We start from the raw sequence: 71,664 nt of genomic DNA, 5'->3' as shown, positions 1-71,664 counted from the left end.
TTCTAGATGGCTAACAGTGGGCAGTCCAAACCCCCCACCATCTATTCCCTCAACTCAGAAATAGAGATAATAACCTCTAATTAAAACGGTTATGAGAAGTAGAGAGAATGTATGAGAGAGGCTAGGTAGTCAGTAATGATGACTAATAATAATAATAATAATAACTATTATTATGAAAAGAAGGAGGAGGAGGAGGAAAGGAGGAAAGCTAATTCTAATTACATAAAAAAAAGTCACCCCACAGGGCCATCTGGGGACATAAGAGTGATTTTATAGTATGCTTTAAAAAAATCTTATTGAACATTCTCTAAATAAAGCTTGCTAATTTTCCTGATGGGATTATTTCTTTGTTTCTAAGCTTCATCGTTTTATTCTGTTTTAATTATACAATATTTTAGGTCTGACATCAAAAAGTGCATCATCTGTTTTTATATTTCTCAGCCTCATCCACATCCTTGGTTACTGCTGCCAGGTATCCTGGGTCACCCAAAGTACTTTTGTTGTGGGGACCTTTCAAGATAAGCCAACTTAGCAGTTTAGAGAACTTCGCTTGTTTGTAGACAAAAATACATTAAAACAACCAAGGGAGTGATTACTCTCCAGGATGATTATATTTAATGTCTTACTGGACACATTTGAAGTGCTTTTCAAGTCCTTTGGGAGTCAAGCTGGGAGAAAATCGTTTTTGTTTTACTTTGTTTTATGTCTTGGAACTTGTCTGGTGAATGTCTGTGATATTTGCACATTGTGTAACACTCAACCTCACTGCCACCACCATCATACCCACCCCCAACCTTGTCCTAATGTCAGGATTTCATCAGCATCAAATAGACAACAAAAATACAGGGTGGAGAGGATTAATGGTTTCCTTGTGGCTTTCTGGTTATCTTCCTTTGATTATGCTACAAAATGCAGCTCTAAAGGCTTCTTGTGCTTTGGGTTTGATCAGCCAGTGGCTTCAGTTCAGTTCCAAACCAGAAGAGCTCCCCCTTGGGGTCTCCTTGTTGTTAAACCTCTACTGAGGTAACATGGACTAATTCCAGCAAAAAGATGCTGTCAACATGCTCTGTATCTTTACATGTTGGGGCCTCTGTAACATACAACGATGCTTTCCTAATTTTAACAATATTGTGATTAGCTAATTATTTGTAGGCTCACCAGAGGCATTCTCTGTAAAACTTAATGCCTTCGGTTTCTCTGATTACCACTAAGATGAGCTAAAGAGAATTCTTGAACCTGGTGTAAGTGAGGGTTGTTACAAGGATACTTTTTATAGCAGAACTTCCACATCCTGCTTTGATTGTGACCAAGTCCTAGAGCATAGCCAGACTGTGAGCAAGCTGAGAGCAAGGACTATTTGGTCCAATTTGGTTATTGGACCTGTAGAAGGTACTGGGTGAGCGCAAATAAATGAATGCTGTTACAGAAAGATGGGTCTCACCTGCCCCAGGCCTGGCCCTAGGAAAAACTCTGCACTAACTAGGTGTGTAATCATGGGCAACTTATGTACTATCTTATCTGAAAAATGAGGGGTAGGACTAGATGCAGCTGTAACCTGCTGCAAACTGCTGATTCGACTTGGAGAAAAAAAATATCTTATGTATCCCATGAAAACTAAGTGATACCTGGGAAGGTACCATACTGAGTTAGAAAAAGATGATGAAGAACTTCTTGGTAAGTAATATTTAGACTCCTCTTGCCCCAAATGACTACTTAATACATGTATAACATTTCTTTAAAAATGAAGAAAGCCAGCTGTCTCAAATATTCTCATCTTTTGAAATGGTTCTGTTGATGGAATTCAGAAAGGAACTGCTTTCTCTCTGGAGCTCTCCATTCATGTGACCCATCTGAGATGAGTAGGTGGATGTTTGTTTCTTTTTTTAAAATCTGGTTTTCAAACACAGAAATGATCAAGGAGCAGCTTTGGCACTATCCACCCATCTTAGATCCATTTGTGATAGATAAAATTAGAACTATGCTTGGTGAATCCAGTTGCCTTAAGAGGGCAAAACGGACCTAACAGATGTTCATTCTTATCCAATAATAATAATGATACACTGTGGTTATTTGGAACACAAACAAATTGTTCCTGCTGATTCCAAAGTTCCAGTGCAAAATCCTGGATTCAGATCCTGTGGATTTATCACACCCACAGGAGGACATTGGCTTTCCAAACCTCTGAATGGATTATCCTCTTCCATTAGAGTGGCCTCATCCTTTCCAAAAGATAACATCTTGTTTCTCTGGCCTGCATTTCCCTCCACTTCTTGCAGAACACAATTTGTGAAAACAATGTGTGAGAACACATGACAATGGGAAGTACTCAGCGGGAATGCTGCAATAAATATGTCAGGTATATAAACTAGCTGATGCTATTTATTTGGTCCTTAAGAAGAAAGTATTGGGATACCATAAATTACAATCATTTTTCAACATCTCAGATTTCTCCAGTAACACATATATGTTGGCAGACCTTAGTGAATCGTGCTAATTTATTTGTGAATCATCAAAGGACAGAAAAAAATATATGTCTCCAGGCAATGGAGTGGAGTGCGAACAGACTGAAAAACCAAACTAGACAGCAGCAGTATTTTCCTATGCCAGAAGTAAACATGTCAACATGGTGAGGGGTTTGTCCCACTCCTGGTTGAACTTTGAGGGGTGAGATGGCTAATGTCGAGGGACCCAGCTTTGTAGTCTTTTCTCACAAAGCATTCCATGATTCACAGAAAGGACAATCTGCAGCATGACATGGTGAACTAGGTCAGAATAATATTTCTTAATGGTGATTCTTACAATGTTCTATTAATTACAGCAGTGGTTCAGAATTTTCTGTGCCTTGATGGGTTGTATTTTTATGTAGGCACCCATTTTTTAAATTTAATGTGGTATAAAACTGAGTTCCAAGGAATCTCTGCTATGTGAGTGGTGAAAAATGATGTGGGGGAGAGGAAGCAAACTATGTGCCTATCCATATATACACCACGAGCCAGTATTCAAAAGATGATCTTTGCGAACATAAAAGTTTATGCTGCTTTGATTTGTGTGGTTTAAAAAAAACAAACCTAGCAATATTTAAGAATCTCGGAGCATAAAATCAGAACAGAAACTGCCCTAAATTTGCACGTACAGTCTGGCTTTCTCTCTTGTTGCTCCATATAGATTCCCCTTCTTTTCTAGGTAAGTTAGTTTACCTACAATTCCCTTATAGACAGCGTGCCTTACAACATGCCTTGCCTCCTCTCGCCTGCCTTCTTCTAGTCTCAATTTTTTTTTTTTTTTTGAGCCTAGGAAGAGGCTCCCTCCTCCATGACACTTTTCTTTTTACCCCAGCTAGAAATGATCTCTTCTTCTGCTGACATTACCCTAGGACAGGGTTTCTCAACCTCGGTGCTATTGGCATTTTAGGCTGGATAATTCTTTGGTGTGGGGGGAATGCCCTGAGCATTAAAAATTGTTTAGCAGCATTCCTGGCCTCTACCCACTGGATGCCAGTACCATCCACCTTCCTACCTCGCCGAGTTGTGACAATCACAAATGTCTCTAGACATTTTCAGATTTCCCTTGGGCCATGTGTGTGTGTGGAGCGGGGGTGCAAAATCACTTCAGTTAAGAACCACTGACTTAAGGCTCTCACCAAATCAGATCACAGATTCTGGAGAACAAGGGTCAGGTTCTGGTTCATGTTCAAAGTTATTTGATGATTAATGAATAAACAGTTTTTTTAAATTATCAGTTGAAAGTTTTTGAAAATTAACACATTAGGTTAATTTGAATCAGGTCAGATCCTCAGAAAACTATAAAAAGGAACTATATTATTGCCTCTCTCCTCTTAGAAAATATTTTAACAGAACTATAGTTTAAATGTTATACCATTGGGCTGAAATGAGAAACCGCTAGTCAGAGAATGTCTCTGCATCTTTTGAAACATTATTATTGAAGTGACTGCACCATCTGATGATCCTATATAAAGGCCAGTGAGATAAGGTCCTTTTAGAGTTTAGTACTAGAAAAGATTCTCTTCTGAAAAACCAGGTTTCTTCCTTCTACTGCATAATGAAAGACATATAGTGTTATTTTCCCTTTTTGACTTGGCTGTAAGGAAGCTCAGAACTAAGTTTTATGCTCAATTACAAAACTATCTCATCCTTTGATTTCTAACACTAGCCCAATCTCCAATCGTTTCTTCTTTTCACTAGCCTCAGACTCTTGCCTTTTACCTTTGCTCTAATGACTTTCTTAAATCTGTCTTTTTTAGAAAATAAAGTTTTAAGCAAGTGGAATCCTTATCATTTACCGTCAAAACCAGAATACTTTTGAGAGTAAAAGGAGAGCAGTTAATAATTAAGCTAGGACAAGAGCTTGAACTGAGACTGTCCTGGGTAAAATCAAAATATGGTGTCACTCTAGAAATAAATGCTAACAGATAACAACAGTTATTCCATTCCCAGGTTGGAGATAATTAAAGATAAACATGAGCCCTAAATAGAGAATCAAAGTTAAGTTATGTGTTTCTTTTTTATCATGTGTCACATCTGTTGATTAGTTTAATATTTATTATCTCTTGGGAAATTTTGTAATTAGCCTCTGTATTGGTAAAGAAAAAAAATTCTTGGGCTTTCGTAAATGTATTTAATTTCTACCAAAGGGGTGGGGGATTCTTTAGATCTGGAACAGTGATCACAATAGAAGTTTCATTTGTTTGTGATTTATGGAGACTTAGAATAAATGTACTATTGACCAGTATCAGATTTCTAATGGCTCTATCTTGTTTTTCCTAAGCAACTTCTCATAAACTTTTGTAATATCTTGAGTAGCTAGCTGATACTATGTTCAAGCCTGTTTACAAAGCTATTAATAAATGCTATGTGGCAACTCCAGGAAGAGAGTCGAACTGCTTTTTCTCTCTGTTGGCTGAAAACAGCTTCCTGCTTACTTTGAAAAACATGGAATTACCAAAGTCCTTGATAGACGCTAGATATTTTGCAAAGAAAATAAGGGAAAATAAACGGGATTCTAACTTTTAATCTAAAGGACTCATAGTCAAAAAGGAAACTCATTGTCAATGCTTTGATTACAAAGTCTTTCATATATGAAAGTGGTACAGGTGAGTTTAAAAAGAGATGGGAATTTGTTTTTGCGCATGCTCACATTTGAGTTCTTGATGGCTGATCTGTATTTTCTGGAATTCGGTTTACATTCTCTTATTAGACAAACTGAAATTTTAATAATTACCATTTCTTGATTTTTAACTACATCCAGGCACCATGCAGGCACTTTATATGTGTTGTGTTAATTTGTTCTCAAAATAACTAATTGAAATGATGGTATTATTAGCTCCATTTTACAGTTATGAAAATTAAGGCTCAGAGAAAATACAGAAGTCACCCAAATTCACACATAAAATAAGTAGCAGAGGAAGACTTACACCCTAACTTTCTGATCGTAAGCTGTGCTCTTGGTACTATTCTGTACTTCCAGAGTAAAAAACTATGTGTGAAGCATAAGGCTCAGCTGTGGGCCCAGGAAGATGGCCTGCGAAGGGTCACGATAACAGTAACAGCAACACCCAGGTAGCATATACTCTATGTCAAATATTGTTCCAAAAGTTTACATGTATCTCATTCAATTCTCACAACAGTCCTATGAGAAAGGTACCATGCCCACTTTACAAATGAAGATGCATGACAGCAAGTAATGTACCCTAGCACTGCCAGTAGTATTCCTTCCCACGGTTAGTTCTCATGTATGTTACATATCATCTGGATGGTTGTCTGCATTGCCTGGACCTTCACAGTTTTCAAATCATGCTGTATGCTTTATTTCGCTTTTACTATCATCTTTGTTTTACAGGTAAGGATACTGAAAAATGGAAAGCTTATGTTATTTCCCCAAGGCCATGATTATCGGTAGAGACAAGATTTGAGGCCAGGCATTTTTATACCTAGTCCAGGGGTCTTTATTCTGGACCAGGCTGCACACCTGAAATGTGACCGTGAGGAACAATGCAATGCTAAATTTTTCAAGCTGAAGTTAACTTATAGCCTTCTGTACTAAAAAGTAAGAATCTAAGCTTGATTTGAAGCAAAACCCATGCATTTCCTGTTTCAGGGCCTGGGTGCAGGAAAAATGATTTTGATTTACTTCAAGGTGGCAATAACCTTGCTTGAGGTCAGACTCTTTGGCAAAGGGCTTTTCATCCTGCCCTTCTCCCTGATCCAAGATCAGTGCAGATTGCTACCTTAGCTCACACCAATATCGATACCAAGTCTAGAACTCTCCGATTGATTAGCAAAGAAAAACAGGATCTATGTCAATATAGATAAGAGCCACCATGCATTGAGTGCTTTCGGTGGTCTAAGGAATTTATATGCTTTACCTCATCTAGTTCTCACAGCTTGAATAAGTATTGTTGCTGGAGTTTTTCAGAGGTTAAGTAACTTTCACAGTCACTCAGCTGGTGGTGGCTGTATTAACCTGGCTCTATCTAAACATCTGTCCCCCTGATTCCATAAAGTCCAGCTGCCTTGTGAGCAGAGATTTATCCAGACTAGGTAGGCATTCCAAATGCTTCAAACCTGTCCTCAGTCTGGACAGTAGCATGAGTTACTTACTGAACACATTAAAATGTGGCAGCGTGGATAGAAGATGGTAAGAAGTGAGGGCTGTATGTTCCTCCCATCTCACCATAAGTCATTCTCCAGTCTAGCAGACCTCCTTGTTCCTTTACAGCAGTTATCACTATCGGAAAATATCTGACCTGTTTGCTTATAATTTGTTATTCCTACTGAAATGTAAGCTCTATGAGAGTAAGGCGGAACCTGTCCTGTTGTTGCTATATTCCCAGTCTCTGCCACAATGCATGGCACATAGGAAGCACCAATACATAGTGGCTGCATGCAGAATGAATTGATGGCATGAAAAGGTTGAGGACGCCACTGCTGAAAATAAAGGGGGACTATTCCCCTTCTCTGGTAGACTCTTTAATATATATATATATATATTTACACACACACACACACACACACACATATATTTATATTTATATTTATATTTATATTTATATTTATATATATACACACACATACATATATATAAGGAAAAATAAAGCTTCAGCACAATCATTTCTAAAAAGCAAAGAATGGCCTGATTTGCCAAGATTTACAGAGAGCTGTGATTATGATCTTTGCGAGCTCTTGCTCCTTAAACATTGTCTGATTTTTGTCTTGGTAAACCTCTGCTAAAAATTCTGGCAACTCCCCTTCCTCACTCCATCCCTTTTCTCCCAGTCCACCTCTTGTGAATACACATCCTTCTCCTGCCGACCAGCTGCATATCCGTATCCGGGTTTGCAGACGAAGGCCCAGGTGGCTCTTCACTAATGGCTCATCCGTTATCTGTATGAGGAGCCAGTGCCTTTTCAGAGTAGATTTTTTTGAAGCTAAATTGACCTTTGGAAAAAAAAAAAAGTATTCTCTAGAAAGCAATGCCGTTTGCTCTCAACTCATCCCCTTTCCTTATTCCTTTGCTTCCCATCAAGTATATGCTGCATACCTTTCTTTTAAAAAGTTATCTACTAAATATTCAAAATGCAAACTGCTGAGATTTTTCCTTTCTGTCATACATTTTGGGCACCACAATGCTAGCAGGCTGCTCTAAAGAATAACCTCTTCCTGCCCTGCTACCACCCCCATATTCCTAACTTAACATTTAGATATTTTTACAACATATATTCAGTTTGAAAGATAATACTGATACCTTGTTTTATATGAACCTTTACACACCAGGACCCTGGCAAGGGACTGACTTCATTGGGATACTTTATAGCTTAATACATCTTAATGATTTATATCTCATTTTGTCTCAGCATTTATGCTAATAAATTTAACAGATTCCTCAGTACTGCTGGATCCTCCGTTTTCTTCAGGGGGTCAAAGTGAGAGGAAAATAAAGCAGTGTGTTACTAAAGAAGGAAAAAATCGAATGAACCAACTTAAAACACAAATAAAATTACAACAAATAAAATCTCTGATTACAGTGAAGCTGGAGCAACAGTCACGAAAAGTTCCTAGATCCAGATAGATTTCTGTAATTAAGCTGTTTCTCAAAGGCGGAATCACAGAAGTGACAATATTTAGCAAGCTAATTTACTGAGGAATATTTTGGTCCTACATAATTAAATCCAACACTGAGGAAAAAACTGACAACTATTAAACCGAGTGCAGTCGGGAGGGGGAAAGGGAAAAAGATAAAATCCAGTCTACAAAATATGTTCCATTATCGTTTATAGGTTTAAAAACAAACAAAAGAAATACTTGGAAAGAGCTTTCTAAGATGGAAAGATTTTAAGATTGTGTGGGGATTTTTTTTTTTTTTTACAGGTGCAGAACAAGTTGGTGTTTTTTTTTTTTTTTTTCCTTCCTGGTTTTTTCTTTTTCCCATTTTTTTCCCCCTGTTGTTTGCAAAGTTGAATCTGGGGTCAGGAGTTCTAATTGTAACCTCAGACTGGAATTCCAGATGGTGCGCTCAGGACTGGAAGCAACTCTCAGTTCATCAATTTCATGGGCCTACGTATCTGCTCTGGCCACGGCCCGGCCTCCATCCCCACTGTGGCATTAATGCAGAACAAATTGAGACATATCCTCTATATAATTAGTTCCAGAATTTAAAAAGATTTACGGTATACTAATAGAGGCAGCGCTGCGGAATCCTTTCATTGGGGACTTTCTGGGAGCTCGGGGACCATTTCGCGGTGGCATCAGAACAGACGGGTAACCCTGGCGGTTCCAAGGCACAGCGAACTGGGGGAAGGGGGCGGAATTTTGCACTGAGCACCTGGCAGTGCGCGCCGGTTCTGGGCCCCCAGACAGGGTCTGAGAATTGAGTTTGAAACGCTGATGGGGGATTGGTCAAACGATCGAGTTAACTTTCAAATTAACCGAGGAAGCGGGGTGGAGAGGTGGGGGGTGGACTACAACAAAAGTCCCTCCCTTATTTTATTATTAGTACTGTTGTTGTTGTTATTATTATTGTTATTATTATTATTGTTATTATTATTATTATTTTAATTTAAAGAAGTGTAGGTGGGATTTCTACCGCCAGGAACGGGATTGGAAAGTCGCCTACGCGCCTGCCCAGCGGCTGGGAATAGGATAGGCAGGCTCCTAAGAGTTGAAGTCCGCTGGGAGGAGAGGGCAGCGGTCAGGCTGCTGGAGCTGCGCGTGGAGCTCCGGGCGCCCGCCCCTGCGCCAGGCACCAAAGGAGCCCGTGTTCCTCCCGGCGCGGGCAGGCGACCCCAGCCCTTGACAGATCGCAGCGCTTTGGTGTGTTTATTCAGTTGTCGGCAGCCGCGGGGTGACTCCCAGAACGAAGCTGGAGAGTACGCGCTGGCCCTTGAGGCCGCGGCTGCAGGGCCCAGCTCAGGGCTTGGTCTGCTGCAGTTGACAGCGCCGGGGTCAAAGAGAAGAGTTTATAGGTCTTCACCGCCCCCTCCCACTCAGTCGCGATTTTTTTGATCTTGCAATAATTAAGCACCTTTCAGGCCAGGATGCGCTTTTACTAATGTACCCAAGTCACACGGGCTTCCGGCGTCTGTCTCTGTCTCTGTCCCTCGCACTCTCTTCTCCATTCCATTAGCTCTAGAGAGGTTGTGGCGGGTGAAGCCCCCAGCTGGACGTTAAGAGACCTGGGTTTCCGCTTGGCTTTGCCACCGACTTGCTAAGAGTCCGTGAGCAATAGTGGCAAAAAAACCTGTAATGTTTATTGTGTGCAGAGGCCATTACGATCCTCCAGTCTAATCCTCATGACCCCGTGAGGTAAGCGCCAGCATCGCATTCTCATTTGACCAATTAGGAAACTGAGGCTCAGAGAGGCTAGTTGAGGAAATCGTCTAGAGTTGCACAGCTGTCGGTCACCTGGTAGAGCTGATATTCCAGTCTCTGGCTACCAATCTCTTGCTCTTAACCACTGCACGCTGCGGCTGCCTTTCCTCCCTGTCTGGGCCTCAGTTTCCTTCTCTATTGAACCAGGAGCTGAATTTCTTTCTCTGCTAATCGGGGATGCAAGCAAGATCCTCTGCGCCACGGGGTTTCAGCGCTGACGGCGGTGGGAAGGTGGGTGAGAGAAGGGAGCAGCCAGGTGTTCGCAGCCTTCGTTTCCCTGGAACTTTGGGCGGCCTCGACCTACAGGAGGTGCAGCAGAGCGTCTACCTGTCTGCCTTCCTGCCAGCCAGGCTGTCTGCCCCTCCGCCCAGCTTAGGGCGCGGAGGGCGGCGTGGCGGGCACCGCCGTTTGGGCAACCGCGGAACTCCCGCAGAGAATTGGAACCAGGGGAGGGAGAAGTGACGAGCGTGGGGCTCCCTGCAGCCGCAGTAGTTCATCGGTTCACCAGCGCTGGCCCAGGGGCGCCTGGGCTCTAGGGCATGGGGCTGGGCAGGGGCGTTCAGAGACCTCCTCCAGGGTGAGGGCCTCCGGTTGCGGGCAGCTCGGGAGGAGAAGCACTTAATTCTTGGCCCGGCGAGTTGCAAGGAACACCTCTTCGGACTACGAGGTCGAGCCAGGAAGCACCCGAGAGTTGAAATGGGGATCGCTCCAGAATTTGCTTGACTCTCCTTTCCTCTCACCCCCTCCACCTGGGCAAAAACTTATTTTTTTCTTTCTTTTTTCTTTTTTTAACGAAAAAGCAGAGTTAAGCGCCTTTGCCGTGTCTGTAATTCAAAACCACAAAAGCTCTCATTTAAGCTATCTTCTTCCAAATACACCCCCCCAAAAAAAAAACTTGGAAAGAAGAATAAAAGAGAAACAATCTCGACCTTTCCATTTGGAAATCGAACCCTCTGGCTTTTCAGGAAGGAGCTCGCCTTCCCTCGTAGCGCTTGAGTTAGTCCTAGTTAAGGAAAAACGACTTCGAAATAGAAATAAAAGTGGGGGGTTGCGACAGGGGTCTGAGCCGTTCTAGGGGCAACTTGGCCTGAGAAGTTTTGTCTCATGGGGATTTTCTCCAACAAAAAGACCAAAGGTGCACGCCCTCTGCCTAGTCTAGGGGCCCCGCTGCAGACTGAAAGATGGGGCCTGAGAGAGAGAGAAGTGGCCGACCCACAGAGAATGTAGAAGGGAGAAGGAGATGTCCTCTAGACCCTTTTCATTTCAAAAAAAAAAAAAAACAAACAAACAAAGCGGAGACGAAGCGAAGTCAGGCACTAAGTAGCGCAGAGAGGTGTCCACGACGGCTAAGGTGGACTGGGGAGTTAGAAGGGAGTGCTTGTTCCTGATCCTTGTCCTTGCCATCTCTAGCGCCTCCAGGACTAGCGACCCCAAGAGGAGGGAATTGCGCTTAGCTTGTCCTGAGTCTGCACACACTTTCGAGTTAGCTGCGGGAACTCACCGCTGCCTTGTTTACTCAGTGCAAATTAACTAAAACCAAAGCGTAAGAAATGGAGAGTGAGTCAAAGCTTTTAAAACGCTGACTTCTTTGTAAAACTGCAACTACCTTGACTGTTGCTTCACACTGGCTTGGCTGGAAAGCTGCGGGCCCCATCCTGGGCCAGCCCGGTGTAAAAGGCCTGGCGGCAACCGGCCGCTTCCTGCCGGGAGCTAGCGACGGTCCTAGGCTGCGCCGTCGCCGCTGCCTCCTGGCTGTCTTGGGCGTTTACATGCACCCTGAAACGCACTCTAGTTCGGGTTCCCGGCGCTTCTCCTTGCCTAGAGTCAGTTTCCCGATAGATGCTATTCTGGGGAAAAAATAACAAAACAAAACAACCACCTGCTCTGAGGCGCTAGTCTTCCAAAGAGTGACTAGGTGAAAGGAGGTGTCTGATTTGGCGATGCCAGGCGCTCGGAGCTCCCAACGGTACAAACACAGCCCTGGACCTTGGGCCTCTGGAAGCTCTCCTCCATCCGCCTAACTGGCTCGTGCCTCCCGATCAGAATGGTACTCCCAACCGTGGATGGAAGAGGAGCTCGACGAGCGCGGCTCCAGGAGCCAACTTCCCCCCAAGGGCTTTGTATCCAAATCCTGCCCACCCTCCAAACTGGACGCCAGGATTCTCCGGCAGGAATATAAGCAGGCTCTGGGCGCTTCCCTGAGTTTTATTACCTCCTAAACTAGCTGCTGTTTTCTCACTTCATCGTAGAAGAGTTAGGTGCTCCATACTAGAAATGGAAATTAAGTGCCGCTGTTATCGATTTTAGGTAGGCAGTAACCTCACCAAGCAACCAATTACTAGAAGATCGAAATACGCCCTATTTATCACAACTGATGCAGTCCCTCCAAGTCACCCAAGTTCACCTTGAGTCTGGCCTCTGGAACAACAAGGGGATTCCGGGAACCCCTCTCCAGTGATCCCTAGATTTTGACCACCACTCCACCCCACTGGCTCTGGGAACAAACGCGGGACTCGCACGCGCAAAGCAAGGGAATCCGCCTCTTTGGAGTCCGGGAAAGTTCTCTGCATTTTCCTGAAGTCCCCGCCCTCGTCGAGTTTCCCCAACCCAACCCCTCCCTTGCCCGCCCTCTCAGATTAACAACCCTATCCCTACCCCCATCACATACGGAAGCAGAGGGGACATTCACTGCTCACCTGGAGAGACTTGCCAGTGGCTCCCACACTCGCGATGGCCGAGAAGGGGAGGCGGGGGCAGGGTTGCGTCCCACTGGCCAGCTAAGAGCCGTGGCTGATAGAAAGAGGGGTGTCTCCGAGAGAGACCCTCCTTCGGGCCCGCCCCCTACCCCACTGCGAGGGTGCCCGGGAGGAGCGGTGCGCGCTGCCTGGACCAGCTTGGGCTGCAGTGTGAATGGAGCGGCGAAGACTCCTGGCTCCTCCTCCCACGCCTCCGGCCCCTCTTATTTGAGCTTTGGGAAGCGGGGGCATCCAGGCAGCTGGGGTAGGGAGTTCAAGGCAGCGCCCATACCCGGGGGTTCTCCGCAACCCGACCGCCCGTCCGCTCCCCCCTTTCCCGCCCGCCCTCCCACTCATTCACCCAGCCAGCCACCCACCCAGAGCTGGGACTGCAGCCGGGGCCCCGCCGCCTCCTCGCCGCGATCCTGGACTTCCTCCTGCCGCAGAAGCCGGCGTCCACGTGTGCTCCGGAGCCGGCATCTTCGCACACAGGCTGCTCCGGGCCTGGGTGTTTTCAGCAGCCCGAGCAGCTGGGGATCCGGGGCCCGGGTGGCAGCTGGACCAAGTGAGGCGCGGCGGAGTCGAGCAGCGAGCGTCTGTAAGACCGGAGGAGCCGCGAGGCGTCCGGGACTGAGTTGCAGCAAATGGGCTCCGACGTGCGGGACCTGAACGCGCTGCTGCCGGCGGTACCCTCGTTGGGTGGCGGCGGCGGCTGCGCTCTGCCTGTGAGCGGCGCTACGCAGTGGGCACCCGTGCTGGACTTTGCGCCCCCGGGAGCCTCGGCTTACGGTTCGTTGGCCGGTCCTGCGCCGCCGCCGGCTCCACCGCCACCCCCGCCGCCGCCGCCGCCTCATTCCTTCATCAAACAGGAGCCGAGCTGGGGTGGCGCGGAGCCGCACGAGGAGCAGTGCTTGAGCGCCTTCACCGTCCACTTCTCCGGCCAGTTCACGGGCACAGCTGGAGCCTGTCGCTACGGACCCTTCGGTCCTCCTCCGCCCAGCCAGACATCCTCGGGCCAGGCCAGGATGTTCCCAAATGCGCCCTACCTGCCCAGCTGCCTCGAGAGCCAGCCAGCTATTCGCAACCAGGGTAAGTGAGCCGGGGAGCGCCCCCTACATGCGGGGCGGTGGCGACGGGGCTGTCTCCGCGTGGGGCACTCCCCTGTCCAACCTTTCCTAACCCCAGTTCTTACCCGGCTGCCTCCCCAAGGACTGTGAGGGTAGCGGAAGCAGCAGCTGGGGGAGAGGAGGCCGGGGAGAGGGAGTACATGCTGGCATAAGCTCCTGACATCCTGGGGAATCGAACTGTTCGCTTGAGCCGGGAGGTCATCTGGGGTCCCTCCGACCCCCAACGATTCCGGGACTGCTAGTCCCAACGAGAGTGGGAAGGGGAACTGGAGCATTTTCTAGCTCTGCCTCGGAAGGAGTTTTGTCGCTCAAGACAACACCAAACTGTCACCAAGCATTGGACTTTTTATTTTAGACATTTAGACTGGATTTTGAGTGAGACCAGCGCAGGGTGAGTAGCCTGTGCAGCCTTCCCCGCGCCCAAATGTCCAGGAGTGGCCCTCACCCTTAACACGGTGTTGGTACGCATTAGATGCACGATGGGTATCATGGAGCACTAGAATGAGTAAATGAACAGGCTAGCAACTAATCAGTGGCTTTCCTGGAACCACGTAGTGTCCACGTATGACTCCCGCGTATGGTAGTATGGAAGCCGTTCTCTTTTTGGTTCCAGGTCAAGAGGTGGACACGCAGGCTCCAGGGCTGGAAGAGAACCCTGTTTGTCCTATTCCAAGCTGTGCGGGACCGGGTCCTATAGGCAATGAAATGAGGCCCGAGCGTCAGGGACCTCTTCATCGTTGAAGCCAGGGCTCAGCTGGGGAAAGATTTTTGCAAGACTTGGGGATTAGAACAAGGACAGGTTTATTTGCCATTTTCAGCCTTTGTACATGGAGGGACACAGCCGGCAGTTTTCTTATCCTGCGCCGACTGACGCTCACACACCTCTTTATCAGGGACCAGCGCAGAACCAACCAGGCTGAGCTCTTGTAGTTTGATTTCTGAAATTATTCTAATTATACTTTTGCACTGTTGAGAACCTAAACCAATTAGAGTTGATTCGCTATTTTAGGAAATGCTTCACAAACGCAATGGCGGATGCTTTTTCTGGAGCAAAACTTTGCGCGGGCCTAGCGACGGGGATGTTTTTGAAATGCGTGGGATGGGAGAAGCAGAGTGTGTACTCTTTGCAAGGGATGCCAGGGCTCCCATGGCGCCGAAGAAGGGCTCTTTTTCCCGCGGTCGCCGTTCACTTTCTGAACGCGTATCTTCAAGCGGTCTGCCCCTACCTTAGGCCAGCCAGGAGCTCCTGGCCCATCAGAAGCCCTGGCAAAAGCGAAACTGCCCTTCTCTCTTCGACAGGGGAATCTGGGATCCGTGTCCCGTGGAGGAATCTTAAGCTGACCCACGGGATCCCTCCACTGTAAATTTAATTCGTGTTTCAGACTCAAGGGGTGTTGGAACAGCTCAGCGTCCATCGTGAGGCTTGTGTTCACTGGTTGTGCCACCTCTGAATTAGCAGGCGGGTGTTACCTTTGGCAAATCTCCAGGTCTCGGTTTCCCCATCTGTAAGAGTGGAGCGGAAATGGGCAACTTGGAGATTGGATCTGGCCTGAAGTTCTATGCCACGGATACAAAAGTCTAGACTTTCCCTTTGATTTGGGTTCTAAATACAAAAGGCAGAGCAGCCCACCTAAACCTAACTAAGCAGTCTGGCCAAGAATGGCAGGCAGGTGTGTGCTGTGAGTCTCTGTGAGGATGTGTGCTATATGGAGAGGTCTGAGAAGCCATTTGATTGAAGTTCTCCCACCACAAAATACAACCGTGCCATTATTTATTTGAGTCTATCAAGGTACTCAGGATTTTGGAACCTGAGCTCTGTCACTTTTGGGGGGCCCTTGTATCTGACCTTCTATAGGAAGGTCTGTCACCCCAGATCCCATTAACCCAGCTTGGAGAGGAGAAGCCGACTGTGGATTTTCCAGTCAAAGGGCGCTACACTTAAGGGGAAAATCTCGATTTCTTTCTTGCAGATAGGCCTTACAGCCAAAGAGAGAAAGGTTTGGGAGCTGGGGACCAGGACTAGCAGGTGAAAGAGCTGCTTCTTTCCCAACCTGAGGAAAAGCCCAGTGAAGGGCTGGTCTCAGACATGCCACAGCCTGTAAGCCGGGTTCTTTTTGCAGGTTTAGGGTTCTCTTGCTATGAAAATGTAAATGGGTGATCAGCCCAGCCCTTAGGGCTCACTCAGCACCTGGAAGCTGGACTGGGATATCAGAAGGTGCCACAAATTGAAAGACCTCTCCTACATCTAATCCCTTAGAACCTAGATTTCCTCTGTCCTGATGTTGGCAACTAGGGTGGGCCCTGAGGCCTGGAGATTCTGGATTTATTCTCATGATTTCCGGAGCTTTTGCAGGAACGCAGGGCCTGGTTGGAGCCTTGGGCTGGGGAAGCAAGGGCATCATCATCTTCTCCCGAAAGTGTGGGAATGGTACCCTCTCACCTCAGGCATCAAATCTTGTTTGGTTTTTTCCTCTTATTTCTTAGATACATTTTCCCCCCTATTTCTTAAAGACATTTATAGCTGGTGTCTTAATCTTACTTCTAAGCATTAATCGAGCAAACATTTTTTTGAGCCCCTATTCTGTGCCAGGCACTGGGGATTGAATATTAAGACAATGTGCCTCAACCTTTGCAAGAAGCTCACAGACTGACATTGGAGGAGACCCTTATTTTTGGATAATGAAATCTAGGTTCTAAGAGATTAGATGAGCAAGAGGTCTCTCAGTTTGTGGCAGAGCTGGGACTCAAACCCAGACCATTATCGGCTATTTCAACCTTTTCCAGGGATCTTGGCCCACTATTGAGATGGATTTCCTCTGGCTGGATGGGCACTGAACTCACTGCCGTTGGTGTGGGAGGGTTGGGAGTTTGTCAAGGCAGAAGTAGGGTGAGGACTTAGGTAGCCCCAGATTAAGTTCTGGGGGATTTGGGAGTGACAAAAGGAAAAGATTGTTAGGCTAATTCACACAGGCCCTGCCGGCATGCAGAACTCTAGCTCAGGAAGCTGCCTTGGCATCACGCGTTACCCTAGGGTCATATGGGGAACCAGCTTGGCCCGAAGGCCAAGGGCGCCTCCCTTGGGTCGCAAAGGAGAGGGTATTTCGTTGCCGGACAGATTTCCCCGTATTCTGCTGCAGCTGAGGAGTCATCAATATCAGCCTTCTGACCCAGCCACCTTCCTGACTGAGCCTGCTGTCCACTGCAACCCTCAGCTATGCGAGGCCTGGCCCCAGACGGTTCCTGGGCTCCTCGGCTGTCCCGGGCGTGGGAGGGAGGCGCAGAGCGAGTCTTGCCGCTCCGCGCGGTCAAGGTTGCACTCCCTTCCAGGCCGAGACTAACCGTGGGAAAGGCTCTACCTTGGACGCTGGAGCCTCTTTCTCTAAGGCCTGTGCAAGGACCCTTTGAACACGCTGCCCCTTTCTGCCGGCAGCTGTCTCTCTCCCGCCCTCCGCCCCCGCGCTCTCCACGCCAGGCCCAGCGCAAAGCCTTGGGACAGTGAGCTCTAATCAGTCCCGCGTCCGATAAGCTTCTAATTAAAAGAGCCCTCCCTACTCGCTGCCGGAGCTTTCATCACTGCCCCTCCCGGAGGACCGGGAAGCCGGCCCCAGCCCACCGGTGTTTGCGTTTCCTGTCGGGGAAGGGGTTTAGGGAGCTCTCGCTGGGCGTGGAGGCGACGCTGCAGCCTGAAACCCGTGACCCTGGCCGCGCCTCAGAAGACAGCACCGTGCTCTGGGCCACTGCCTACTCATCGGCTCAGGAATGGAGAAGGGTTCGTCTAGAGGCAATTTCTTTGTCGCTTCTGTTTCTCCTCTTTGTTTTAAAAGAAATATTCTTTCAAAATTCGGCCTTCCTTCTGCAAAATTAGGTGCCCGGAGCCAAATTTCGTTTGTAAGCTGATCGGCAGGCCTCTAACAGGGCCTGGCCTCCCTCCTAAAAAGGAAGTGCCTGGAAGCCCAAGCGTGCTCACCCACGCCTGACAACTAACCCGGGCGCGGGTTATCTTTGCCCACTTAGCAGGCTAGAAATGGAGGCCACTGAGGTCAGGCAAATTATAAAAGCTGGTGGCTTCTTAAATTGTCAATCTGTGGTGCCAATCTGTGCATGAGACTTGGCCTGCCCTGTACAATCTGTTAATTAAGTCCTGCCCCAACCCTCACTCCCACTCTGACACACCACATTTCCAGGAATGGGCTGTGAAGCTCCGTTTCTGTTTTGGGGGTTGTTTCGAAGATAGGGGTAACTGGCCTCCATTCTCTGTCCAGCCTAAGTCTTCTGAGACGGTGTTGCAGAGGGATCATGCCTGAGGCAATAATGGTGGTGGTGGTGGGATGGAGACCTTTTGACTCACCCCATTCCCAAGAATCCAGTGGGGTTTGGAGACCCAGTGCAGTAGCTGGGTGTGCGATTGGCACGCAGAGGAACTGGAACCTGCCGGGTGGTCCTGCAGGGAGCCGATGTGAGTGTCTGGGCCAGTCTCTTCCCAGTTTGGCCTGGACCTCAGGCCAGAGACTCTGGAGATAGAAGGAGGGGATCCTACCATTGGGTTCAGGGCTCCAGGACAGATATTTATCTTAGCAGGAGGATCTTTTCCCATAGGCAGCAACAGTTTTCCAGAAGCTGGTGGGGTGTATGTTTAAAACAAATAGTAATTATAGAAGGACACTAGTTGTTCAACCAAGACAACATTTTTTTTTTTTTCACCTTGGGAGAGTTGGGGAAGAACAGGAGTGGTATTGCCTTTAGTTTCTTGGCAGAGAAGCTGAGGCAGAGGACCTGTGCATTGCCATGGAGATTGAGGTACAGTGTCAGGCACACTCTAAAAGAAACAGGCTTCCCGTCCTGGGGCACAGGGAAGTCAGCCCTGGCAGTGGTGGTCAGCACGGACCTGCTGGGCCCCAGGTGGGTGGTAGAGGGGAAGGAGGAGGACGCAGAGTCTTGGCCTGTGGGTCCAACTAGAAGGGCCCCTTGTTTTTCCCCTCACCAACTTTTCATGGTGTTGGGTCGCTCAGCCTCAGGCAGATAACATTACTCAGTAATTACTCTCCCCATTTAAAGCTCATGCCGTTTAACTGGCTCCGAGTAATTAATGAAAGTTGGTGCGCGGGCCCCTGATTTACGGCTCCGAGTCAGCGCGGGGTCAGCTGAGCGGATTCATTTCTCTCGCCTGTGCTGCCCCCTGTGAGAGCAGTGGTGTTTGGCTTTTGAGCGGGTAACAACTTTCTACACCGAGCGGTTGGCGGTTTTCACACTTACGGGAGGTTCAGTACAGAAGCGTCAGACTCAGTGCAAGGCAAGGGCGTAAATAAATTGGCAAACGGCAAGGAGGTCAGGGCTTTATTTGGGACAAGGCGGGGAATCGTCCCAAGGTCACACACTTCGGGGGCTTCGGTCCAGCTTCTCGCTGAAAGTCCTGCGGCGGAGATCCTAATGGAGGGCGCGGCGCTCCTATGCGCGGGTTCTGGTTCGGACCCACAGTCTCTGTCTCCCTGTTGACGCTGTGCTTCTCTCCGCCGCGCCCACAGGATACAGCACAGTCACCTTCGACGGGACTCCCAGCTACGGTCACACGCCCTCGCACCACGCCGCGCAGTTTCCTAACCACTCCTTCAAGCACGAGGACCCCATGGGCCAGCAGGGCTCGCTGGGTAAGCAGGCGGGAATGATGTGGGGTCCTTCTCTTCTTTCATGCGACCTCCCCCACCCAATTTCCAACCTACAGCAAATTGGGGAAGGGAGAAGAGGACATCCAAAGGGGTTTTGAGAAATAATAAGCCCGATCTTATCCAGTTTAAAAGAAGAGCCCCTCCCCACCCCAAGTATGTAAGTGACAGCTCTTGCTCAACCAAATCTACGAAAGTCCGAAGGGTCTTTCAGGGGTACTAGCCAGAGACTGCTAAGGGAATGTAAAGTGAGCAGCTTAGCTCTTTACCATCTCGACACCCTCTCTCTGCGCGCCCAGCATCCAGGCCCCATCGTCCCCAGCTTAGCCTCCGAGCCCAGCTCAGGATGCTCTCTGACCCCCACCCCCAGCCCTTGAGGCGCGCTCACTCCGCTCTCTCCCCGGCTCCCTGCAGGCGAGCAGCAGTACTCCGTGCCGCCCCCAGTCTACGGCTGCCACACGCCCACCGACAGCTGCACGGGCAGCCAGGCCCTGCTGCTGAGGACGCCCTACAGCAGGTAGGAAGACGCTTGACCCTGCAGGGGCCGCGCGCCGGCGGGCGTGCGAACGTCCGACGCGGGGCAGCCTGGACTCGGGGCGTGCAGGGTTGGGGAGGCAAAGGATGCCTTTAGCCCACTCGGCTACTTAGAGCAAATTGAAGCTGATCTCGAGGCTCTGATTTGAAAGAAGTAGATTTCTTCGTCTCCGTGTTCTTATTTTGAATATAAACGAGAGTTATTACTATTTAGAGCTGAAGAAGAAAGCAGCGCTTTGAGAAGTGATTTTTTAAAGGGCTCTTTGCTAGGAGGGCGGGGCGGGGGCAACTTTAGCATCCTCAGGACCAAAGATTAAACACTCCCACGCTGTTCTCGCACCCTTCAAACCCCTCCTCGCCTACTTGTCACCCTGCCAGACTTCTTTGGGACTACTTCGAGAGTGCGTACCCTCGGGCAACGGGCTTCTCCCCACCTCTGTCCTCCAAGCCCCTGGTGCGGCAGCGCTTTGTAGGAGTCGTGCGCAGCGCGGAACTACGTGCCTACAGCGGGACCCCGGACTGTGTGCGGGACTGTAGTGGGTCACAGAAGTGTCCTGAGCCCGCCCTTTTTCCTGTTCCCAGGAGGCGGAAGACAGCTTCTTTTTCTTAGAAGGTTTTTTCCTGACCTCTGTGCCTTCTCTCGGCTCTCACTCCACCTTCCACCTACTCTCCCCCAAATTTATTCTTCAACTTTGGGTGAACTTGGCCGGCATCCCGCGTCTCTGATAGGGTTGCCTAGTAACTGGTGCACACGCCCGCCCGCGCCAGGCAGAGAGGTGCGGCGGGGGTAGGGAAGTGGCCGCTCGCGGCTTTAGAGGCCGGGGATTGGGCGCGCATTACCTCATATCCCACCACTACCCCCACCCCGATGCTGCAGGGAGCCTGATACTGACTGCCCCCAAACTCATCTCCATCCTCCCTCCCCTCCGCTTCAGGAGCCGGGGTTGACGTCAAGGGAAGGAGGTAGTGAGGTAATGAAGGAAGGAAAAGCTCCAGCCCTGGGAGATTGGGTGGGGGTAATGGCCACGCCTGGGGAGCCTCCAGCCCCACAGGTGGAGGAGGGGAAGGAGTCTTCGCTCTCGAGCTCACGGTGGCGCATCCCAAAGTCCAGACGTGCTTATGAAATTGAGCTTGGGACTGGTCTGATTCTCCTGTCCTGTGGAGGTCCAGGGCCGAGCCCCTTCTACTGCGTCTGAGGCGCCCTGACTTTGGAAACCTTTCCTATTCATCGGAAAATACGGCATATCTAATCAGGTCTTAGATTCGAGGTCACTCCCCCACCCCACCCCCCCTTTCTTTGCCTTTTCTTTCTTTTGTTCCTTCTTTCTTTCGAGAGGGGGCAAAGAAATGCACGCAGGTTGCAGAGTTAGAGGTAGAATGGTCACATCTCATCACCCTCCTTTTCTCCCTCACTAGCTTGGGCCTAGTCCTGTTCTCTGACACCGCGGGCCCAGTGTTCTGCCCCAAGCCGGCCATCTCTGTGTCTCCCCTTGGCCAGGTCACTGGAATGAATTCAGAATCCCCAACCATTTTCTGTTGTGATTCTCCTCCCCTAGCAAAACTGGGTGGAGAGGCCATTGCCATCCTTCCTGAGGAGCTGCTCCTGTCCATTGCCAGAGTGGCATTGCTGTTACTTTAGTAGAAACTGGGGGTACAGTTGAAATGGTTCCCCATGGGATGACCTTGGCCCACTCCTCCCTCCTTGGCCCCTGTTTAGTGCCTCAACCTAGGCTGAGAGGAAGACCTTGACGCCCAGGTGAGTGCTGTTTCCATGAGCCAGGATCCCTCCTGCCGGTTGGGAACCGAGAGGCCACTGGAGCCTGGTTCAGTAGTGACACCTGGCTACACACATTTCCTACTCTCCTTTCTCCTAAGCATAGAGTCCACCAGAGAGACTGAGCTGCTTAGAAAGGAGTCAGGGATAAGGTGATATGACCACTTTTAATAGCAGTTCTCCAAATTGAGTCCCTGTGGTGGATTTTGACTTAGGGCTGTGACACTCATATTGTATTGTATACATAAAATTTTCACATTTAAGTGGTCACTGTATAGAGCTATTTTCTCAGGCTCATCTAATTGGCCACTGTATAAAGATATTTTGTCAGGTTCCTCTTTTGGAAATACGTGCTTATCCCTTTTTACTTTCTACATAATTAGAACTCCCTCCTTATTTTTATATGAATATCATAAAAATACCATTTTCTCCCGTTATGGAAAATTTCCTAAGGAGTAACATCTAAAAAAGAATTTGTGACCCCAGTAGGAAGAAAGTGTGCTCCCTTGAAGTTTGTACTGTCTTTGAAGCTCCACCCACCCTAAAGTCACAACATTTGTAATCACTTTTCAAAGGTCAGGTATTTCCTCTGCAGTAATGCTGAGTGGACAGGTGTAGGAATATTTTAAAATTGGTTCTGTGCATTAACATTACAGCAGTTATGTCATTTCCTTCTTTCCTACTCCTAAAAAAGTTTGAAAGTGTATTTAAATGCTTCTGGAAGTGATAAGAGATGGTTTCCCCCTCCCTCCTGCCCCCCAAATATTGAATGTGGGTAGAGTTTTGTCTAAAGGTCGCTAAGGCTTGTGAAACTAGATTTCAGCCCTAACGGAACCCAGTGATCATAGCTGGGTGAAAGCATAAGCCTCTATAACTTAATAACCAGGAATTATTGCATGCTGACCATGGGCTCCCGGGCACCGTGCTAAATGCATCACTCAGTGCACTCATTTAATTCTTCTGATTGTCTATGAGGTAGGCACTCTAATTTCTATTCAGCCAAAGAGAACATAGATTTAGAGACTCAAAGTAACTTGCCCAAGATCACACAGAGAGTGAGAATCAGAAGCAGGATTTGTTCCTTAGTCTCTGTGACCTCAAAGCCCATCTGTGCTCTGAATTGCTGAGGGATTCCCCCACCTGGAATATTTCCTTTGTATGGTCCATGCCAGCATTTTTTGCTAATAAATAATAAGAGCAAATGCTTATAAAGTCTTACTGCGACCAGGCACCATTCTAAGCACTTTAGAAGTATAGACTTATTTAAGCCACATAACAATTCTTTGAGGTTGGCAATAGGTTATCACCTATCCTCCACTTCACAGAGGAGGAAACTGAGGCCCTGGGAGGTGAATTTGCCTGGTGTGACACAGTAAGGGACAGAGCTGGTGTTCAGAGTCAGGTAGTGAGGCTCTGGAATCCATCTTCCTACTCACTGCACCCGCCCTGCTGCTTCTCTTGATGCATGAGTGCCATTCTCTTTCCAAATGTGGCATCTGCCCTAGGTTTATTTCCTACAATTGTGAAATAAACCCATTATTCATTAGTTTTATCCATAGCTTTCAATATAAGTGCTTAGTGAATGGGGGCAGTATTTCTCCTGGTGAGTACTGTTAGAGCCAACTTGAGCTTTCTCCTGAAGTCCTAACTCACAAAGCAGCTTTGTCTTTTCCAACTGCAGACTCCTCTAGCTTTGCCTTTGCCACTGGGGGTGAGCTACTGGGGTGAAGTTCAGTCTAGGCACCTCAAGAAACACAGGGCAGAGACCTTTCTCCTTGTCCATCCAGAGAGGAGGAATGACTGCTTCCAGGGCCACTATGGTTTTTGCTGACTCAGAAGTGGTAGATGCCCCAGGAAAACTAGGACCCCATGTTCTCCTGAGGGGAGAAAGTAGTCAAGTCCACCCTCACTAAGCATAATCTCCCCACCCCCATTTCCACCTGGAATAGGCAGCTAGGTGGGCCTTCCCTGCTCACTTTCCTTCAGTCCTTTCCACAAGCCTCCGCCTCCTCTGATTACTGGCCGCCTCTGATTATTGACCTTCTTGGAGCCCTTGGCTGTGCCCATTGCACAGCTTGACTCTCACAGCTACTTTGAAAAGAAATTCTGTGTGCCGTGTTTGAAAAATATTCCCATGTACATTATTTTTTTTAGACATTCTAGTTATTCTTGTTGTTTCCCTTTCTTTTTATTCTTTTATATGGTTTGCATATCCTTCTTTAGCAATTGAACTACCAATATAAAGGAGAATGTTTCCATTTTGCCTCTTAGCAATTCGGGAAGCAATAATTGCTGATTGGAATATTTTTAATTGAATGTTGACGGTTCACAAATGGTGAAATTGACAATGGAGCCTGTTACCTGTAGACTGTCTTTCATGTGAGAGAAACTTCCTTTGCGGCCATAGAGTTTCTGGGGGATCCAGATCAGTGGGAAGTTCGCAATCCACCCTTTGAGTTCGCCTGTGACATTGACACACATCAGAAGACAGCTTGTGCCCAAGGAAGTGAAATCATAATGAATGATGCCTCTCTTCACTTGTGTATCTAAGTACACTTCATACTGTGTGCAAATTTCACGTAAGACAATACTGGTTTATGTTTCCCGCATAGGTAGGCTCAAAGACGAAAGGTCTGGAATGGTTTCCAGGGTGGTGGGCGGTATAATCAAAGCCAAAGGCTTGCCTCGGACTTGTCTCCAGGGAGGGGGAAAATCTAGTTTCAAATATTCCTGCAACTTTTGTGCTGAGCAAGTGTTTATTAATAGAAGTTGAATCCCCAGTGGGTTTTTCTTTGGTTAATTGGTGAGCTTGAGAGAAATTACAATACCAAGAGACTGACTGTAAAAGAATTATTCACCATGGCCTGCTGGGCAGAAATTTCTCAACAGGCAGCCTCCACGGCGCCTTGGAGGGAAGAACGCAGGAAAAGGGCTGCACGGAAGTCTGGCTGCAGCCTCTGTACGTGAGCCTCAGTTATCAGGTAGAGGTAAACCCACAGAGGCCTCTCTTGCCATGGGGCAGAGCTATTACAGCTAATGCTGGAAACATCATGAATTCTGATCACGGTTGCCACTTATTTCCACCTTTTCCTTGTTGGCTATTTTTTGTTGTTGTTGCTGTTTTTAAATCATCCCATGGGGAAACTCTTTTCTTCCACCAAGATGTTACTTTGCCAGCAGGCAACTATCTGGCAGGGGTAACTCCACTCTCAACCAGGTTCGACGGTTTCATTCCAGTGATGACATGAACCTTCTACCTTGTTCTGCTGAATATAGTAAACACACTTAAAGATGAAAATGTACTTGAATTACACATGCATGTGAAGAGTGGAGGAGTTCTAGTCCAGATAATAGCCGAGAGCTTTCTTCTTCCTTTCTTTTTGTGCGGAGGTCGAGAACTCAGTAATACTGCAGTCCAGGCCAAAACAAACTCTATATGATCTACTACTGACTTCCTTTTAAGTTCCCCTTTTTGCTACGACTAACTTCCTTTTATTTTACTCCAACTTGCATTAATCCCAGTTATGGAAGTTTCTTTCCTCTCTCTCTCGCCCCCAACTTCAAAGATTTCTGATATAGGAAACAAGTGACTTTTTCTTTTTAAAGACCTATTTAAAAAATTTAAAGGACACTGTGACTTTCAGAATATATTTTGGCAACCTGCAATTTCAGAGTTCGCTTCCGAACAGACAGAGTTAGACGGGAAGCTGAAATGCCTACGTGACCACTGTGATTGCTCTGAGCCAAACCACCTGCTTATCTGATCTCCTCTGGGAATGAGATGGTTGACACCTACAGTGGTTATTTAATAATTGGATGCTTTATTTGTCAGAGGCCATATATTCTTTGACTGGTGCTGCCTATTTCCGTGGGCTTTCATGATGAGAGCTGGGTGTTGACCGATTGCCCAAAGAGATCAGAGCCTGAGCATGCTCGGGCCCAGTATTTTTAGCTCGAGGTCACATTTTGTCTTTTCCCCAGCAGCAGTTACTGTCGTTGCTGTCATTGACTTCCAGTTGAAAGGTTGTGCCAGCCAAGCTGATTGACTGAGCCACCGAGGAGCCCCAGCCAACAGAAGGCAGGATGTGGTTAAAATTGTGCTCTGTTCCTGAAGCCTCAGGAAACCTATTAGTAGCTTGGGGATGTTCTGAAGGTCCTTCTCCCCCATCAGCCCTTTCCATCTTCTCTCCCCTTCTAAGGATTTACAAGCTGGTCTGTCAGGAGTACTAAAATCAAGAAGTGGGGTTCGTACTGGATCTTGGCATGCTCTCTTTAGTTAGCTGAAGAGAATGTGTTGGGCATCTTGCATCTTGTAGCTTTCTGGAGACAGTAGGTTATGATGTGCCTTGAGTATGTTCTCTTTCCCCTCCAGACTCTTGTCTGTGTCATAATGTTATTGTTACTATTATTTAAATGGTAGTGAGAGGGTGAGGCTCAGAGGCCAGTGATGCCTAAAACCTTCAAAGGGGCAGGGCAGGATGATTGTGGGGACATCAGAGAAGCCAGCTCAAGGCATCTCCCTCAGCCCAGGTCCTCCTCTGATAAATGGGGATCATAATTATCCCTGCCTTACAGAGTTGTAAAAAATATTGGAGATGTGTGAAAGTACTGTGCAGAATTTGATAAATTAGAAATAAATTTAAAGATTTTATCTGTATAGTCCTCAGAGAGTCATCATTAAAGCTTTATGACATCCCTGTAATGTTAGACTGATTGAGATTAATATTCCCATTTGACAGATGAGAAAACTGAGGTGTGGAGAGCTGAATTAATTTGCTCAAGGTCCTAAAGCTTAGAGAGTAGCACTGTCCAATAGAAACATAACGCAAGGCATATATATAATTTGAAATTTGCTAGTAGCCACATAAAAAAAGAAACAATGAAGTTGATTTTGAAACATTCTATTTAGCTGAATATAGTCAAAACCTTATTTCAACATGTGGCATTAGCTATATTTCAAGTGCTCAATAGCTCTATGTGACTAGTGGCTACTACATCAGACAGTGCAGTATAGAGTATTTATTAAGCACCTACTAGGAAGATGCACGTATGTAAGACCTTGTATTAGAGAAAGTGTGCTTTTGGCAGGAGGCAAGAAAATATCTCTAAAAGTGTCCTCTCTTTGGGGTACTTCCTTATAGAGATCCTTAGGAATCTATTGGACTATTCTTTAAATCTATGAGAAAATTTCTAAATCATAAAGTTAGGTCTTTGAGACTTATTAACTCATATGTGTAAATTTCCGTCACTCATCTTGTTTCTCATCTCTCTTGAAAATTAGGATTTTCCTAGTCTTAGGCATGGATGAAATAATTTCAGAAAGACCCCACATCCCAATAGGGCCTAGGAAAATTGTCAAGTGGGGCTGAGTGATTTTAGCTGGTGAACAGTTTTTAAAAAATTAGTGACAAAAACATAGAGCTGCCTGGGGAATACAATGCCTGTTGGCTGAGATTAATGGCAAGATTAATAAATGGATTGCTTGATGAAAAGTGCAGGAGAACAAAAACCAGTAGAGATTGTGGAGGAGGCCACTTATTAATGAACCGTCAGCTCAAAGAAAGTTCAAGAAACTCTCCTGTGTTAAATGCAGCAGGCTGGCACGTCTAATAAAAATTGGGGTCCTTCAGGAATTAATTACACTGGCCTTACAGCAAGAATTCATGGAATTGAGAAACATAGTGGCACAGACCAGCACCAGCCGCTGCTGCAAATGGGGAAGCTGCAGGAGAAACTAATCATTTTTTTTTCATTGATATGTAGGATATTGTAGTAGCATAATAGTCAGTCAGACATGGGGATGAATGATGGGGTCCAGATATACACTGACTAATGAAACTACACATACTTTGAGATTGAAGTCACTTCACATTTCACATGTAAAATTCCCTTCTGGCATCTGATTTCCTCCTTATCCTGTGTACCCGCCACTAAAGAGTTCCAAATAATTTTCAGTGATTACATGAGAGGCAGATGGACTCTACCATGATTTATCAAGCTTTGCCGAGAGAGAGCACAGTATTCATTTTATTCCTTGTTGCTGTAATTTCCCAGTTTGGTTGGCCTGATAAAACCTTCTCTTAATTAAACTCTGGTGTTGCCTCTGCCCAGTGGATGAAGCAACCCAAAGGAATGCCATGACAAGATGGAGATTGTCCAGAATTTGCAATCTGATATCACACATTAGATATTAAAAGCTTCTTACCTTTTTTCACTTCTGTCATGAAGGTGGAGTGAAAATGTTCTTCTGTAATGTGTTTAGACCAAGGGTTCCCAGACAAACCATTAATCTCTTGGGTTTCAGATTTCATAATTAACCATTTTACTTCAGGGCTAAATTTATTCTTAATAGAGCTTGGTAATTTAGGAGATGCCTGGTGATTCATTTACATGTTAGTTTTCTAGGAATGAGATAATTAGTAAATAAAAATGAAGACACATGTAATAAAGATGTTTATAAGACTTGTGCATGCAAAAAAAGGACGGGGAGGGAGAACAATTTTGGTTGGTTTACATAATAGTGCATTTCTCCTTTGAGGTCTTAATATAAATGATCAGCCATTGTTTTCCCTCAGAACTGGGCTGAGGGCTTTTTTTCAAAAAAGCTCCATTTGACTTATGCCAGAATTATAAAAGTTATGGAGAATGATTCCTTTAGTGTTACATAGAGTTTTTCATCCTCTCTCTCTCTTTTTTTTTTTTTGTTTGTCACATCCTTGCGTATTAGACCGTCTATCACCCGTCACTCTTTGACTTTTCGGGCCCACATAATCCACATGATACTTATCCTTTTGATTAAAACAACTTAATGGCCTTTTCACGAATAATTAATCTGCTGTCTTTTTACTTTCAGCTCCAGGCTTTTAACTTTAATGTTGAGTTATCCAGCCTGTGTTGCCTTCCAAAGTTTCACTCCCTTTAGCCTCTTCCCTTCAAAGGTTTAATACCTCTTTAGAAACTTTAATGTTTGCTATACTAAGGTTTTTTAAAGGCTCCCAAATTACTCTCACGTTTTTTCTTCTGTGTGCGAAGTGAATAACTGTGCAGAAATCAGTGGGATGCAATGAAGATTATTTCAGATTCATGTATTCTGTCATTCTGGAAACCATGGAGGCTTTTGCTATAAAGAAAAGTTAAAACTCCACTGCTTTTTGAAGAAACAATTGCACATTTTTTTCGCAGTTATGCATTTCTAACTGAGTGTTTTTCTAATAGCGACAACTTGTACCAGATGACTTCCCAACTTGAATGCATGACCTGGAATCAGATGAACTTAGGAGCCACATTGAAGGGGTAAGGTCTTCTCTATTCCGTTGCCTTTGGACAGTAACTCACACCTGTTTGAACCATTTTAAAAGTGCTTATAACTTATGAAGAGAGTATAGTTCTAGCAGAATAAACATGGCTTGTTGTAGAATCGAGATGCTTTCTTCCCACTCCCAATTGGTGGGTCGTGTTCAGTATTAAATTTTCAGGAATAGAAATAGAGGATGCTTTTGCCTAGAACAAGGTGGTTGAGAATATTGGAAAAACTTAATATGGCCCTTACTGAATTTTTTAGAGTTCTTCAAAGTCGTGTTCATTCACCCTTGTTTAATGTTTGTTTTATTAGTGATATCACAGATGTTAACCATTACTGTATCTCATCGAGAAATGCTTTCAGTTTACAAAGTTCAGGATCCAAATTTGTATTTGAGGGAGAATGATCAGACATCTAAAGCCAGATGTGCTCATACCTGGTTGTGCCAACAGGTTTTCTTTACACTTACTACAGAGCCACATCAGGGAGAACACAGCTATCAAGCATTGGTAGGGACAGTTCTCAGCACCTGAAAATGAAAAAAAGAAAGCAAGCGGGACTTGTTTTCAACAGTAAAAGAACTTGCTTTCAGTTTTCTAGCAAGTCTGAGTTGAAAGGAAGTCAGATATGACGCTCACGAAGCACCTACAACAGATCACGTGATGTTTTAGGTCACCTTGTTTAATCTGCCTAATATTATGAAGCCTAGGTACTGTTACCCTGTTTTCCAAAGAAGTCAATCAAACTCAGAGAGTTAAGTAACTCCTCAAGTTCACATCGTATGAAATGGTAGAACTGGGACTCGAAGCCCAGATCTGATTCCAAAGCCCATACTCTCTCCTGCCTCCCTGTGAGGCCTTCCACTCCACCATCAGCTCCAGTGGGATTGGGGCCTTAGTTCAGAACTCTTTATTAGCCAGCTAGCTTCACATCTCTGTGTATTTAGTGGCTTCTCATTGGATTCTGGGATCTGGGGGCTTGCTAGAGCCATGCATGCTCCATTCCCCATTCCCCACCTCTTCTTTTCTTCTAGAGTTGCTGCTGGGAGCTCCAGCTCAGTGAAATGGACAGAAGGGCAGAGCAAGTGAGTGGACAATGCGATGATGGCAAAGCAAATGACGTAGGCCTTGGTGGTGGTGCCTGGGGGCCATGCAGGAGTTAGGACTGACAACGGGTAATTAGGGTAGCCTTTGGTGCACTGGGATGAGGAAAATCTCTCTTCTCCCTCTTTCTGCCTTTTATTATTTATCATAGACATAACTGTGGGCAAAAATGGAGGTGGTGACACTTCCTATCAACATACTCCTGGAAAGCAATTATTAGAGTGACGCAGTAGGAACCCTGCTCATTTCCTCGTGAATGTTTCACAAAATACTAACTTTGTGGCATTACACATGTTCCTGTTAGATCAGCCAGATCTTTCAGTCATACTTACATTTTTCTTTGTATACCTTTAAATCTCTAAGGGAGAAATTAATTTTTACCCCAAATCTATAGTCAGATTTTCTGCAAAGATTTTTTTTTTTTAGTTCCCAAACATCTGCGCCTTCCCTGGTTCTGTAGCCTGCATCCTGGGACATTTCTGTAACTACTTCTTTTGATTTCATTTTCTCTTCTTGAACGCCGGAACCAGCCTTTGCTCTTCTCATCCTTCTTTCTTTTGTTGGCTCAGTCCTGTTGTTTGGATCATCCTTCAGTAATCAGCAGAGTTGCTTTCCATCTTTTAAGACAAACTGTTAGATCCTTCTCTCTATCCCCATCCCCCAATTTTTCTATTTTACCCAAATCGCCATTTCTTCTCTCTAAACCCCCAAATAAGAAGCTTTCCGTTGATTTGAATTTTTTCTCTCCCCACTTGCATCCAAGGGGATGTCGACGATTTCAGCATTCTGTCTTTCTACCTACTCTCAACTTGTATTTCTTGGCTTCTTGGTTTCATTCTTTCTTTCCGATTCTCTTCCTTTTTCTTCTCTCTCGTCTACTCAGAATTCAGTAACGGTCCCCAAACTAACTGCCAATAGAAAGAACATGATTGTGAAGTGAATATGTTTCAGTTTTTAAAATTTCTTCATCTTGGATTCCAGGGCTTGTTTTCTGCTTAATTACAAAAATTACAGATCAGAAATCTTGGCATGTGTTTAACTCAGAATGTTTTTATAGTTGAAAGAATTTTGATAACTTTTAAGGTCTATTAGTCACTTGCTGGAGAGTCAGAAGCTATATTTTAAGGATAAATCACAAAGTGTCGATCATTTTTTTTTTTTTTCAATTCTGTGCAAGAAAAAAAAATCTAGAAGAGTTTGCATTGTTTTGGTGCTTACATTTTGGAAAAGGATTTCCGAAATCAAAATGTATTTCTTGAATACTAACTTCATTCAGAGAGCTGTACAGAAAGGGTCAAATGGCCCCAGTAGATAGTCCTACAGAAGAACAACTCTTCAGAGAGCAAAAAAGTGTGCAGTTGTCTAATTCACTAACATCGCTCACACTGTGGGTGATATTATAAGTCAGCTAATGTCTGCTTCCATTTGCGAACTGAACATTTATCTAAGAATGGATGTTAATATTAATGGGCTCTGTATGAGGGACTTTACACATTTCCTCTTTTGATCTCAGCTTTCAGATGAGGAGGCTGGAGAGATTAAGCCACCTAACCAAGTTCGCATAGCGAGTAACTGGCAGGCCACTTTGGAGCCCACTTCTGTCTGACTCCAGGATCTGGGCCCTAGATTAGAATTTCTTAAACTTTTTGGACAGTGACCATAGTAGAAATACCTTTTACACTGAGATCCATTACACACACACACACACACACACACACACACACATCAAATTTTCACAAAACAGTACTTGTTCCATACTGTGCATGCTGATGTTTTCTGCTTCATTCCATACCATTTTAAAAATGCTGGTGGTGATGTGTAAATTGATTTTAAAACCCGCTGATGTGTCACGACCTACAAGTCTGCCTCTCTTTTAGCTCTTCAAAAGAATAATTAATTAGCTCTTTCCTCCATGCCCATGAACAGCCAAGAACTGGATTCAGGTGAATCTGTTATTCCAGTAGAAAGTTTGGCTTTTCCCCAAGGGGGACATAATCTGGTTAGGTGTCATTATTCTTTATGATACTGAATTTACTTTCTTTTAGCTAGGTATGAAAACACTGTTAATATGAGAAATAACCTGAGAAAAGATATTTCATAAAGAAAGATAGAAAGAAAGAACTGTCTTTTGCTTTAATCCATAACTAGTATCTTGACACTATTTGAAATCATTGGTAAGAAAAATCATGGTGACAACATACATATATAACAGGAAAGCTGGAGGTTTGACTCATGTTTTGGAGAAGAAAGATATAATTTCCATATCACTCATAAAAATGAAGCATTATTACTTTTTTATTAAAGGATTATGTACTTCAGGCTAACCCCACTAAGTATTTGTTCATGTCTTCCTTCCTTGAAAATGTTACTTTTATAAAAAGCATAGGCTTGTTTCCTCATGTCCTAACAAGTCCACGAAGACATTTCATTAGATGTCGGGGAGCTGTGGTATTCTACTGGGCGACGATGGGGTGTTAGGGAGAGCACAGGCAAGGTGAGATGAAAACATGATGGAGAGCAGAGGACACTTGCCACCGATTCTCTCTTGTCTCCTTCTCTCTTTCCTCATTTTTTTAATCTCCGTATGACCATTGGGATCAGAATTACTTTTACGACCTGAAACAATATTGTATTTCAATTTCAGACAAGAAGAAAGTACTTCGCGAAACCATTCTTTTAACTCTGACACTTTACCTTACCCACAAACAAATGAAATTAGATTTTTAAAGTGGGTCACAGAGAAAAAAAATCGCCAGAGACCCTTTCTAAGCATTAATCCACCTTTATGAATAATTCTGTTTGTTTGTGGTGCCTTGCATCGCCTGCTTTTTATTTCTTTTAAAGACGTTTTCTCTGTGTTCTTAATGACTGCTGAATTTTTAAGGCTACTCACAAGCCTTGGCTATTCTGTTAGCCTCTGTTTTGTCTCTCCTGAAGAAAATATCCTGCAAAATGGAGAAACACATCAACCTTGACTGTGGTCCAAGTTATTAAAACAAGGAAGAAGTTATTCTCTGGAGACCTGGGTAGGGGGAGTGGGAAATCGAATACAATAGAAATGTTAAAGGAGTGCTGAGCAAAATGAATGTCCCTTTGCTGGTCCAAGAAGTTCACAGGCTGTTGGGAACACACAGTATTTGACCTGTGGATGCTTGAAAGGAAAAACGAAAGACTCGTGATGAGTGATGTATGGTGCAAACAAAGCTGTGCATTTGGGTAGGGCCAAGGCTGTTGAATCTGGAGAAAATCCCCGCTAGACATGGTCTCATCTCTGAGAACCTGAGCCAAAAGAGATAGCTGTCTTCTCTGGCTGGGAGTTCCAATACACAGCCCAGCACCTTCCCTCTCCAGCTCGTGAACATAAGGTACTTATCCAAGAGATTTACTTCTTGAAAACACATAGCCTGCTTTTAAGTGGCTTCTGGAGCTTGAGACACAAAAACAAAGGTGGAAAGAAACAGCTCTGTGAATACCAGCATTCCAGAGTGTACTCTTTCACCTCCACCCCCTGCAAAAAGTTGTTAGTTTCTCCATTTAGATGGTTACATTGATGCCTTGTAAGCAGATCTGTGCCTTGCATTGGACTTGGCTTGGGTCTGTTAGCCAGCTATACTGCAGAACGGAACATGGGAATCCTGGGTTTGCAGGGTGGAGGTGGAGATTCTGACTTAGAGCTGCGTTCCCTGTCCTCAGAGTGAACTAATTTAGTTGCTGCTTTTGCTTTCACTTCTCACCTCCCGGATGCTATTTTCCCCTCCCTAATTGTTCACCTTTCCCACCCGTTTCCTTATGGACAAATATTCAATTACTGTATTTAATTTTTAATTATGTATGTAACATATATGAATTAAAGAACAGTTAGAAAACACAAATACATAAGGGAGGAAATTAACACTCCCCCCAATATCCCAGTGAAACTACTATTATGTTGCATACACTTTTAGACCTTTTTCTATGTGTATGCATACTTTTGTGTCATTTTCTTTTTTAAATTAAAATTATTGGGATTTTATTGGTTAATAAAATCATATGGATTTCAAGTGTACAGTTCAGTAACATGTCACATGTATACTGTGTTGTGTGTTCGCCGTCCAAAGTTAAATTTCCTTCTGTCGCCATATATTTGACCCTCTGTGCCCCTATGTACCTCTCCCCTTATTTTTTTTTAATAATAAAAGATTGGCTTCCGCTGAGATCTAATTCAGCAAATGCTTATCAATAGGCTATTGCAGTATCTTGTGTTTCAACCCTCATGAGAGCGTTGACTTTTAAAAATATTCTCAACCTTTTCAAAAAAAACTTCATTTAAAAAATATTTTGGACTTTACAGACTTACCATCTCCACACGATGTTCCTATTTTATTTAAAAGCAAGGAATTATTTTCTTCTCATAAAGGTGAGGGAAAATGACAGGTTTGTTCAGATCAGGAGAAGAAAGGAGCTAAGCAGGAAAGATAGAAAGGGAAGATGGTGATTAAGCGGCCAAGCTGGAAATGAGCAGCATGGTAGACTCGGTGCAGGGAGATGAGGTGGAGTTATGAGGGTTCCGATGGGTTGATTAAGGGTTGTGTGTGCGTATGTGTGTGTCTGTGTGTACTGGAGGGGGAGAGGGTATAGCAGGTGCATGGAGGATGTCTTTCATGATCGAAAGGGGCACTTTGAACCTCTTATGTCTGTGATCCCATCTTGCTCCCTTCTGAGATCTTCTACTCGACATTTATTCTTCTCCCTGTTATCTACCCAAGAAAAAACCCATAACTGCTAGCTAGAAAAACATGGGTATAGACACAAAGTCATCCAAATAAATGTTTCCGTAAAATAGGGCCACCGTATATTTTAGTAGGGTTTTTTTTTTTTCCTGTTAAAAGTGAACAAGAATTTATTCTAGCTTTATTTATAACTCTTCATTTCAAAGGCGGAGCCATAGATGTAGTATTCTAAAAGCTAAGACGGTAACTTCATCTAAAATGAAAACAACTTTTTCCTTTTGATTATAAAGGTAACAACAGGCTTATTATTATTATTTTTTTAAATTCAGACAGTACCAAAACATAATGAAGGAGAAAAGAAAAAGTTATCTGTTATCTGTTCCAGAGATAACAGATAACAGATACTTTTAAAAACGTACTAGGGTATATTTTTATCTGCAGAGAAAAAAATCTGGAAACATTTACTGAACCACTAATTGTAGTTGCCTCTGGAAAGGGCAAAAGCCTCGTAGAGATGGATATAAGAGATCATAGGAGGAGATAAACTGGACAACGCTTTCATGGAGTTTTGCTGCAAAGGAGAGCAAAGAAATGGGGGGGTTCTAGCTCAGTGGGGATAGAGGGGTCAGGAGAAGGTTTTTTTTAATTGTTTTGTTTTATTTCATTTATATTTAGATAGACATACCTGCATGTTTGTTTGCCGATGAGAATTATCAAGAAGAGAAAAAAAATTGATGATGGGAGAGAGATAGAATTGCTGGAACAATGCCCTTGAGAGAGAAGAGGCTCCATGGGCAAGCGGGGGCTGGTTAGCTAGGCGCTGGGATAGTTCAACTAGTAACAGTATTGATTTACAGTTCTTTATTTAAAAGGATAGTAACCCTTTTCTTGTCATTTACTGAAAATATTTTCTCTGGTTTGTGTTTTAACCCTGTGAATGGTTTTTTTTTTCTGTCAGAAATTTTTATTTATATATTAAAAATTATCAGTTCATGTGGTTTTTGTTATGTATTTTTTCACCCTTATTAAGATATAATTGACATATTGTGTAAGTTTAAGGTACACAATGTGATTATTTGATACACAGTATATATTGTAAAATGGTTACCGCAATAGGGTTAGTTAATATCTGTGTCACCTCATTTAATGCAGAATGGTGACTGTAGTTAACAATACTATATTACATACCTGAAAGTTGCTAAGAGAGTAAATCTTAAATGTTCTCGTCACACTAGAAAAAAACCAAAGGATTTTTTTTTATTGTGTATTTTTCTATGGCTGCTTTTGAGCAATAATGGCTGAGTAGAGTTTATGTTTTATAGTTTTAAGTTTTTGGCTTTTATATCATGCCTACAAAAAGTTTTCCCAACCTAATATTTTTTAAAATTTATTTATTATTGCTATAATTTTTTGTTTTGCTTTTTACATTTAAATAATTAATTAAATCTTGAATTTATTTGACAGCTGCATTTCACCTTGATTTGTTTCTAGATGACTAGCCAGGATCCCCAAACTATTTTGAATAATCCATCTTTTTTTCTCAATGATTTCAAATATTACCTTTATCAATCCTTGGATGCTAATTCCTTGGATCTATTTCTAGACTATTATCTTCTTTTGATCAGTCTGGCTGGCTCTTTCTGTCAAGTATCAGATTTTTTTTTTTTTTGCTATAATTTTATAATCTGTTTAATCTGATATGAAAGTTCCTAGCATTGTACTTCTTTTTCAGACTATTTCTGGCTATTATCTCTTTTTCATTCTAAGATGAATTTTACATTCATTTTGTTAATTTCAAAGTCATTATCAATATTGATTCGTTAATTGTGACAAAGGCACCATAGTAATGTGAGATGTTAATAACAGAGGAAATTGGGTGTGGGGTATGTGGAAACCATCTGTATTATCTTAGAAAATTTTATGTAATTCTAAAACCATTCTAAAATAACAAGTTTATTTTTTTAAGTATTAATTGGAATTTTGAATGAACTGCATCAGGTTTAAAAATTAATTTTGGAGATTAGCTTTTGAAAAAAATTTAATCCTCTTTTCAAGAACATGGTATTTCTCAACATTTTTTCAAGTTTTGTTCTATGTCAGATGTCCCTAGAATTTCCTCCTTTCAAGATTTTTAACAGTAATGCCTCTAGCCTCAGAATGTGTTTGAAAGTGAATATGATTCTTTTAGATATGTTACAGATTTTTTTTGCTTTTTCACCTTGAATTACTTTGTTGTATTTCTGACATCAGTTTGGAGAGCAGGGCCTGCTGAATAGATGGTTATGCACACATAATCACCTACAAACCTCCATTTCAACTGGAGAAGCAGGAGAGATCTTAGTCTAGGAGCACTCTGCTTAATGTTGGGGTTTCAGGGAGGACAATTTTTATGTAACTGAGTACAGTTGAGTAAATTGTTCCAATTCAAAAATGTGAGAGCAAGTTGGGTGGAAGCCTTGTTCCATCTTTCTTGTGTGAAATTCAGAGTTCATCTATCTTGTGGACTTGGGACACCCATCCTTGGGGTGGAGCTAGCGGTGGCCTCTGCTATGAAGCAACGCATTGAGGATATAGAACTCAGTGAGTTAGGTAAAATTGGGATTCTGATGAACTAGCACCTCAATATCAGACCACATGTAAGGGGATATCCATATATTTCTTATATGGTCTGATGAGATGGTCTATGAGAACATGAGTTCCCATGTCTATATGTGTTGAAGTACGAAGGAAAGTCATGCCTAAAAATATTCTTCCAAGTAATAGGGACATCGTGAATTTTTTGGACTGTGTTCTCCCTAAACTGTTGTGGGAAACTGGATTTAAAATATTTCTTAGCTCTGCTCTGAGTGTGAAGCCAGAGGAAAAAGGTCAGTCGGAGGAGGTTTGTGTACCATTTTGAGTGATGAGGAAAGCTTGGTGGTACATAGGGCTGATTTATATAAGCATTGTTGTCAGGCTGTTAACCACTCAGCCCGTGTCCCCTATAAAATAGCAGCCAATGACTCGGCAGCATGGGAAGTGAAGACATGTGAGCCATGACTATAAAGAAACTCTCAAGAGAGGAATGTAAACAAGTTTTTAGTAATAATAACATCGTTGGAACAAGTGGGCATCTTCCAAAAGGTAATACTTTGAAGGGACTCATTTACAGGTATCATGTTTCAATATATTTGCTGAAAAATAAAGCTAATTACCTTTAGGTAACCATGTTATTATATATTAATAAGACTTTTTCTATAGCAGGTTGCAGAATGCCAGTTGTAACTGGCATAGGTCAAAGAGAGAATTTCGTAGCTTATGGTACTATGTTTTAAAACCCCAGGTCTGGATTCAGGGGCTCAGACATTGTCATTAGAACACTTTTATTGTCTCATATCTCTGTTCTCCTCTGTGCTGGCTGCCTTCTCAGACAAGCTTTCTCTGTTGTGGCAACAGTAGCTCTGGTTTTTGGCACCTACAGCATCACAAGGAGAATGCCTCTCTATTGGTTTATCTCCAGCAAAAGACTCAGGGAAGGCTCTGATCGGCTTGGATTGGGTCATGCTAGAGAATGCAGTTATCTGACTGGCCAGGCCCTCGGCATGTACTCACCCCTGGAGCCTGAGGTAGATTTAGAGAGGGGTGGTTCCCTAAAAGGAAAAGAAGGCTGTGTTACCAGACCAAAGTGCAATGGATGTGAAATGGGCAAAACAAGAGATACTCAATAATTTAAAAAGTCAGAGTTAATGAAAGTGGGGTGATGTGGACCTGGATATATGAGATGTACGCCATTAGAATGTGTGAGACCTGGATAGAAAATAAATGAAGGATGCAGTGGGGAGGGGGAAGGGAGAAGCCTTCTTCCTAGTGCTCATGGTAAAAGTGTTCATTAAAAAGCACAATAGTTAGAATTATTGCCATCGTGCAATTTTTAATTCAAAGTGAAACAAAATATAATGTTTTTGTTAAAAGTAAAAAATGCATAGTGTTCTTGAGGTCTGAACTGAAATGAAACACCTGAGGGCAGGAGGAATGTAAATTTTTAAGTAAAAAAATAGATGATTCTTCTTTGTAGACCATACTTCTGGGGAAATTTTATATCTATGAACTAAAATTATAGGCATTATTTGTGTGTTTTAACTCAATCAAATTTAAGTTGGTGGTTATTTTAAGTTCTACTTTCAGTGCTAGATTAGCGAGAGAGACTTCATCTTTTGTCCTTTCCCCTTATATTCTCAGGAGCAGAATAATGTTTTGGTTTTTAATATAACACTGATTTGTTACATTCCCACTATAAAAGACCACTATAAAAGATAAAATTACACAAAGAAAATAGAATGACTAGATGGCATTGATGATAATATGTGTGCAGAATTTTGAATTTTATATCAACATTGCCCTTAGCTCATCACACTCAGGCAAAGAATAAAATAACATTCATGTTGCACTAGAGGTAGGTTGCCACCAACTCTGAGTATGTACAAAAAGATAATTCAATATCTATTCATTTCCCCAAGTCGGAGCTTATAAATGGATATGAAAGTAGGTTTTGAAATTACTATGGCTACATGCACATCACATTTTCATTCACTAAATCTTTAAACCTAAGAATTGTGGTGTGACCACTGAGGCTTCCTAGAAAAAGTTCCTGGTTCTTTTGGCCCTAAGTCCTTTAGGGCTGATTAGTTCAAGTCCAACTATCTCTGGCTCATCCTTGTGCATGGTGAACATTTGTGCAGTGGCTTTTTGTTTCGTTGACCTTGTTTTATTTTGTTCATTGCCCTCTCTTGAGTCTCTTTTATATGTAGCTGTCCTTCCCACCCCTCACCCTTCTTGTTTTCACATCTCTTGATTCGTTGGAGATAGTAGGTCAGTTGGCCATAGAACATCCCACAGTCTGGTTTTGGCTGACTGCTTCCTCTTCTAGTCATTTAACTTTAGGCCTCCATCTTCTTTATTTCCTAAAAACAGGTAGTTGGATCTAGAAGCTCGATTAGATTTGGAGTTCCTTTTTTTTTTTTTTTTGGCAAGAATAAACAAGTGATGGTGTGTTCAGCTTCATTTCTTGTGTAAGGAAGCATAATTTCTTTACATGGATGGTTCCATTGCTCATTTCCATTAAAAGCAGCACACTAGGAAGGGGTTATACTTCTCAAGGCTTGAATCAAAGTATTTTTAACACCAAAAGGAACCAGAGATTTAAGTGTCTCATATAAGTCTGAGTATCAAGGATAAAGAGAGAAGAGGGGTTTTTGGGAAATTCTTTTTTTTTTTTTGGATACAAAAGAGTTTGAAGTTTTTCCAGGTGCTTACCTTCAATCTGATTAACTCTGCAGAGATGAGAAGACAGGTGGAGATAGGAGGATGCCCACCTGACCAATGACAGGGAGCGAAGAGAGAAATCACAGGCCCTGGTTTTCCCTTTTTAAATATTCATATCACATGCTAATTGCCTTAAAAAAATTCTTCCCCCCTTCTTTCTTTTGTTTTTAACCTCTTCTGTTGATAAGGGATTTCAGGCTAGCTCTGGTTTTCCTCATCTGTAAAACCTCAATTCCTTTTTATTAATCTTCTTGTGCCTGTGGAATATCAAAATTAATCATTTCTAAAGAAGCTACTCTTCAAACGTTAAGTTTTTTCTGGGTCAGATCTCAGCGTACAAGTTTGTAGCATGAAGAGGGCTCATAATTTATGTTATATGAGGGACATTCTTCTCTTTTCGCAAACTTTCTAAGGACAAGTGATTATGTATTTTAAAGCTGTCTAGGAAAAGCAAACTTTCTCAGGATACATTTTTATGCATTTAAAGCTGTTTAAGAAAGTGTACGGTCCGCACCCATTGCCAGAAATAAAGTCACACAGTGTGTTTATTTTTCCAGTTAGGTGGAAATTTTTTTTATAAAAACCAGGCTGTTTTGACTGCTCTATTGCACTTAAGCAGACCATCTCCATCCGTGTACCTTGTGCTTTCTTTATAACACATGTATTGCACCTGAGACGGAAGATGAAGTATACTGAAGAGTGAATATTTTGAATTTGCTTCTCCTCACTGACCCACTGTCTTATCCTACCCACTCCCACTATATTTTTTAAACCTTCCACAGGCTTAATTTCATTCATACCCCTGGAGAAAAGAGCTGGGAATCATTCAAGTGTCATAATGATAACTTGAACCCAGGATGGGTTACACAGCCAGAATTGTCCAGCTAGTTTTGAAGAGAGAAGAGCTGGCCTGCACTCAAACCTCATCTCTGCCACTCGCCATCTGTCTGACTTTGGGCAGATAACTCGATCTCTTCTTAAACCTCAGTGTTCTTTGCTGTAAAATAGGGGGTAATACTAATAATATTTAACATTTATTAAGAGCGTACCATGTACAAAGCATCATGCTTTATTTTACTTATCTCATTTGATCATATAAGAGTCTGACAGAGGAGGGAGAGAGGCTGTTTTGCTCATTTTATATGAAGCTGAGGCCAGGGAAAGTTAAGTCGTTTGTTGAAGATGATATTCCTAATGACTCCTAGGGTTGCGCTAAGGACAAAAAGTATAAATATTTTAGATCTCAGTCTCCAGGCTTGTAAGAAGCATACCAGAAATAATTTTGGGGGTTGTTGGTTACCTATTGCATATAATCATAGACTTGAACATTTTGTTGGGATAAGGTTACTGAGTGATATTTAATATTAATTTCCCCATATAGCTTACTATCCCCCCCTACCTCCGGCTTTATTGAAATATAATAGACAAGTAATTGCTCGTATTTACATTATACAATTCAATGAGTTTTTTTTCAATTATAGTTGGCATACAATAACATATTAGTTTCAGTTGTATAACATAGTGATTAGAGATCTGTATAACTCACAAAGTGATCACCCCACTAAATCTAGTACCCCTCTTCCTCCTTACATATTTATTATAACATCGTTAACTATTTTCCCCATGCTGCAGTTTATATCTCCATGTCTATTTTGTATCTTTCCATTTGTACTTCTTAATCCCTTTGCCCTTTTTCACTGTTCTCCCAATCCTCTTCTTTATCTGTCCTTCGACTCTAAATAATAACTTTGCTGGATAAAGTATCCTTGGTTATAGATCCTGGGTTTTCATCACATTGAGTATTTTGTGCTAAGCTCTTCTGTCCTTCATAGTTTCTTTTGAGAAATCAGCTGCCAGTCTTATGGGTGCTCCCTTGTAGGTAACTAACTGCTTTTCTCTCGTTGCTTTTAAGATTCTCTCTTTGTATTTAACCTTTGACATCTTAATTATAATGTGTCTTAGTCTGGGCCTCTTTGGGTTCATCTTTTTTGGGACTCTCTGAGCTTCCTGGGGTTGTAGTCTATTTCCTTCACCAGGTTAGGGAAGTTTTCCATCATTGTTTCTTCAAATAGCTCTTCAACTTCTTGTTCTACAGATACCCCTATGCCATGGATATTTTTACATTTAATTGTGTCCCATATAATTATTATAGTCTTGGCTTCTTTTTTCTTGCTGTTCTGATTGAGTGTCCTTGGCTTCCCCATTCTCTATATTTGTGGTTCAGTCCTCTTCTTTATCCACTCTGTTGATTCCCTCTAATATACTCTTCATCTCAGATAATGTGTCCTTCATTTCTGACTAGTTCCCTTTTATAATTTCCATTTCCATCTTTATGAGTTTTTTTTTTATCCCTTTGTTAAAGATCTCACTGAATTCATCTACACTTCTCCTAAGTTCATTTAGCATTTTTATAACCAATGTTTTGAACTCTGCATCTGTAAGATTGCTTGACTCCTTTATTCCTGGATCTCTGTTTTGTTCTATCATATGGTGTCTGCTTCATTGTTTTTCCATTTGGCTGCCTTTCTGTGTCTGTTTCTATGTACTAAGTAAAGCTCCTAAGTCTCTTGGTCTTATTAGCATGGCTTTGTGTATTAGGTATCCAGTGGCACAGTCCTGAATGAGGTTCAGCTACAGGCCAAGTTTAGCCCCAGCCTGTGTCCCCTGGGGCCATCTGTTAAGATTCAGGAAGCAATTTACAGATGCTGTCCTTATAGTTGCCTCAAGAGGCCAAATCAGAAACTGAGGCCAGCTGCCACCAGTGTGGGTATTGGAGTTGGCTCAGCAGGGAGCACTGGACTCAATGAGGATACAACTGGATGTGGCTTGGGTGGGGCCACAATTGGGGGAGACGCAATTACAGGGAATCCTCTGGGCAGAGTGATCTCTGTTATCCAGTTTGATGATGTTTCAGCTATGGTGGTGCTACACCCACACACTGATTGGGGGAAGGCTTAACAGAGGAACAATCGATACTACCAGCACCTTTGCCCAGGAGAAGGCCTCACCTCTAGCCCTTGCTCCAACAACTCAGTGTCCTTCTGTAAGTCCCTGGTGCCCCACAAGCAGCCAACTCAGTGCTGGTGCTCAGAGCAAGCAGGTCTGTCACCGCAAAAGTCCGCTTGTGGACGTGGCCATTTTAAGAGGAACGTCTGCAGCTACCATAGTCTCTGCCCCACTCAGCCCCAGGGGACCAGGCAACCTCTTGTCTTTGCCCCCTCTTACATTCTACCATTGCAGGTTGATTTATTATTTCTTTCTCTAGTTGTAGTGTTTCTGTTCATCTAGATACCATATGACTTTACTTGCTGTTTGCTCTGTGTTTCCATCACAACTTTGATTTGGTTGCAAGAGGGATGAACAAAACCTCTATCATCTATGCCATTTTCTCAATCCATCTAGTTCACTTGTTTGATTTTCAAACAAATCTATGAAATAAATTATTAGCCTCATTTCACAGGTGGCGAATCTTAGTCACAGGAGGTCTAGCTGATTTACCCATGAGCACAGAGCAAATGAATGATATAAGTGGGCCTGGAACAGGTGTCTTCAGGCAAGGAACCCATGTTCTCATGGACTAATCTGGAGAGAAAGGATCCAGATTAATTTCGTTCTTTCAGATGTATCTGTAAGAAACTGAATAAATCCAGTTCCTTTGTCATGGTGGGCTGAGTAATGACCCCTAAGGATATTTAGATCCTAATCCTTGGAACCTATGACTCTTGCCTGCTGTGGCAAAACAGATTTTATAGGTGTGAGTAAATTAAGGATCTTGAGATGGAAGGATTATCCTAGATTATCAAAGTGGGCCAGATTATCCCAGATTATCCTAGATTATCAAAGTGGGCTTATGTTTTTATAAGAGGAAGGCAGAGGGAGATTTGATTACAGAAGAGTAGTAGAAGATGTGACGAAGGAAGCAAGAGGTCAGAATGATGCAAAGAAGGGACCAAAGAATTGAAGAAAGGAAGGAAAGAGATTCTCCCCTTAGTCTCCAGAAGAAAATAGGCTGTAGCATGGTGAGAGCTGGTTTGGGAATTCCGGTCTCCAGAATTGTAAGAGAATAATTTTGTGGTGTTTTAAGCAACCAGATTTGTGGTATTTGTTGCAGCAGCCTAAGGAAACTAGTATACTTGAATTGAATGCATAGTGAATATGGTTTTCTGTCTATAACTTCAATGCTTAAACCTAGTTTCAAGTGGGCCAGTGAAATTTAGAGGTAAACCACTGACATCTGTAGATGATAACTTCTAGATTTTGCTCTAACATCGGCCATTCCTGCTGTACAAATATAGCATCCTTTTAAAATTTCAAGGGTTTGGAAGACTCTAATAATCAGTTTTTAAAGAATTATGCACATCCCCACCTCTACTTTGTTGCCATGTGGGAAGAGACAACAGAGTCAAAATGGAGTTTTCCAGTTTACTGCTTATATGTCACTGCTCAGCCTTTAAAGCAGAGGTTGAACTGGTGGGGTCCTTAGGCCAGAGGCATTTTTGTATGACCTGACAGTGATTCTGTAAATTTTCAGTTATTTGCCAGAATTTAAAACTCAAGTGATCTCATATAAAAAAAAAACCCAGATTTCTGGCTTTTCTTGGAGAATAGAAAGATCTGACAATGCTGGGTTCATTTTATTGACAGTACTTGGCTGGTAGAGTGGAACTCTGGCTGTCTCCTTGGGGAGAGAGGGGCCAGGGTGGCTGTCCCTGTCAGTTAGTTCAGTGCCATCTTGCTCTCTAGGACCTTATCCATTTATTTTTCTCTCTTACTGGCCCCTGTAAGCTTATCTGAGTTTGTGGCTCTGCTTTAAAGAAAAAAGAACCAAATCCATATTCTGATCAGCTTAGCAAAGACATACAATAATTTTGCCTCTTGGCCAATAATCTGGAAATTCATGAAGAATAAGAGAAGTGACAGAAGAGTTAAGACAGGTAAATGTCTTAGTTACCAAGTAAGAAAAAACAAACAGTAGATTCTGGAAACCACAGAGCAGTAAGATTAGCATGAGTTCTTGGGAGCACGCAGGGAAGAAAACAGTTGTTAGGAGCTAAAGTATATTTATTAACCGCATACAAGGTAACACTCAGGTTTATTTCTTTTTGTGGTAGAATTACTAGTCTCCTAGTGGAAGGTCATTAGTATAGTGGATCTTCATTGCACAAAGACATTTGATAGTTATTTTTATGTCCTGTGTACAAGATAGGGAATCGTGGGATAAAGACTTATAAGAATGATTTGTGCTTCCTTGAACAACAAAACCAAAGGAGCTGTCTTAAGTATGTTTATCAAACTGGCAAGGGGTTTCCAGTGCAGTGCTGTGTGGCAGGAAAGGAGAAGCAGTCACATCACTCTCAGCCTCCTTCCTCATATCTTTACCTGTCGACACCGAACCCACCAGCTTCTCTCCACCTGCGGAAACACAGCCGCCCTTATTACGCCTCACTGTAAGTCCCTGTGATATCCCCGATGATCTTGGCCAAGAAGTCATCAAATCTCTTTTTCCTGTCATTCATTCAGCTGGTCGAGTATCAGATCTGTTAAAGGAAGTTTACCAGGCAACAAAACAGAAAAACATGAAAACATTTTACAAAGCACCAATTTCTCATCCTAAGAAAGTCTGGCCTTACTCAGGCTTGGGTCATGTGCCTTGCTATGCATAGTGCCAGGGTTCCTTTACTTTAGTTCTCATTATCTGGGTTGGAAGGTAGGTTAAGCCATTGTACACATTTCTGCCCCGAGGGAGATTTGGGTCTCTCAATTGCTTCATCAGTGGGATTCACACTCTGCTCTAGAAGCTGCTTTCTGGTATCAGCTCCATGAATGATAAAACCCTTGTGTCTGAGTCATGATGAATGTTTATGCCACCACTGTCTAGGGCTCTGTGATTCCTTTATTTAGAAGGTGCATCTTTGGCTCTAGAAATCTCTTCATTAGGTTGGTAGCTCCTTGCACTTCTTGCACTTATGGTTCCAGACCTCTGGTAATCCTACCCTCACTCCTATTTGATTCATCCACAGTATAGTAACGGAAAGTTTTTAAGGTTTGTCTCTCTTGGGAAAGAGCTCAGCTTCACTTGACCATCTAAGCTGGCAGCTGGGTTTTAACAACAGCTCATGTCCCCATGGCAGCAGCCACCTTCCAGAGCCTTTCTGTCTCAGGTTAATTCCTGCTGATGATTTTTGCTCTGTTGGACTAGAACCCAAAATGACAAGGTTTTCTATGATGTCTTCCCTCATGCACCCATGATGAGACCTTCCAGAATCCTATCATTTCCTGAATACCAGAGAACAGTTATATAGATTGTAAATATAATAATAGTTTCCAACAATAGCAGGGAAGATCCTTTCCTCTTATGACAACACTGAAACGGTGCTTTCAAATGTAGAGATAACATGAAATGGAGTGGAAGCAAATGTTTTGGAAGCCAAATCAAGAGTCAAAAAAATTTCAACAGTTGGGAATGACTTGCTAAAAGAAATAGAATGGAATTTGAAGGATATTTTTATCGTCCTGAATTGAAGCTTAAAAAAGTCATGTCTTCAAGCTCCAGATTGGAGATACCTGCCTCAACTGCAGTTCGGGCTGGGGTGGGGGTTGTGCTTGGAGATTTTATTTGACTGAGGAAGACCACTGTGACCCGAGTGCTAAGGAGTGATGTGCTCTTTCGTGTGTAAATAGCGATACTCTGTCTAGGTTGAGGGGAGAAGCCCCAGGTCCTCTGCCTGGGGGTTGAGCTCTGGCAGCCTAATGCATTATGTTGTGTTTGACTGACATACTGATTTTGAAAAATTTGGAATGGAACCCCTTTGGGTGAGGCATGTACTCTCCAGGCTTTGGCATTGATGTTCCTGCCCTGATTTTAAAGGCTTTTGTATTTGTGGATGGTCCTCCCTCCCCACTCCCTTGTAGAAACACTCTCCAGGGCACTGGGATCCATCCTAAACCCACACTTAGAGAGGCACTTAATGAAATGAGGGGGATCAAGAAGAGGAGGATCCAGATGGTAAAAAAATTAGACAGCAATTCATATCGTCATAGTTGAGAGAACCACGGCTCTGTAACCTGAAGACTGTCTTCAAATACCTGAGTATTGTCATGTGGAAGAGGAGTTAGATTCAGCCCATCCTATGGACCATTTTTGGACTATGTGCCTTACTTCAGTCACTAAGTTGAGAAGATGCAGAGAAGAGCAAGTTGGTTTCTGCCCCCAAGGCCAAGTTTTCTTCACAGAGCAAAGGGAGATAATATAGAGATGGCTGTAAAATAATAATACTGTGTGGTTCTCCAGAAGACAGAAATGAGGAGGCATATTTCAACTGGGTTTAGGAAGGCCTTTTCTAACAAGGAAAGTTCTCTGCAAATGGAATGGGATGCCTTGGAAACTTTTCACCAATCGTATTGGTTCGACCGTTGAAGATGAGCTAGAGGAGCTTTGAATGGGGGGCAGAGTAGACGATTTTTCTACCTCTGATAGCATGTGATTCCGAGACCACCGACTTGCTTTCCTTTACTTATCTAGAGAGAGTCATCACCATATTAAATGCCCACGAGTTTTACTCAGTGTTCTGGGCAGACCACACTGGGAAAAGTGTTGGATTGCAGAGTGTATTTGTCTTCTGGAGATGCAAGAGTCAATAGGCAGGGGCCCAGCTGTCTTTGTTATTCATGGACCTGGTAGAACAATCTCCTGGCATGTTTGGCAGGTACAGCCTTGTTGCCTGTTGCTTCTTTGTTTGTTGGCTTGCATCTGGCTGTGAGGATCATGTCATTCCCTTTGTGTGGTGCAGGAGTTTGTTTCCTGGGACAAGTAAACTGTGAAACACTATTTCCTATGCCCACCACCCTCCAGGAACCCAGAAACATCCAGTGATTAGCTACCGAAATAGGAGATTCCTAATTCTTCCCTTTTGATGGTAGAAATTTAAAATAATTCAGATTTCTATCGTTGTGTCCCCATAGATCCCTCAGCCCTAGAAAATATGTCACATTTTGATTGCATGCAGAAGGCTAAACCAAGCAAAGACAGCATGTCTTCACAGCCTTTGGGGCAGAACGTTCTGGCAACAGCATGTCCTCTTTCTGCTACCCCGTTACCATTTGTCACCAACTCTCACTTCCCTACTGTCTATATAATTGTAAGGAATGCAGACATGGCCTCTTTTCCTTGGCAGGCACATTCTAAGGTTCAGAAAGGCAAATACTATCTGGATTTGGCATGTCTTTTTAATTTTCATGTGTTTGACCCTAGTTTAGCACTTTGGGGCATTTCCCTCCAGATACATCAAAAATCACCTGAAAGATGTGGAGACAAGGTATAGTAGGGAAAGGGAAACAGACTGCCACCCACCTCCCCAAACTGCTATCATTGCTCTGAGTAAAGGAAACAGGCAATTCTTTCTAAATAGCTTGAGGTCAGAACTAAATGTGAAACCCCACAGCTGCTGTGGCTATAAGGTGTGTGGACATGTCAGTCATCCTGGCAGAAAATTTCCCTTCCAGAAATTTTCTCCCCTGGATGAGTGAGAGTTGAGCCAACCCTGGGCTTTCCCCACACCTTTAGATGGAGTGGGCTCATCAGCCAAGCTATCTGCCTCTGGCACTGGGACCTCTGGAATCCCTAGAGTAACAGGCAGAGGGTAGAGGTTCTCAGCCCTGCCAGCCAGTTAACTGCACCTGGAGGCTTAAAAAAATGCTGGTGCATGGACCTCATCTCTTGAGCTAATTTTTTTAAAGCAGCCTTACATGTTTCATATACCATACAGTTCACCCATTCGGTGGTTTTAGTATATTCACAGAATGGTATGACTGTCACCACAATTTTAGGACGTTTTCAGCAGTCACTCTCCATTTCTCTCCAACTTCCCCAGATCTAAGCAACCAACCACCAATCTACTTTCTGTTGCCATAAATTTGCCTGTTCTGGACAATTTTGTATAAATGGAATCACACAATAGGTGGTCCTTTGTGACTTACTTCTTTCACTTAGCATGTTTTTCAGGTTTCTCCACATTATCATGTATCAGTATTTCATTCTTTTTTATCACCAAATAATATTTCATTTTATAAATGTACTATATGTTGTTTATTCACTCATCAGCTGATGGCCATTTGGGTTGATTCCACTTCTTGGCTAGTATGAATAAATGATGCTCACAAACAATATGCACAGCTTTTTGTGTAAACATATGTTTAATTTCTCCTGGGAATATACCTAGAAGTGGAATTTCTGGGACATGTGGTAACTTTATGTCTAACTTTTTGAGGAACTGCCAGACATTTTCCAAAGCAGCTGCACTACTTCAAAGAGGTATTTCGTAAAAGCTCTCCATGGCGATTTGAGATGTGGTTAGAAAATGCTGCCCACGTGGGTAAAAACCCTTACTCTGTCTCATTTGGAAGTAAAATAACCACAGAACAGTTATCAGCTTTCTCCTGAAAGAGAGAATACTTTTAGAGCAGACTATCCACACCTTCCAAGTGGTTCTTTTCAACATTCCACATCCCTTAGCTCTCACTAGTGGTCCAAGGTTAAGCTGAGCATTGGCTAGGGGACTAAGTCTAATGGTAGAGGAAGAGTGTTCCATGTCCACCTATGGCGTGGGTTGGCTGCAAAGAGTTAAGTCGATCTGGAAAATTCATCTGTAGATTAAGTGGAGCAGGGCCACAGATGTGTAACCTCCACTTCTGAGGACACAACATCTCTTCTTGTAAGTGTCATCACTTTCTTGGTGCTATCTGCTACAAACTGAGTCATGAGGTGCCAACAAAAATCCATTGTACTTGATGTGAACTTGAGGCATCTGCTCATTCCTGAGATATTCACAGCTGTCAGCCCTCCCATCTAGATGGTAAACAACTTCCTGGGGATGAAATCTTGCCACTGTGACTTTTCCCGGCTTGTCTGAGAGGCATAGACCCAGATGGTGTGGTGTGTCTGCGAGAATCTGAGTGTGAGGGAGGGCTGCGTGGTTGTGACAGGAGAATCGAGCAGCCAACTGCTCACAACGCCTCACTTCTGAAGTAGACCCAATGCAGGGAGGCAAAACAAAAACAAAAACAACCAACTGTGGTCCTGTGAGCTTTTAAAAAACATTCCTCCTGCTGCAGGTGCACATTTCCGGTGGCACCTGTGGACCAATCTGAGTCTTGTTCTCCCTTCTTTGTGTTTGTAGCCATGGCACGGGATATGAAAGTGATAACCACACAACACCCATCCTCTGTGGCGCCCAATACAGAATACACACCCATGGCGTCTTCAGGGGCATTCAGGTGAGTCCTCAGGGGGCCTGGCTGGCAGTGTACTCCATTGCCTCTTTCCCTTCTCAACACCCTTTCACTTCCTAGCTGATGGCCATTTGGCCCTGGCAACTCTGTTCCTAATTGTAGGCTCCTGTGGCAGCAGGGACCCATCTTCCACTGGGGCAGATAGGGCAGCCTCCTCCTCTCCAGAGGCCAGTGTGAAGGGGGCTGCCTCCCTGACTCGGACCAAGACGCTTCCTGCAGAATCCCATTCTTTCCTCTTTCATTGCTTAATTAGCTTTCTCTGTAGTGGACTGAGCAGCTCCTACATTTGGGCTAAATGGGCTTGAATTAATGACCTGGACCCCTGACTTCTAAGAAGACTTGGTCTGCATTTATAAAGTGCCCAAAGGTAGACTCTGTCTTGCCAGTTGTTGCTAATAATAACAATAGCAATAATAACAGTGCACCTTATACATCTGGACACTTTCTATATACCAGGTACTATGCTAAGTTTTATACATGACTTTTTTTTTTTTAAATGGACTTAATTTTTTTTAGAGCAGTTTAAGGTTTAAGGAAAATTGTAGGGAAAGTACAGAGAGTTCCCATATCTTCCCTCTTCCTCCTCCCTTATTATTAACCGTCCTGCATTGATATGGTACATTTGTTACAACAGATGCATATTGACACATTGTTAACTAAAGACCATAGTTTACATTAGGGTTCACTTTTTGTGTTGTGGAGTTCTCTGGGTTTTGTTAAATGCATAACGCTATGCATCTACCCTTACAATATTGTATAGAATAGTTTCACTGCCTAACAGTGCGCCACCTGTCCATCCCTCCCCCTCTCTCGCCTTCCTCCATCTCCACAGCCACCGATATTTTTTACTATCTCTATAGTTTTCCTTTTTTTCTAGAATGTCAAATAGTTGGAATCGTATAGTATGTAGCCTTTTGGGACTGACTTCTTTCACATAGTAATATGCATTTAAGCTTTTTCCATGTCTATACATGGACATATTTTCCCATTTAATCTTCAGTACACCTTTATGAGGTAGGTACTATTATCTCCGTTTTATGGATGAGGAAACTAAAGTCCAGAGAAGATGACTGACTTGTCCAAAATCACATAGCTAGCAAGAGGTAGCATGGGGATTTAGAACACAGACTCCAGAACCCCTGTTTTTAACCACCATGTTATACTGCCTCTGAGGGAGACAGAGGGTAGTCAACAGTTTTGGGGAGGACGGAGTCTTTTTGGTGGTCTGAATCACCAGAGTTAACCAAAGGCTTGCATTTGTGACTTTTGCATATGACTCAGTGGCTGCCACGTGAGTAACAACTGTGATACTTTCACCAGAATAGTCAGAACTCTAGAAATAAGTTGTGTGTGGGCCAGGTCCCCACATGATGTGTGGGACAAGTAGCTCTGAGATGTTCTGATTAATATTTCCAGAAGCGTCATGGTGATAGAACAGTGCGTTCCTTCACCCCAGACCTTTCGATGTGAGAACGAAGGCAAGGGTTACAGAAATATGGAAATCTGACGAGAGCACAGAAAGAGTCATCCAGCCTCTCCTCCAACAAATACCATCAGAATCCTGCACCAGGACCCTGACTGACACTGACAACTTGATTTTATTATCCTATTGCCACGTGCATGGCATCTAGGATGAATGAAAGGAAATGAAGAAAGCTCTTTTTGCCTTTCTTTCCACCAATCCCGGATTGTCAGACTCATTGTCATGGCCTGTGATAGACTCCAGACTGGTTTCATTACCCTCTCATTTTCTCCTGGAGTCTACTAATCAGACGTAGTGGCTCACCATTCATATTTATGCCACCATTTGCCTTGAGACTCTGTGGCTTAGCAACAGCAAAGTTGCATGTCACTATGGCATTTTTTCTTCAAAACAGAAGCTCTCACAATGCAAGGCAGTGTGAAATAAAAACTAGAACAGAAGCGTGGGGGTGGTGTGGAAAATGCACAGAGCAGAGAATGGGTTAAACTCAGAAGTTTTTTTAGGTCTTAACACAAAACCTGGATGTGCCCTTTGGCCTGGCCTTGCCCATCTGTACGAGAATGAGGGGGATTCAGCTGCCCCTCAGGCACTTCCACTGCTCCCATCTGTGACTCTGATCCTGAGCAGGAAGGGGAGTTTGCCTCATCGTTTTCCTCTAGCTCCTTCTCTTGGAGGACTGACCATGCACACACTCGCTCCTACAAGATAAAAGGGACCAACAAAATGCCCTGTGGAGGACGTGTAAAGTGCGCGAAAAGCAGACACAGTGTTTTCTAGTGTCATTATTAAAAGATTGTACTGGCTCCATGGGACCTCTGGTGATTTCAGCTCCCCTTCACAGACAGAACCCGCAAATCTCAGAGGCTCCTTCTTTCTGTCATTTACTCAGATGTGGAAAGTCTAGTTAGGGGCTCATCCGGTATTCTACATTTCTCTCTAAAAAGAACCTCCCCGCCCATTTCATGTTAGGCTCCAAGTCATGTGGCCATGTGTCTGAGTGGGAGGGATGCGAGTAGAATCTGGCGCTTTGGACTTCAAGACCTCACTGTCTCAAGTGGAGAAGCTGAGAGACAAGATGGAGCGGGAGCTCTGCCAGCATGTCTTTTACAGATGCCCTGGCTCAGTATCCCCAAATGAATTCAAGTACTGGTTCTGCTTGATTATAGTGATGATCTATCATCCATTAGCGATGCCTGCTGTGGGCATCTGGGGTGTGGAGGGGAGTGGTTTCAGGCCTTGTATCTGCCATCCTTTCCTTGGGTATATAGTCCAATGCTCGTTTTCCTTTGGGACTGATGTGAGTATTCACAAGTGGCTTAAAGCCTGCATTTCTCTTACGTTCTGCTTTCAGGATGTGCGGCGCGTGCCTGGAGTAGCCCCGACTCTTGTCCGGTCAGCATCTGAGACCAGTGAGAAACGGCCCTTCATGTGTGCTTACCCGGGCTGCAATAAGAGATATTTTAAGCTGTCCCACTTACAGATGCACAGCCGGAAGCACACTGGTAAGTGTGTCCCCCGTCCAGCCTTGGTCGTGGTGGCCTTTGGGCAGAGGCAGTCCAGGAACTCCTGTTCTGGATCTCACTCCAGTAAGAACACAGGTGATTTTTCAGATGGAAAGTAAACACTGCTTTGAAAGGTCTGGTCAGGTGACAGAAGAAGGCTGCTGGGCCATTTTGGATCTTGATTGTCCATCCTTTAATAAAGAAGTCAGTAAAGTGTCTTCAGGAAGAGCAGAGCAGAGTGGTGGAAAGAGAATCGCACAGAATTAAAGAGACTTGGGTTTGAGTTCTGGCTTTACCACCAAGTGGTGAGAGCTTGAGAAAGTTACTTAACTTCTCTTTGAAGTTCATGTGCTTTACGTGGAAAATGGAGATGATCATGTTTACCTCATACAACTGTCAAGGCAGATTAACTTTTAAAATCAAATTGAATCAAAAGAGTTAGAGGTATGAAGCATCTACTAAACTACCCTATGTCCCTAGGTCTGAATAAACGATAGTGTTACTATTAGAATACCATTAGCATCTCTAAAGAGAGAGGAGCTAGCCTGGGAGGTGGGTAAGCAGACAATTTTGAGAGATAGATGGGCAAGGTTATCTCAAGGTTAGGAAGAGATTGTTTAAAGAAATACTTAACTGCTTGGGTTGGTAAGAACCAATCAGATAGAAATGGGAAAATGGATTGTAGGTTTAACTTTTGTTTTTAATCTTTAAAAAAGAGATGATGATTTTTGATGATATGTTAAGGAAAACTGGATTTTCCCACAGGTCTCCCTTGGGGGAAGAGAACTGGCCTCTTCTGGTTGTTGGCCACCTTGAATGTGAATAGCCAGCCATTCCACAAATATTTGCTCTTGGCATTGGGAGTGGATGGGAATGAGGTTGGGCTCCCCTACAGGGGAACAGTGAGAAGTGCAGACTTTCCCACAGGGGAGCTGGTGCCATTCTTTTCACAACTAAAGGACAGCTTTGTTGTTACGATCAGCATTATTATCATATTGTTACTGCTAACTTTTCTTTGAGGAAGAGAGAGAAAAAAGTGAGCTGCATTCGGATCTCTAAACCATTAGACTTTGCTAAGTCATGGCATCTAGAGGATGCAATTCTGGTATAAACCCAAGTTTGCACTCAGTAGACCACTTGCTTTGAGGCTAAAGATGAGAGAACTAGTGGCATGTTCTATTTTTACATATTTCCCCAAAGAGGATTATTTGCAAAGAAAAATGTTAAGGTGATAAAGAAAGTGTTAAAATAAAATTCTGTCTGGAAAGATGTGAGGGAATACATCGAAGGCAATATGATTATAGAAACTTTTAGTAGAAAAGAGGCACTTAGAAAATAATGAAGGTTAGATGTCTGTGTGAAGGGAAGACAGTGGACAAGATAGCCAACACCTCAGACCCTCTGGAGCCTTTAAGAAGCTCTTCCTGGCGGGAGATAGAGGGGCAGCCTGGTATATAACAATCCTGTGGCCCCTTCTTGAAAGAGTGCAATTTTAAAAAATTTATTTATAATAACAGTGCAGACTGTTATACTAAGTACTTTTATGTTAAATACTTTCTATGTGCCAGGCTCTATACATGCATGATTTCATTTAATCCTCACATATAAAACAATTATTAGATGGGTAGGATGTAGTGGAAGTAGAATTCAAACTCATTCCTTTGAACTCTCGAGTCATGATCCTCCTCTGAATGAGTTTATCATCTGTGTTGGAGTTAGGATATACCCAAATGAACAGGCACTAAGAGTATATAATAACGTATTAAACCTGAGGGTGGAGGAGTTGAGAAAAATTGTTCGGAGGGTATTGATTTGAAATAGGGTCATCCCAAGTTTTCTTGGAGGAGGAATGGCTTGAGTTAACCATCAAAGGGTTGGTAAGCAGAGGAAGCACAAGAGAAGAAGAAGCAGAGAAAAGCAGGGGAAAGAAATGAGACTGTGTAGGGGCGCTGTCCTCTCCAGGCTGTAGAGTTGAAGTATAAGTCTCTGGGCTGGATACAGGAAGTTAAGTTAAGGAAAGGCTCCTGCCCTCAGGATTTTCCAGCCCATGGAAGAAGGAAGACCTGGACACGGCCCACCACTTTAGATGTTCTGTAATGCGATGAGGGAAGGAAGGGCTTTCAACCTGGAAGGGCTTCAATCATGAAGTTTCTAGAAAGGCATCTCAGGGAAAGTGGCACTTGTGAGGAACATAGAGTAGGCTTTTTGCCGGATGGGAATGTGGAGGTGTGGGGACAAAGGGCATTTAGTCTGAGTGGAGCGCAAGGCAGATTTCGAGAACGCCAAGCTCTGATATAGCAGGAATACAGATTAATCATGTGAATTGAGGAGGTTCTGGGGCTGGAAAGGTAACTAGGGACTGCCCTGCAACGGAAAGACTGGACTGATACCCGGATGGCTTGCTCTCCATCCTAGAATGCTGGTGACTCAGAATTCTCATAAGGAGGTGGGAAGGCCTGAGGTTGCTCAGTGTACTCATGGGGCTGAGTTCCCAGTATTTGGCTGAACTTTCTCGGGTGAGGACAGGGTGGGGCTTCTCCATTCTGAGGCAGGAGGTTGTGTAATCCCACTATTGACTTCTCTCGGATAAAGGGGTAGCAAAAATTTTCTAACCACTTTGGCTTCTAGTTTAACTTGAGCATCTCACAACCATGTAACGGTTTATGCTTGACTCAGAAATGAGAAGTCAGGAGCAGAGAACACAAATCTTAAGGCCATAAAATATAAAACACTCATTTCATGGGGCCAGCTCTAACGTACGTCCATCCCAGAAGTCTGCTCTAGACTCAGTCTAGGAGTCAAGACTTCTTTGGTGTATTATTTGTCTAAATATTTTCTGCCAGTGATTTTTGAGCCCTGCTTGTGTGCTAGGTGCTGGGCTAAGACCTTTATGTGGATGGTCTGATTTAATCCATTCATAAATCCTTGGAAATTGTCAGATTATTGGCCCCATTTCACAATAAGGAAACTGTATATCACCCAGCACTTTAAGTGGCAGAGCTGGATGTGACCTTAGCTTCAGACTCCAGGACCTGAGTTCCCGTTCGCTTCTGACTGGGAGGCGAGGGACCATCCTCATTCACCTAGCGCCCCCTCTACATGCATTGTGCATGAGCCTACGTACAGGTGGGCCTTTAACCTCACACTGCAGTTGGCAGCGCCAACCTAACAAGCTCCACTGAAATGCCTTAGGCATTTTGGGGTCCCTTCAGTCCCAGTAGGAAAGGTTGCCTTTAACAAGATTTCCATTTCCAGTATCATTTTCAAATGGAATATGTGTCTTCCCCAAGGTGAGAAACCATACCAGTGTGACTTCAAGGACTGTGAGCGAAGGTTTTCTCGTTCAGACCAGCTCAAAAGACACCAAAGGAGACACACAGGTTTGTAGGTTCACTTCTCATTGCTGGCAGTGTGTTTCCCTTGAGTTACGGTTGATTTTGTGGTTCTTGTTAAATATGGATGTGAGAGGGTCAGCCATTTGTTTCATTCTTCTAATTTTTTCCCCTAATCTCTGAGGATTTTCCTTCTCTTAAAAAAAGAAAGAAAAGAAAAAGAAGCATCCTACATTTCTCCTGTAAACCACAGAACAATGAGATCCCACTAGTAATTTGCTGATGATACACTGAGCATCATTAAAGAACGTGGGTGGTTGAGATCAGAATCCCTTTTGCAGTGTGTGATTCACTTTTTCCGTCTCAGATGCAGCTGAGACGTTGGTGAGAAGCTGGACATATGTGGTTAAGGAATAGTTGTTTCCAAGACAAAAGCAGGTCTTCAAGGGTTACGGTGCAGAATCAGGTGGTTCATGCTGGGCCTGGGGGAAATCTGAGGGTGAGGCAGATGTTGCAGGCGTGACTGGAAATACCCGGCTCCTCGGGCCACCAGGAAGCAGGCCTTCTGCCCCCACGTTGTTAGGGCTGCGGCTAGACCTTCTCTGTCCGTTTAGGTGTGAAACCATTCCAGTGTAAAACTTGTCAGCGAAAGTTCTCCCGGTCCGACCATCTGAAGACCCACACCAGGACTCATACAGGTAAAACAAGTGCGTAAACTTTTCTTCACATTTATTTTTCATTATTTTTTTTTAAACTACTGTGAAATGAAGTTGTTTATGATGAGAGAGATTGGAAAAGACTAGTGCTAAAGTTCTAAACAGGTTTAGACTCGGTTGAGAGAAATAACAGTGCATGGCTATCTTTAAATAATAACATTGTTTAAGAAGGGATGGGGGTGGATACAGAACAGGAGAGAGAGGCGAAAAGAACTCTTTTCATGAGTGTCCAGAAGAAAATCGACGAGATAAGCTAGGTCCCTCCTGTTCCCAATTGGTTGCAACATCACATTTTTATCACTCAGTTTGATATGATAATCAACCTTACAGAAAACCAGCAGAAATTCTACCATGCCAAACATTTATTCTCCCGAAAGCTCATGTTTCACGACACTGTTTTCAGAGACCTGAATCATTTCTCTACTAAAAATTAATGCCCCAGGAGCCGTCATGGTTTCTGCCAGACTCATATCAGCATGTGGATATCATTGCCTTTGCACTAGTATATACAGGGGAATGAGGCATTTATTCACTGGCTGCTGAAGGTGTTTGCTTCTCCATAGGGCTGGTGTGATTCATAGTGAAAACAGCACCATCTCTGTTGTATTCTTCAGCTTTGGAAGGAGGACCAGTGCCTAGGTGATCTCACTTTATCTTTACAACATCCTCGTAGGAAGAGTAGGGGCAGGCGTGTTTTATCCCCATTTTATAGATGAGGGGACAGAAGCATTTAGTGACTAAATGACTTGTCTAAAGTCCCAAAGCAAGAAAGTAAGTAGCAAACCCCGTTTTATCTGCTCCCAGCCCACCATTTCTCACTGCCTTCTTTGTTGGAGAAAGAGGGTTTTGGGGTTTGGGGTTCATCTCACAGCCTGGGGAGGAAAGGGAATTAAGAAGAGAGCCAAAGTCAGCAGAGCTGAATACCACTGATGGACTGAGAAAAAAGAAAACCAGCATGAGAAAGAGTGGGGGTTTGTCCATTAGGAGACAACCTTTGACAGCATGGCTGAGGATGGGGGGATAGGGGCCAGCGGCCAGGATCAGGAAGAGCAGAGGAACAGCGAGTGGGAGGTGAGGGAAGACGTGACGTCACCAGCCCCCCATACAGTCCCAGATTCTCAACCCAAGCAGGCTGCAATTTTATACTCAGAGTCAAGGCACCTGTGCCCTAGAGTTGGTGGGGTGTGTATCTCACTCCCCCTAGTCAGATACCTTTGGTGTCACTTCTTTGTCTGAGTGCTGAGCTCATAATTTGGTCGGAAAGAGTTATCATCCCTTGTACCCTGACCCCCTACTCTGTGCATATCTGCATAGGTGCGAAGCAACCTTTGTTGCCAGCAGATGGTTTAATAGTATACTTGATCGGCCCCAGTCTTGACCTTGTGATAATGCCTCTCCTAAGACATTTCTCAATCTTTGTCCTGACCAGTAGTTCTTAGAGAAGACAGTGGGACCAGCGATATCCTAAGAAGAACGCCCCCTCCCCAGGTGGTTCAGGGATTGGCATTTTTACTGAGCATAAAGTCACGTCTGTATTTCCATTATGAGTAGGCCCAGGAGGTGAGATACAGCAAAGTGCATGGGCTATGAAATGAGACAGATTTAGATTTGAGTCTGCCTGGGTCTGCCCTCTCCAAATGTCCAACCTCGTCTATAAAGTGGGGATAATGCTGCTTCCCTTACAGGGCAGTTGTAAGGAGTATATGAGGCAAGGTGTATATATATGGTGCCCAGGACAAGGCTTGGCATATATTAGGCACTTAATAAATGCTAATTATCTTCCCTATGCAGAATGAGGCTTGGAAGGAACTTCTGAGGGTACCTTAGATGGAGAAGACTTGATCTTTTGGCAAGCTTATTAAAGATCTCAAAACCACGCCTCAACTAGAATTTTCTGTACAACAGGGATTATGCTCTAAGTAGTACTTTTAAGGAAAAAGAAGCAAATACCATGCACACTGGTATCAGTGATATATTTAAAAATACTCTGTCCAAAGTATCTATGTAGACAGATTTTAAAGCTACAGTCACAGTTCTGCTGCTGGATAGCAATCAGTCAGTATGGTGATGACCTTGAGACCCTCACAGCCCAGTTAAGCTCAAGTCCCTACTTAGACAGCAAAGGGGGAAAATCTACACAGTTCACAAAACAGTCTAACAGGAGAGGTTGAAACAAATGTCTTTTCCCCCTTAAATATGAAATGCCCAGACATTTCCATTAACTAGACTCATTCCTTCTCTCCCATTTCCCATCTTCTGACTTAATAATATTTTATAACTTTTACAATATTTTAATCCTCAAGGCCGCAGAGGCACTGCCATTTCATGAGTTGCATGTGAAATTAGCCCAATTCATGAGCTTAGGGACAGAACTAGAGGGAATCTGGAGTGGGTACCTTGTGATGATTTAACTTGGGCCTTTGATAGTTGAGTTTGTACCCAGTTTTTCCACTGCAAGTGTCTGACTGGCAATTGTGTCAACAGGTGAAAAGCCCTTCAGCTGTCGGTGGCCCAGTTGTCAGAAAAAGTTTGCCCGATCAGACGAATTAGTCCGCCATCACAACATGCACCAGAGAAACATGACCAAACTCCAGCTGGCGCTTTGAGGGGTCCAACCCAGGGGACAATTCTATGTCCCAAGGCAACACAGCATGTGAACTGCTTTCAAACCTGACTTTAAAATTCCTCCTCACTCACCTCTTAAAGAAGGAAATGGCGGCCGATTGTCTTCATCCAGCTTCCAAGACAAGATGCCTGTGCTACTGGATTCTGCCGGGTTTGCCCGGAGAAGCTGGGCTCTGCATTGCCAACTCGTAGTTGACTCACAAGGCCCTGGAGAAGTGGCTAACAACATCCGGTTAGTTAAAGCCCATCACCATTTGGTCTGGCTTTTCCAGTGTAAGAAGAACCATTGTTGATGATGTTCCCCCACCCTCTCCTCCTTTTATGCTCATTTTCACTGGGAATGGAGTCATTGTACCATTTTCCATCATAGAATATTTATAGGCCAGGGCATGTGTATGTGTCTGCTAATGTAAACTTTGTCATGGTTTCCATTTACTAATAGCAATAGCAAGAAATAAATCAAAGAGCCAGGCCCTGGGGGTGAGCCCCTTCAGACATTCCGGAGGTTAGGCTGGCTGCTAACCTAGAAGGCAGGATGGAGCACTACCAGGCAACTTTTAAAACTCATGCGTTTCAAGCAGCTGAAAAAAGAATCAGAACTAACCAGTACCTCTATAGAGAAATCTAAAAGAATCTTACCGTTCAGTTAATTCAATGTTAACATTAGCACAATGCTCTTAAGAAACTGTGCTTGAAGACCTGAGATTTTGGTTTCGTGTTTATTTTTGACTTTTTTGAGTTGTAGTCCTATGCATCTTCAGAAATGGACGTATCTCCTCACACAAAGGAAGTGGAATTCATTTTTATCATCTGGGGTGTCCTTAGAGTGTACAGACCACGCTGGTCATGTGGCTTCAAGTTGTAAAAATTAGAGTGACCCTAAAAGAGATAGGGGCTGGTCCAGGATCTCCACTGATAAGACTGTTCTTGAGTAACTTAAATAACGTTGGTTCTAGAGGCTATGTGAAAAAAATGAGACTTAGTGTGAGGAAATCCATTGTTTAAAGGTAATTGGCTATGTGTGTGTGTGCCTGTGTGCGTGTGTGTGTCTTAAGGGAGGGAGTTTATTATTTACTGTTGCTTGAAATTATTGTGTAAATATATGTATCTGACGATGATTTGCTCTTTGACAACTAAAGTTAGGAAATGTATAAATGTTAGCTGCATCACTGTCTTGGTGTTGATCTTACAAGGTATCGATGATAACACTACAAATGTAACCTGCATTTTTCACTTCGCTCTCAATTAAAGTCTGTTCAAAAGGAAAGTGACAAGATTCTATCCGCTTCATTGTGTTCAAATCTTGAGGGCAGTCGAACCTCTTTTAAATAGGTCAGAAGACGCCGCCGACATTGATGACCACTGGTTGAGTCTCTCCGGGTCCTGACCACACTAGTTATTTCTCTCTGTTGAACCTCAGGAGGCAGCGCTTTGCCGTAGAAGCAGCCAGAGAGCTCTGCCTTCTCCTTGCATCATAAAGTGATTTTGCTGGTGCTGCGATCAGATGGGTGGCATGGTGGTAATTGTGTTTTGGGGTTCATGTTAATCGGATGATCGTGGCATCGCTGCTTTTTTCAGGTCAGTCAAAGAGACTAAAGAGGTGCTGATGATAACTGGTCTTTATTGTAAAGTTCGCAGCTACACACTATATGCACAGAAGTATATGCCTAGTACAACTGAATTTATAGCTGTATTTGCTATAAATCAGCTCAGCAGGTTGAAAACTTCTTAGACTTTCCAGGGCAGCCAAGTGTGAAAGCAAAATCTACATTATCTATAAACTATAAACACTCTGGCTCTGGTGTGTGGTTTTTCAGTTGTAAATAAGGAGATTAATTTGGTGTTGCCCCCCTCAGCTCCATTATCATGGAGCTTGCTTCCGGGTTTCATCTCTTCATTTTAAAACGTATCTTGAACAAAAGGCAGCTCAGACCTGGAACTCTTTTCTGCATTGACGACGTGCAGCTCACAGTTCGGGCAGCCTAAAAGTCGGGTCCCGAGGCCCCCCTTAGTCTGCATCTGGCTCTTGCATCACTGTTAATTATAGCGAGTGTGGTGACTCATTTGTATCAGCCGTTTTTATCTTTTCCTGCCAGAAGACAGCATTTCTCTGGAGAAGCTCAGGACAAGCATGGCAAACGTCAGCGAGTCCGAGGGAGCCAGGTTTCACAACAAAAGCAAAGTCACATCGTGTTCAACTGCACGAGGAAGACCAGAGATTCTCACACTGCCAGAGCAGTGTAGTTCACAGTTAAGGTCATGGGCTTCGGAAAAAAGACCAACCTGGGTTCTAATCCTAAATCCCCAGGTTCCTTAGCTGTGAGGCAGGGACAAAAGAGTCTCTTGCTTGATAGGGTTGTAGTGAGGGTTAAATGGGGGGCGGCGGGTGGGGTGGGGTGGGGGTGGGGCAACATCTAGTACACAGCAAAGGCTTAATTAATAAGCATTATCTAGGAAGATGATTACTCAAAAACTCACCTACTGACTTAATCCTTACCTCCCATTCCCCCAGGCATCTTCACAGGTCAGCTCTGCAAAATGACAGACACATCTATTTCCATATATCCCAAACCAGAGTTAAGGTTTGTAGCAATAGGGCTCTTTCTTGCCAGCTTCCCCACAGACCACTTTACGAGGTCTTTGTGCCTTTCATAAACACTAGGTGGCACTGAGTGTGTGTTTCTGAGACCCATGGTGTTGACCATCAGCAGATTGTGAGGATGAAAGCAGATAAAAAGTTGATCAGTAAGAGCTTTCTCTATATAGCCCAGGCTAGAGGCTAAATTAGATGCCACTGTCAAAACGTGCATTTTTCCATCTCGCATTACTGTAGTGTCCGGTTCAGTGTATGGTTCAATATCTTTTAAAGGCCACCTCCAGGCACCCCTCCGCTCCCCACCCACACCCTGCTGGATCCTCCTTTATAATTCCAGTCATCCCTAGCCTCTTGCCTCTGAACTTCTGTAGCACCCAGAGTATGTAACATTAAATAGTACCATATATTGGTGTAGTGCTTTCCCATCTAGAACAATTATAAGGTAGATAGGACAAGTATTCCCATTCTACAGATGAGGAAGCTGCGGTTCAGTGAAAGTAAGTGGCTGAGGCAAGACTGGTCTTGGTGTTCTGTATCTAAGTTTCCTTCCAAAATGTGCTTGATGATGTAGGCTTGCACTCTGCTCCACTGTTTCATACCTACGAATTGTATCTTCCTAACCAGAGTGTGAGTTTCTACAGGGAAGAAGCAGATCTCCCTTTCCTGTGTTACTTACATTCTCTAATATCTGTAGATATTACTCGAGGAATTTGTTAAAGTGCACACTCAGATTCGGAAGTTCTGGGGCAGGGCCTAAGATTATGCATTTATAACAAACTTGCAGGTGATTCCCACTGTGCTGAGTTGTAGACCACACTTTATGTAACAAGGGCCTACAGGCTGGGCTTCATAAATACTTGCTGAAAGTTGACCGATGGGATTTACACTTGACAATCTTGAGACTGCACCGAACCCTTCTAGCCCATGGAGTGGCCAGTGAAGATGGCCCGGGGTTCTGCTGCGATGGTCTGTGAGGCTGTGGGTCAGGACATTCATACCGAATGCAAGCAGAAGAACTGCACGTGTTAGCCCAGGTAGGTCCATCCAGGAGGAGGTTTATTTTCAAACGATCTACCCATCCACTGTCGGTGACTTTCCATAAGCCAAGGGGACTGCCCCAGGTGAGACAAGGTGTGGTACATGGTTCCTCCTGCGTATCCAGTCTTTGTACCTCCCTCCATCCACATCTCAACAATAGGCTACCTCGCTGACACCCACGAATTGAAATCTTACAGATGTGAGAAGGATTTAGTCCTTGTGAGTTAGCGGCCCGGCCGGCAGGCAGGAATTCCTCGCATCTTGTTCCTTTTGGGAGCCACTTGCTTAGATCTCTTAGGTAGCGAAGGGCAAAGGTGATGGCTCCTAGAGGCACGTCCTTCCTGCAGGTGTTTGCACCTCTGGTCTTGGGCTAACGGGTGTGTCAGGGAGAGGTGTATATGTGTAGAACAGTGGTTCGCAACTGGGGGCATTTTTCTTCAAAGCCTCGCAACAGACAGGGTGGCTCACAGGTAAATGCATAAGAACCACAGTAAGGAAAAAAAGTCCCCAAGAAAATATGAAGGTCTTATGAAGCCCTTTTCGGTCAGGTCTCTGCTTTCAGTGACCATTTTATTTATTAAGTGGATGAAATCTGTGCAAACTTAATAAATACATTTAAATGATCAGGATGATGATGACCACACCCGGTTTGATTTCTTGCACTGAAGAAAAAGTAGCTGCTTCAGTGGAGGGCTCTGGGGCTTTTCTCTACGATTTTCAAGAAAAATCGTGATTCTGTTAGTTTTCAGACTGGTCTTGAAAAGGAAATAAAGCGTCAGTATAGGAAGGGTCACCTCTGAGAGGACTGGAAACCCACCAGACCAGCCAGCAGATGGCCATACGCAGTTACAACCTCCTGAATAAGGTTGGGCTTCAGAGGATATGCTCATGAGGACCAAGACTCTGGGAAGTCAGTGCCTTTTAGACAGACTGAAAATCAGCCAGCTATGAGTGGAAGCCTCAGACAGAAAGATCTCAGATATAAGCAGCTAAGGCAGACCAAATTAGCAAATGTGAGTTTAAGAGATAATGAGATATTTTTATGGAGCAGGGGAGGATTGAAGGATGGCCCAGGGGGATGGGGCTGAGATAAATGTAGAGGGTGGGCTGGTCGAAACGAGTGGCGTCTCCCCCTCAGCATCCCAGGAGCACTGGTGATGTTGACACTGAGCGAGAAGGATTGCCTGACACGACATGGATTCTGAGGGCCACTGAGGAGGCAGTTGGACTCCAGGAAAAGAAGGAAGGAGGGGTATAAAGAACTCTGGGAAGAAACATGAGACAGATGAGGAATGGAGTGCGGATGTCAGGGAGGTCTGACAGGAAGAGGGGGCTTCTGTCTGACAGGGCTTGACCCCCGTGTGAACCCGTACCAGCACTGTTAACACACACCCAGGGCTTTCCCAAATAGATGCTCAAGTGCTAACATGCAAATGATAATAATGGGCATCATTTATTGAAGGTTAATGCACAGGCCAGTGCCATTTTATGTGCATTCTCTTACAGAGAACATTCCCATTTTACAGATGAAGGAACAGAGGCTCTAGGAAGTACCTTACACAGGGTCATATGGCTCAGGTATGGCAGAGCTGAGATTCTGACCCAACTCTGACTCAAAGCCCACACTCTTAACCTCTGCACCATACTGTATTTTCAGGGCACATTAGCCCCGTGAACCAGAGGAGCAAGAGAGCTGAGAGAAAGCAACGGCGACGGCTTCTCGCCCACTTGCTTGTTTGGATACTGGCAATGTTTGTCAAGTGCCCAGAGAAAGGACAGACACGATTGACAAAATGTTCCCTCCTCCCATATCCAGTTGCAAAGCCTGTTTGTAAAATATGTTTTCATTCAATATTTTATATTAAATACCGGAATTTAAGAAATGACATAGCATAATGTTAGCCGGACAGTGATAAAAGGGGAAAATTAAGAAACACATTGAAAAGTTCAAGGTCAAGAAGTATTTTTTAAAAGCAGCATCCTGCTTTCCCAAGGAGCTCTACGTCAGCGGGAGCGGGCTGAGGAGGAAGCTGTTGGTTTCTAGTGGGGGCGGGGAGCATCTTGTGGATGTGTCCCATGGATAGGATTGTCCCCTTGTCTCAGCATAAAGCCTCCATTTTTCCAAGATGTCTCTGGGTCTTATCGTCCAAACCAAGAAGTCCAGGGAGCCTGTCACAGATGTCTCCTGTCCCAATTTTTCTGAGGAGTCTAAAAATATAATAATCCTTATCAGTAGCCTTTATCACTCAGTGCAGACACGGCCCTCCCTCCAGGACAACCCAAGCAAACCTTTCTCTTCAGGGATGGAGGGGGATGGTGCTCCCTGGTGAAGGCTCATGGAGCTCTCGTCACGGGAGGAGATGCAGAGGGGCTGCAGTGGTCAGCATTCGCCTTCATCCAGCACCAGGCTGGGTGAGGCAGAGTTTACCTCTTCTGGTAGACTCCTGATAAAGATGCGTTTGGATTCACTGGAGGGCAGGAAGATTCCTGATGCCATGTGGAGACAGTAGCCATGGTTTTTAGACAGGGATTCCTAGGCCCCAGGAGAAGCAACTGAGGACGTGCGAAATTTGAAAGACCTTCTTCACCTGTAAGTTCTAGTAACAGCCAAACACTAATGGCAAGACCTACAGTTCTGTTTGCTGATCTAGCCCCTGGCCAGTGCCTTCATTCACGTCCGACAGGAGCAGCCTGCAAAGGCCTAGAGCAAAGGACGAGGATTGTTGAAAGAGGCCATGGGGTAGACAGCGTCTTCCAGGCATCGCGGGAACATCCCAGCAGTGTGAGAAGAACGGGCTTTGCTACTCACACTCCTGAGACACGAAACGCTTTCTGAACCTCAGAGCTTCTGCTCAGATAACAACACTATTCACCTCAGGGATTGTCCTGAAGACAAAGGGGATGCCACAGGTGCTTAGCCTTCAGTCAAAGGCAGCCAGGTTTCTGGCTGTACATCAATTAGATCAAAGCCATTTAAAAAAGATTTCCCCCTCTGCTTGGCCCACACTGGCACTGGGCTACCCTGCCAGCAAACCGTGGTCCACCTCACTTCAGAGAGGAGAGGTGGGCTACCCTGGGTAAAGCCAGCAGGAGCCAGAAGTCAGTCACTGCCAATTTTTTCTTGTCACACCATTGTCTCTGTCTTTCTCGTCTGACCTGCCAAGTCAGCAGGCTGAAGGCACTGGGGATCCAAGGCCACTTCCCCACTTCCTCAGAGAGGAGGCTGCTGTAAGATGGGACTGGCTGGGACCCACCTGATGTCAGAACAGGGCCTCAGGTGTGCTGTGGCATCCTGTGTATAAAGGTCCTCTGCCTCCATCGAAATGCCCTTTGCTAAAGGTTTACCTCTTTCCAAATGAGAGGAGAAGAAGAAAGCATTCAGAACGCTTGCCGTAGGCACATCTTTTGCACGTGGAGTATGTCCGCAAGTGTGACAGAATCAGGAAATTGGGAGATCTGCGAGTGTCCGTTTGCAGGCCAAACTGGGGCCTTGGAGACACCTTACCTCCTGAGTTGCTGGCTCCTTTTCCTGGTTAGCTACGCCAAACAAGGAGGACGGTGGCTCAAATGACCAAAAGCAGCGGTGATTAAGAACTTCTGGGACTGGGTTCTGAGATGAATTTATAGTATGTTTTTTAAAACGTGGTCGATTCATCTCTCAAATTATGGTCATCTCCATGGTGCTACTGAACCTGGATGAAACTAAAGAGTTCACTAGTTTATCTGACTGTCTACTGCCAAATCTCCAGCTATTTAATGTCATTTTGCCCGTCTTCCTCCACACTTGTCCTTTTAGGATTATAGGCTCTGTGGAGAGATGAAACTCCATGTCATTTCCCCAGATCTGCCACTTGCCAGCCCCATGTCTCTGGACAGGCTGACTTAACCCTCAGTGTGTTCAGCTTTAAGGTGGGAATAATACTCACAGGCCAGTCATATGTGATAAATGAGGCAAAATGCTTGGTGGGGGCTTGGTCCACAATCAGAAGTTAATAAATGGCAGCGCTTTTTCTTGTCATTTTGTCTTTGACACTGTGGATACCTGCTGGGTGTCTGGTGTGGCATGCCCTACGGGGCCTCTTGGCCTTTCCTGGGCACCCACCCTTGATCCTGAAGTCCCTGAGGGAGGCCCTGGGGTAGTGCCAGGATGGCCCGGTTTACCAAGGGTGAGTCTGACAGCCTTTTCCTGCCGCAAGCAAGCATTCCTTGCCGACTCCATGAGGCGGAATGCAAACACCAGGCGAGTTCTGTACCATGCCCCAGACTGCCGGGATGCACTCCTAGAAGCAGATATGTGGAGGCTCCAACCCGTCAGAAGAATTCATTAGGACAGTCTGTGATATGGTGCTGAAACCGGAGGCTCGTTCAGTCAGGCCGGGGATGGGGAAGTCTCGTCCCTGCTGAACTTCTACCACTGATAAAGGCAGCCTCTGCTGGCAGATTTCATTTTTCACTGGGCCATCTGTGTCCAGTCAAGGATAACTTGTCTTTCCGAAAAAACTTCTCGTCAGCGTCGACCCCGCACAACCTCCCCCTGTGAGTCAGGCACCACTCCTGGTGCCTGGGGTCATGGGGATGGTGCGGTGTCAACTAACCGGTGTCATCATAACATACGCGGAAGGAAGCATTGAAGTGGTCAGGGTGCTCATGTGGCTGATGCCCTGTTACTTTTTATCAGCCTGAGTTATTGCCGATTGAGCTCTGTGTTAGCGGATTTATAAATCTTCAGAGCAGTTTTTTTATTTTCTTAATTTTGTCATTGCTATTATCACCTTTTATCACCTGTTTATATAGAGAGAACGTTACTACTCTCTCCAGTCATCCTTGCTCTCCGTCTTTCCTCTCTCGCTCTCCTCCTTTTCATTCCCTCCCCCTCCTTCCCTTTGGCAGGTTGGGTTGATCTAGCTCTTTCCTCTGATGCTTGGATTCTTATGACAGATCCTGATGGGACAGCCTGAAGGGCACTCACTCTTGCCTGCAGTCCATCCCTGTGGTTTGGGGAACTTAGAAAGATCAAGTTCCAGGCTTAAAAAAAATCCACTTCACTTCTTTTTGCGATTGCCCAAAGGTTTAAGGCCAACTGTAGTGGTTTGGGTCTTCCCAGAACATCCTTTCAGAGCTTAGATTGGCCAGGAGGAGCTCTGTCCCCTGCAGTGGTCAGTTCCTTCCCACAGTGGCATAAGAGACACACCCTCTAGCCCCTGTTTCCCAACTACTACTACAAGAACCGCTTTTATGGACCTTCTAGAGATGTGCACATTTATACCAGGTTAAGGAGTGATATCGTTCACTGCCTAACTTGAAAATAGAGATAAGTTTGTAACTTTATTCATTTAGCAAACATATATTGTGGCTCCTAGTTCAGAGTCGAAGCAAGCATGGCCCTCTTTAAGCTTCTCAGTCTAGTAGGAGAGGCAAAAACTTAGATAATACAAGCATGGGCAAAAGAGCAAGAATGAGCTTTGCCTAAAGAGGTTAGAGGTTTAACAGAGTATTTGTCAGCCTGATCTTAAAGGATGTATAAGACTTTCTCAGGAGGAAGAGGAGGGGAAGAACACTCCAGGCTGAAGGAACTGCAAGAATGAAAAGGACAGGAATATCTTGGCATGCCTGGAGCCACAGTGGGGAGGAATGACCCTGGGCTATTGTCCAAAAAGACTCCTGCTTTCTCAGGATAGTATATCCTCAGAACTGGCTGCCCAGAGGTGTATAGAGCTGGTTTGCAAGCCAATTATTAAATGTTTAGGAGTTTTGCAAGCCAGTTGTTAAAGCATCAGTAATTTGAATTAAGAATGTTTATAGCATGGAAACTGGCAAGCGCTACAAAACAAGACCGCTTTTGTTTGTTTTTCCCACAGCCAGTTTACCAGCCTACCACTGTAGGCTACTCTGAATGGAGGGTGTCTAATCACATCCCCAAAGAGCCTGGGCAACACGCCTCCTACTGTGCAGAGGCACTTATTCTACCAGGAAGGCCTGGCCATGTGGTTCTTCTTAAGCATTTAATCTTCAAAGATGGAGTCAAAAGAGAAATCGAAAAACAATCTGATTCTTTCTGTTTCAAAGATTGCTGGGTTTGTGCAAGGCTTCTCCTTGCCTCACACCATATCCTTGACCTACCCCTCATGTGCTTATTCTAAAGCCACCATGGGGCCATACAAGTCAGTCCCCACTGAGATCAGTGTCGTTCCCTCGAGTCCTCTGTCATGAGTGGGACAACACTTGTCCAGAAAGAGTTCCTGCAGACTCAGAAGATCTCAGCTCAGCCAATGTCAAGGAGAGACTGACTTTTTAACAATTTTTTTTCTTCTTTTCCACCAAATTGACCAGTTATTTCATCGTCACCTGACACAGCCTTGGATTTGATCGATGTGTGTAAGGTTGCTCAAATCCTGTAATCTCTGGCCACAAATAATTGTCCCAATGTAGTATAACAGAAAGAGTGAAACAAAACATGTTCAGATTGCAGCTTTGCTGCTGGCCACAGGTAATAAATATATACAAGTAACTTAACTTCTCTGAACCTTATTTTCTTCGTCTGTATAATGGGAATAACAAGTTCACCTCGTGGGGTTGCTGAAAGGATTAAACAAGACCATGCCTATAAAATGCCTGGCTTTGCTTTTTAATCTTTTTTTCTCTTCTTCTTCAGTTCTAACCACCCCTCCCACTACTCCTAGCCCCTACCTTATCCTCATATAGTGAGCGGAGGCTGATGCTGACTTTAAAAAGAATCGGTGATGAATCTATGTACATTTCCTATGCTGGACCCTATTTACAGCATACTTGTCAAGTTAGAGGGACTGTCAGTAACCCATCTGTGGAGAGGACTCATGGCTATGGCTTTATTATCGCCAGGCTCTAATTTCTCTGAACTTCTAAAATGTGGATAAAGTGCTCGCCTCATAAGTTTGTAGTGAGAATCAAATGAGATAATGTACGTAAAGTGGTTAGCAATTTGCCTGGCACGTTGTAAGCATTCCATGATGGGAGCTGCTGTGAGTTAATTTGCTATGACTAAACAGAGTTGAACGGATTCTGAAAGTCAAAGGACCATGGAACTGGAAAGGAGCTTAGAACCCAATTCTCTTGTCGAAGGTCCCCATAATGGGTGGCGAAGCCAGGACTCAAATCCAGGTACCCTAACTCAGAGTCCAGAGTTCAGCAGGGCCAGTCAGCAGGAAATGATTACTCCTTATTCTGGACTTTTTTTCCTTACAAAAGCTGGAGGAGTAGAACAACCCTCAATGAAAATCGTTAATATTGGGGTTTGTAATTTTGAGGCTAATTAGAACTCACATTGCTGTGTTCCCCAAGAGAGAAGCTGTAAGAGGAGGCCGGGGCTTTGTTTCAGGAACATGAAGCTGTTACATATTGCCTCTGAAGCACAACCCCAGCAGGGACCAGAATCCCTAAGAGCTGATGGGACATACATCATCCAGGAATCTGGCTGCTTTGAGCCAAATGCAAATATAGGCAAGGCCCAAAATTGGGATTTCAGCTTTTTCTTTAGCAAAATCTTTAGCAAGATAATATAAGGCTGGGGAAATTGGCAAAAATCAAGTATCAGCCTCAAAATAAATGTATTTGGAGCAGAGTATTGAACATATGTAAAGTGTGTAAAAATGATTTTTAAGGAGTTTTTTTTCCTTTTGTTCCCTATAAGTTTATTTTGGCCATTAGCTCAAGATGACTATTGACATTCTTGACTGTTGAAAATCTTCCTCAAGGAGCTGGCCTCATTACTGCATTTTTTTTTTTTTTTTTTTGCCTCTGCTTTACTATAATAAGCCCAGGATATGTAAGCAGGGAAAGAAGTGGTGAGGAGAGGTTAACCCACCGCTCTGTCTTACGTGCTGTCTTTAAATCTTAGTGGAGCAGAGTGGTGAACTGAGTGTGTGTCTAGCTCTGCCACACTCATCATATGATCCTGAGTAAGTCATTTAGCCTCTCTAAAT

At 44.0% G+C, this 71,664-nt stretch overlaps 1 protein-coding gene across 4 annotated transcripts; it reads left to right on the top strand.

Annotated features, from left to right (window-relative positions):
• The first annotated feature begins 12,877 nt into the window (after positions 1 to 12,877).
• On the top strand, positions 12,878 to 61,339 carry WT1 (WT1 transcription factor). Of its 4 annotated transcripts, none has more exons than XM_039866429.1 (10): positions 12,878 to 13,708; positions 19,269 to 19,391; positions 19,821 to 19,923; positions 28,930 to 29,007; positions 30,048 to 30,098; positions 50,303 to 50,399; positions 53,249 to 53,399; positions 56,690 to 56,779; positions 57,346 to 57,429; positions 59,932 to 61,339. In XM_039866429.1, exons 1-10 carry the CDS (start codon positions 13,264 to 13,266, stop codon positions 60,051 to 60,053), a joined length of 1,344 nt encoding a protein of 447 aa, XP_039722363.1. In that variant the 5' UTR covers positions 12,878 to 13,263; the 3' UTR covers positions 60,054 to 61,339. The 4 variants fall into 4 exon arrangements, with proteins under 4 accessions (XP_039722363.1, XP_039722362.1, XP_039722374.1 ...); XM_039866428.1 differs by having other exon boundaries at positions 12,990 to 13,708; positions 57,346 to 57,438; XM_039866440.1 differs by lacking the exon at positions 30,048 to 30,098 and having other exon boundaries at positions 12,991 to 13,708.
• The last annotated feature ends 10,325 nt before the right edge of the window (positions 61,340 to 71,664 follow it).

This window comes from Pteropus medius, unplaced genomic scaffold (assembly GCF_902729225.1).
Source record: "Pteropus medius unplaced genomic scaffold, Ma_sr-lr_union100, whole genome shotgun sequence".
NCBI classification, from domain to species: Eukaryota; Metazoa; Chordata; class Mammalia; order Chiroptera; family Pteropodidae; genus Pteropus; species Pteropus medius.
Note: the sequence above shows the minus strand (reverse complement) of the source record. Positions and strands in the feature narration are given on the sequence as shown.

Excerpts from the sequence above, each read along its gene's own strand:
- WT1 (XM_039866428.1), top strand. The coding sequence starts at position 13,264 with ATGGGCTCCGACGTGCGGGACCTGAACGCGCTGCTGCCGGCGGTACCC. Across the intron at positions 13,709-19,268 it reads GCCAGCTATTCGCAACCAGG|GATACAGCACAGTCACCTTC; the intron begins GTAAGTGAGCCG and ends CCGCGCCCACAG. Across the intron at positions 29,008-30,047 it reads TTAGGAGCCACATTGAAGGG|AGTTGCTGCTGGGAGCTCCA; the intron begins GTAAGGTCTTCT and ends CTTTTCTTCTAG.